This window comes from Bicyclus anynana, chromosome 13 (assembly GCF_947172395.1).
Source record: "Bicyclus anynana chromosome 13, ilBicAnyn1.1, whole genome shotgun sequence".
NCBI classification, from domain to species: domain Eukaryota; kingdom Metazoa; phylum Arthropoda; class Insecta; order Lepidoptera; family Nymphalidae; genus Bicyclus; species Bicyclus anynana.
The window spans coordinates 3,354,151-3,426,239 of record NC_069095.1 but is presented as its reverse complement, the minus strand read 5'-3'; the positions used below and the strand labels follow the sequence as shown (position 1 = coordinate 3,426,239).

The 72,089-nt window shown below is 34.9% G+C and overlaps 1 protein-coding gene across 1 annotated transcript; it reads right to left on the bottom strand.

The window, feature by feature from the left end:
• Positions 1-31,603: 31,603 nt before the first annotated feature.
• LOC112057948 (toll-like receptor 6) lies at positions 31,604-36,407 on the bottom strand. The gene has a single exon (XM_024098566.2). It carries the CDS (start codon positions 35,941-35,943, stop codon positions 32,095-32,097), a length of 3,849 nt encoding a protein of 1,282 aa, XP_023954334.1. The 5' UTR covers positions 35,944-36,407; the 3' UTR covers positions 31,604-32,094.
• Positions 36,408-72,089: the final 35,682 nt, after the last annotated feature.

The window sequence follows — 72,089 nt, the reverse complement described above, 5'->3', positions numbered from 1 at the left end:
CAGACCTTCTCAGAAGCTATCGCAATAGTCTGAGCGAGCGTTTGGCCATCCTTTTTAGGGTTCCGTAGTCAACAAAGAACCCTTATAGTTTCGCCATGTTTTATACTAATAGGTATTATAAATAGTTAAGATTTGAGTTTTTATTTGTTTGATACGATGAGGTAGATAATAGAAAAAATAGAAAATAAGACTAATTTAAAAAAAAAAGTCACAAATGGAAAACAACATTATTAGCGAATGAAAACGGCTTTTATCTCCAATCTAAATCTAAATTATTTTTAGCTAAATTCACTATCATTTATCTTATTATTATCATGAAAATTCTTGTATATATAAAAATTTTAACATATATATTTTTTAAGAATATTATAAGCGTATTTCTTTTTAAACATGCTATATCCTTTCAAAAATTTGCGCTATAATAATCCTAGTAACGGGCAAATCCAAAATTCAAAATTCAAAATCTGTCGGACGTGAGTTTCAAGGACTACCCGTGAATTAAATTACGTCGATTATTTAAAGAAATATTTAATATTTATTAATTGATTAAAAAAATATATACTTAATATCGTGTTTTACTAATATAAAACACTGTATTAAATGGAAAAGCGTTATTCTGTGAACCCACACCCTTTATCAATTTTTTACGTGACATCTTACTAGAAGCTTAATCGCATTGTTAAAAAAAAAATAAGGAGGTTATTAAAGTTAGGAGCGGGAATACTTTCTACCACACGAAAATAATATCAGATTGTAACAAAAAAAATTAGCAAATAATGAAAACTACTCGTTAAATTAAAACAAACACTCGTGCCACTTCCCGTTACAAAAATAAATATTTTCCTTTTGATGCTATCAGAATCAGATAGTTTTAATTCTCAGGTATTTACAAAGTTAGCATCTAAATTAAATAATAAAAGTGGGAACAAAGTTAACAACGCATTGAATACGAGCCACAAAGAATGCCGACATAAAAATGTTGCACTCAAGAAATTGTGGGAACTCTTTCAAATCGCGATTTATAAATAGTTTTACGAACTATTCAAACACATCCATAACGACAATAAACATTAGCTGAGCTTTCTTAGTAATAAAATTACCTATATCCCGCTACAGAGATATGTTTGTGCTACGTTTACATCACGACGTAATTTAGCACTGGCGGTCTGTATGTGATTACCGTATTTTCTTCGTGAATTACCGTACTGTATTAAAATTGAAATTCTAAATTTCATATTTAGACATACATGGTGATATTGAAGTGTTTTTACATTTATTTTTATTATTTAAAATTAATAAGACAGTGTTCAGCAAACTTGAAACAAAAGCTAATAAGTTCGTGCAAGCCAGAAAAAGTGTCACAATCAGTGGAAATTCGAGCAAAACATCTATACTAACATTATAAAGCTGAAGAGTTTGTTTGTTTCATTGAACGCGGTTATCTCAGGAACTACTGGTCCGATTTGAAAAATTCTTTCAGTGTTAGATAGCCCATTAATCGAGGAAGACTATAGCTGTCCGCTAGTTTTGAATATAAATAATTTAAAAACACTAACACGTCTAATTTCCATGAATCGTAATAACAATAAAATTAATATGAGATCAAAATTATAGCTGCAGCGGTGTAACTTAACTACAAATGAATGTAAAGTTTATGTAGATTAATAGCGCTCGAAACGAATAACTTGTTCGGAAACATAATCCAACTTCCCAAGCATTAATGTCCGACATTTGTGTCGCATGTAAACCTAGTGTAAAGAATGTGGCCTACGCATAAACGCCATTAGTACAACTAATGGCTGATCTTCTTAGCAAGATACAATAAAACAAAGTTGATTAGAAGCAGTGTGTTTCTGCCGTTACTAGTCAGTTTGGGTTCATGGTAGAGGAGCCCATGTTCTAAATGGGGAGTTACTTGAGCGGGGGTTAATTAGATGATATGAAGGAATAGGAAGTGTACATTATTATAAATCAATGATATTTTTATATACAAAAAATAATCATTGATTATAGATATATTGCGTTTTATAATGATTTGGTGGGGAAAGCGACTACATGTTTACAAGGCAATTTTATATTACTTCAGCCAAATTACATCAGCAGATGTGTTTTAATTATTATTTTTCTTTTAAAATGGATTAATTTTCCACCTGAGCCCTCTTTCATGAGCCCTCGCGGCTCGTGAATACCAAGACGACAGTATTTTTTGTAACCCTTGGATCACGATCAAATCTTCAGGTTTTTTAAATTTCACATAATTTAGCCATCTTTACTAAATTTGACTCGCTCTTTGTATATTTGTGTCGATTGTTTTTTTTGGTTATCCTAAACTAAACTTACTATATTATAAATATTAGAGTATGGTTCATACTTGGTGGAGGTTTTATCATGTAGGTATACTATGATATTGACTCTTTAATTCATATGCCGCTCTCGAGTAAATCCTAAAATACCCTCTTGGGCTCCTCTACTATCAGTATAGAGATACATCTCGGTATGTGCTCAATAAACGTTTTATGTTCCTGCCTACATTCTACGGAACGCATACTGTGGATTGATCTAATTTTCACCATGATGTCGTAAACTAACGTGTGATTTTTGTAACAGAAATTTTTCCTACAATCGAGTATTTCAAAAAGTTATCAAAAAGTTTCTAAATTTTTAGTAACATTCATTTAATAACTTTTTCTTCATCTTATTTTTTTCATAATTTCTTTTTAAATAAAAGTTATTTTTGCATATTTGAGCGATATGCAATTCTACTTATTTAATCGTAACTAAAAATAAGAAATTGTTTCTTATTTTTTAAGGTATATTTTACCAGATATATAATATAACTTGATGAATCGTTGGTTTTATGTTGTTATCAAAGAGTTTATTAAGATAACACAATTCTTTTTGATATTTCACGAAACAGCTTGAACTACAAATGATATTAAACATGAATTCGCCAAATTAGTTCAGCTTGGTTAGGATACACGGTAGGATGTGAGCTTTGTTTTAATTTAGAGCAAAAATAATATAAGAATCACCGAGGGATACATACAAACGAAATTTCATTAAGAGTTCCGTGTGCCTACATTTCGTTTCATATGAGAGGGCTTTACACAATGTGTGGTAGAGGAAACAATTCCGATTTTCCCCATCTTCCCCTTTAAGCAAATCCGAGCAAATTCCTAATCCTTATACTCTGAAAGTCCCAAAGGATCAAAGTGGCGATATAAAATAAGTAGATGCTGCTATGGCTTACGAAGTTTCTTGTTAGTGAAATATTTGGATGCTCCGTTCCCTCGCTGTATCTACTAGTGGTTTGTTATGGTAGGTGTTATTTACTAAGAATAAATACAACTAAAGAAATATCACTTGCATCATTCATTATCATTAAAAATCCACATTTGGCTCACTGTTGAGCACGGGTATCCTCTGAAAGAATGAGAGGAGTTAGCCTAATAGTCCACCACGCTGGCCCAATGCATATTGGCAGATTTAGAGACTATACATGTAGTATACATGTAGAGAATGGCAGACTATACACAATGTAGAGAATTAAGAAAATTCTCAGGTATGCAGGTTTCCTCACGAAATTTTTCTTTCACTGTTTGAGACACGTGACATTTATATTCTTAAAATTCACATAACTGAAAATTTGAAGGTGCATGCCCCGGACCGTATTCGAACCTACGTCCTCCGAATCGAAGGCAGAAGTCCACTGAGCTATCACGTCACTCATCACTAGCATAAATTCTGTTACATGTAATGTTAAAGTAGCATTTTTATTGATATGAACATTGATGATATAGGTCAACTTATACAATAATGGATATAAAACGACCAATTACAGTACTTAGTTTCGACTCATACAGGATTAACTGCCTCATTGGTTCTATAGTAGTCAAGTAGGTATATACTGATGGGTATTGTGGTGCAGAATTTCAAGTCAGTGAAATAAAGGAAAAGAAATACTGGGTATTTTATTTGATGAAGCATCAAAAGTCAAAGTCAAAATTCATTTATTTCAAATAGGCTTAGTTTACAAGCTCTTTCGAAACGTCAGGTTCAATATTAAACTTAAGATAATGGTGATAATAATCATTCGAATACTTGAAATTAAAGTTACGAGGGTTCCTAATGCGCCTTGGTCCGAGAAGAGCCCACAACAAACTCAGTCAAGGTTTACGTCTCAATAACAACCTGGATTAGAGGATTATGTAACGTTGGTATTACCAAGGGGTAATACGTGCTCTCCAAGGTAAGGACTTGAGAAGAAGGAGCACGTAAGTCACAAATAATGTAGGTTATGCGCTTGATCTCCTTACTATCGTTATGGTGAAACTTCCTTTCGGAGTATGAAAGTGAGAGTGCACTTGTGTTTGCGCTCACACTTGTGCACTATAATATTATTTTCTGCGTCGATGATTAGTTTTGAAGATGAGATTGGTCGCCATATCTGTATATTTGCCTTAGACTATATTATATCACTCGTACCGAAACACTGAATCTCAGTGATAGGTACGTTTCTGATTCCAGTTAAATTGGCTAGGCCAAATCTGGAGCTGAAATCGTGTACCTACTACCCCGAGTTAGTCATCTAACCTAGAAAACTCCAACTAAATAGCAGCGCACATGAAACTTTAAGGTTATAACACCATTGGCATACTTACAATCACTTTAAAATAATTAATTAATACAGTCTGTAACAAAAAATCAGTGCCAAAAGAAATCGATAGCCATTACTTCGCCAAGAGTTCACGCTCTTGACTGTTAAGAGCGAAGTCACTTTCTCAATTACGAGTACGTATCCGTCATAACATTGGATCATTAATTAAAGTTATCACAATGGCCGGCACAAAAACTAAAGCCGTATTAATTTGAAGACGACTGTACAATAAAAGCACGAATGTTAACGAGGCTTGGGCCATCAAGTTTGGACCGACCATTGATATATAACCGTTATCTATATACTTCACACTACACACTACGAGTATACTTACTGGTTCGTAAAACTGGTCGTTGTGGCAATACTGCAACGGTCGGTTTTATCACCTAGTGTGGAAAAAATCCAGTCTTAGAAGTAAATTATTGTACAAAATCACAAAGTCTCATTGGTCTAGAGGTAAGGTTCATGAGATCTTGAGTGCTTAGTTGACATGATTATGAAATGATGTATTTTACTTCCTCCAAAAAATTTCTTTAAGACCCTGGACCAGAGAAATTTGTGCTGTTTTCAAAATGCGGTCACATACATTTGATTGTTAAACAAGTGAAACCAAGTGCACAAAACTCATAATATTATGAGCATAATTATGGAGCCCATTTTTATAAAGAACCGCGTGCTCATCTAGTTTTTAAATATCAATGGCAGCGATCATAATCGTGAGGAATACGCGTCGAGCTTGAAAAATATATAGTTAGGTTATAAATGTCATCGCTGTAGAGTGCATTGACCTTCAAGATTTTGGCAAAAATTCTAGGCATGCTAAGATTCCATTTCGTGGAATTACGAATTAGCCTAGGAATATTAAAGTCGTATAAGGGCAAAAATGAACAAACAATTTTTAGTCCCAATTTAATATTCGGGTTACAACCGGATAGATGTTAATCCTAAGGCACCAAGGGTTGTCTCTTGACCTCTTTTAGTCATATTATAAAAGAGCTCTAACGCCAACAATATCTTCAATATAAGTATATTCAACACCAGGGCATTTATCCCACTGAGATAATTAAGTTGATAACTAAGAAATATTAGACAAATATAAACAGATTGGCCCATTTTTATAGTACTGTGATCACTAGACCAACAAAATATTTAATTTAACCTAATATTTTATTTTTGTTGTTGTTTAAAATCCAACATTTTAGTTTAGCCTAATGTCATTTATTTACTGACGGCAGTAACTAACACCAAGTACAACTTTTTGCTTTATTGAAGAGGACAATTAAATAAACAAATATGGTAAACAAACAAAGAATCAAATCTTACCGCTTTACAATATCAGTTTGGACCTTAGTGATGAAAATAATGTATTATTTCATAACGTAAAATAATTTGTCGGAGCGCGTGCTTAAGCCTTAGGGGTTACGTTGTTGATGGTTCTAATAGCATCTCCTCTTAATTACCATAGCTCGGTCAAATAAAAAAAGCTGAAGTGGAATAGTTTCTTCCTTTTGTGAGCCTTTGAAACAAAGTAACTAAGTCAGATACTTTTTATATTTATTGTTCACTGGAAGCTCGTTGAATTAAATGTGAACTTCGCTCCCCCTTTATAGCTCTTTCATTAAGTTAGCATGTTTACTAAAAATAGCTTCTTTACTGCTGACCTACATACTTACTCTTTACTTGAACTTTCTTATTACTATCCAAGGAAACTAAAATGATAAGGCAGTGCAATATATATTATCTATATTGTTATAGAGACAGTCATAAAGTAAATTTTCTAAAAAGTGATTTAAGGGAGAGACGACTGTTTGTTAGGAGTTAGGACTACAGAAGATAGAAAATGCTTAAGCTAACGCTTTCCGTGGTTAGGATAGGTTGTATTTATGTTAGGAGGGTTACCAATCTTAACAGGAGAGACTTTTTTAACCAGAAAATGTCGCCATTTTAGCGACCCCGTACTAGTAACCGCAGTGTTGGTCGACCCCTCACCAGGTGGACTGACGACATCGAGCGAGTCGCAGGGATTTGCTGGATGAAGGTGGCTCAGTATCGTGTTGTTTGGAAGTCCCTACAAAAGGCCTATGTCCTGCAGTGGACGTCCATCGGCTGATATGATCATAATGATGTGTAAGCTGGACCGGGATTCTTGAACCCTGCTACCTTCGCAAATCATTACCTAACTCCATAGATGGCTACCATTCTTAACTTTCATATATACTAAACTATTATAGTACCCTCTAGATTTACTGAACCGATCTTGAAAATTGTTTTACCACTTAAAAGCCACATTAGTTGTGAATGTCATTGGCTATGTTTTCTCCCTGTATTCTTACGGAAACGGAAATTATACGTGTGAAACCATGGGCGCCAGTTAGTCTTTAATAAGGTAAAGATCTAGCTATCACAAACATCGATCGTAGATCGTTAGATGGGCCTTAAAGCGTCGCGGAATTGTCATTGGCAATTCGCACATTGAGTACGTCATCACTCATAACACCTCAAAACCAGTAAATATTTATATAATGATTTATTTATTTTGCTATCATCCGCGATTGATTGACTTTTCGCGGATGATAGCAAAATAAATAAATCATTATATAATCATGATGAACTTCCGCAAAGTAACGCCTGATTCTATCCAACAGTAAATATTTTTTAAGTCCACGTCTACTCACAGCATGCGCTTGTTACGTACTAAGATAAGATGTGCGCGCACGTCTTTGGGTAATGACATAAAATTTTTACGTTATTTAATATGGAGGGGCCCATATAATGATTTATATCGATGATCGCAGACTATCGTTATACACAGTGAATGTGACAACGTCCGTGTCATTTGTCAAGTCTACACGACATGGTTGACGGTTGTAATGACATTAAATGTATAGATAGATTATGAAGAGAAAGGCTTGAGAAAATATCCTATCTCTTGGGGTAATGTGTTGAACGATCGTGTAAATAATCACACTTCAAGTGAGGCTTTCGTCGCCGGTGGATTAACGCCGGAGAGAAAATAGGACAAAAGCAAAAGTGGCTGTCTTCTAGGCGCGCGTGCTAATCTTAGACGTGATTACTTTCAATTAATGCTATCGAAGCTATGATGGTTAATTCAAATACGTTAGGTTTCATTTAAAATATATTCATTTAATGTAGGATTCTAAAGAGCCTGTGTGTTTTTAACGTCTCGATCAGGATACAATAATATTATATTTATACGACTCACTACAGGATCAAGCTTTCCTTTATTTATTTTTTTATTCTGTACAAGTAAGCCCTTGACTACAATCTCACCTGATGGTAGGTTATGATGCAGTCTAAGATGGAAGCGGGCTTACTTGTTAGGAGGAAGACGTAAATCCACACCCCTTTTCGGTTTTCATTCACACGACATCGTACCGGAACGCTAAATCTTCGCGGTAGGGTGGTAACTAGCCACAGTCGTAGCCTCCCATCAGACCAGACTTGGATCCTGGACCTGGCCCAACCAGAAATCGAATCCAAGACCTCCGTTTTGTAAATCCACCGCGCATACCACTGCGCCACGGAGGTGTCCTTCTTGTAGAAGAGGAGATAAGATGAATCATCAACCCACCACACTGATTTAAATGCGGTCGGCTGGCTAAAGTACCCTACCGATAGCAGCCGGCAAAAAACAGTAGCTTTTTTTTAAAAATCATGTACAAAGATTTTATAATCGAAGCTATGATTAAGGTAGACTAAATATAATAGAAGCATCTGTTATTATTTAAAAAATAATAATTGGAGTAGAAAAATAAAAACCTTTGCAGAATCCTGTCAAAAAATTTAAGTGTGGTCATTTTGTAAATATAGTGTATAAAATCTTAAATTATCTTTTTATTATTTTCTTACATGAAAATATTACATAAGTAGTAGGTTTTAAGTTCGTAATCTATGTGAAAAATAAAATTTTTCAAAATTTAAATATAGTGATGTAACTAAAAATAAAAATTAAAAAGCAACTCTCTACTTTTTATTCACAGAATTCCACTATTATAAAATTCTAATTAATATTTTGATGCGGAAAAGTATTCGTAATTCGCTGCGATGCTTATGATATTTTTTAAACTAGCCCAGTGGGGTAATATCCCGAAACCAAAATATGAAATACATTTAATTAAAACGCATTTCATATTCAAACCCATTTACGATCTTATTTGTCTGTAACAAACGAGCTGTCATCTAAATCACTCGTAATGGTGGAGTCTAATTTTGTGCAATGATTTATATGAAACGATTCCAAATAATTATTTTTGAGCATCGACACTATTATAACTATTGTTTAAGCTGCCTAAAATACGAGCTGACAGAGCCGAATAGATCACTGATTTATATGTAACTGTAGGCGTTTTAGTAGTGATCCCATATTTTTATTCGGATACATTACAACGATGAATATTTACCAAAGTAAAGACTTTGACCTTTTTTAGAGAATTTAACCCTTATTCGAGCAGTAAAAATTATAACTGCAAGATTTTTAGCAATGCAAATATTGTTTGTAAGGATATGGTAAGGATAGCTGTTATTGTTGCATTTACATAGAAAAACTACTCACTAAATTTTGATGGAATGTGTTTATTTACAGGATCGTCGGGATTGAAACAACTAGTCATAGAATGCTTGTTACGAGAGGTATTGGTTGATGCATAAGCCTGCAAAAAATCATACTGTAATGGCTTATTTATGTAGTATAAGACACAATAAGACATGAGATCTTGAGAGAGCTCAATTCGATAAACGAAAGTTAGGTCTAGTTGCAGAATTTCTGATAGTTGTTCATGATAACTTTTACACTAACCTTGAAAAAGATGCGTTCGCAAAAACGTAATATTACTGTACTTCATTTATTTATTTGTAAGGTTTATTTACAATTACTTACACTAACTAAAACAATAATATTTAACTAAATTGTAAACCAATATAAGTCTAGTAATTATTTACAAAAAACATAAAGAACAAAAGTAAATAAAAGATAACTTAAATAACGCAAATAAAAAACATACATATTAACTTAAAAAGAAAAAATGAGAGAAAACAAATACAATGAGATGAGCAAATTAGTAACAAGAGCTCCAAGATGAGATAGATATTTACTCAAAATCAAGCTACATATTGATTTTGAGTAAATATCTACTATAGTACTGAAGTTATTGAAGGTCATATGACAAATTTAGGAATGGAAGAATTGGCACTTATGTGCTTTTAGGAAATAAAAATAATTATATCATCTAATAAATGAAAATGGTATGACATTATTATTGAAATAAGATATAAATATCATCTGTTTCTTTCCCACGGGTATGAGAATTACTACGTAAGCTGCTTATTTAGGTTGCGTAATACGAAAATTGAGAAAAGGGACTGTTATTCTAACTTCAACCCTTTTATATCCTGTACAAAATAAACTATACGAAAGGTTTGGTTTTGGTATTACACAGCATAATAATATATTATTCAAGTTACCATAATATATTATCATTTTACACGTTGCGTGCTATTATAAAGATATATTGTGGTTCAAACACGTTAATTCTATAGAAAAGTAGTTTCTATATATCTTTAAGTTATATAGAAACTACCTTTCTATCATCAGCCTGACATCCATCGTAAAGTACACCGTCACGCAATTTAATGTATGATGGACACTTACAGATTTCACAGGTTCCTTTCCCATTTTTTTAATATGAGTGGGTACCTACCACTAATTTGTGGTAGATCTTCAATTCAATTTCAATTCAAATGTCTTTATTTGCAAATTGTAAATATTTCAAGAACTTGGTACAAATGAAGAATCATACAATGCGCTACAAAATAGCATGCAAATTTCAAAATCTTTAATCAGAACTACATTGTTTATTAAATATACTAATAGTTACTAATATTACAATATAACATGATATTTAATTTCGGCTTCCGTTTTCCGTGCAATTTATAAATTTCAGTTGTTCTCGTAATAAAAAAAATAATTAGTCTCCTGCAATTGTCATTTACTATCGAATTTTATTGAAGATACGAAATTCGATGCAAATGGTAGTTTTTTTTTGTTTAATTTAGTAAGGCTTAACTAGTACCTACTTAAGGCCTAATAATTGATAATAAATTATTCAAAAATAAAAAAATAGTACTATATTTATGTACTAACATTATAAATGGAAAAGTGAGTTTGGTTGTATTTAACATCTTCTCATGATTTAACTATTCAACTACGAGTAATCGCTTGATACCCATATCATGGGGGTGCATTTCAAATATTGGTCCGCCATATTGGATTTAAGTCACGGTGACTTCTTTTTTGTATTCCTGACAGCAAACACTTTTATTTGATATCCATACCATGGGGGTGGATTTCAAACAGCCAGTCCGCCATCTTGGGGAGGCCGCCGTATTGAATTTCTTAGCTAGTCATGTATTGTCATCCGAACATAGAGCGTGTGCAAAATTTCATCCTAATCGAAGATCGGGAAGTGGGTCAAATTAAGATTCCAAGATTTTCTTACATACATAGTTACAAGTGAAGCTAATATAAGCGTGTTAAAAATACTGGATAGTCTTCTAGTAAAACGTGGGTAGCATAGTATTATTATAGCATAAGCTGTCCTGTTTTAGTATATTTTTGTGTGGTTAGCATAACATAGATACAGTATACTCTTCGACTACATGATAATTAAATTTGACCCCAGGCAGAAGGAAACGGTATAGGTATTTATTATCACACCGAAATATACTTGACACATTAAAATACCAGGTGTTCGACATTGATATATAATGCTTAGAAAGCCTAAATCAATGGTAACTTATGATTGCCACTTATATTAAGTACTCATACTAGTATTCCAAATGAAAAGACTCATAGGGTCTTGTTCTCAAACTATGAGCCTCATAAGAAGGCTCAGAGTCACACAGTGGGCAATGGAACGAGCTATGCTCGGAGTATCTCTGCGTGATCGAATCAAAAATGAGGTGATCCGCAGAAAAACCAAAGTCACCGACATAACTCAACGAGTTGCGAAGCTGAAGTGGCAATGGGCGGGGCACATAGTTCGAAGAGCCGATGGACGTAGGGATCCCAAGGTGCTGGAATGGCGACCCGCACTACAAACCGCAGTATTGGTAGACCTCCCCACCAGGTGGATCACCGACGACATCAATCGAGTCGCAGGGATTTGCTGGATGCAGGCGGCTCAATATCGTGACGTTTGGAAGTCCCTTCAAAAGGCAGTTTTCTGCAGTGGACTTCCTTAGGCTGATATGATGATGATGATGATGATGATGATGATGATGATGATGATGAAGTAACTAAAAATCGTGTTTTAACAAAACTACACTTTTAGTACATAATGAGAATTTTTTAAATATTTAACAAGGATATACACAAAAATATACATAAATAACACAAAGTGCATTTTTGATGGCCTGAATATATCTTTGGTTTTTACATCAATGGTGTTTAAGCTCGGATTTAGGTGGTTTTAGCTAAAGCTGTAAATATAGTTAACGCAGCATAAAAGTGGTGGAAGAGGGAGGGATTATTCAATTATTATTACGGTGTTATCTAAATGTTTAAGATTCAGGCTTAGAGTTTGGGGAACAGCACCAGCGTCATCTTGCCAACAACATGTCTTATTTGAATTTGTATCCTATTCTCTTAGTATTAAAGATCAAAATGGTTTGACCCGAACTCCATTATGGCACTCACGTAATATGAAATCCGAGGCATTGATCGTATAAGAGAATGGATGTTAGGGTTTTTCGCATGAAATACGTTCTGTTGTCCCCATAGGCATTACCTTTATGAAGGGGTGACAATTTGATTAGGTAACCATATTATGCTTTTATGTACCTCAAGGGTAGATTTTGTGAATTATTAACAAGTTTCAGTAAATATTTATACAAATTTTGAGTTTATACTGAACTTATAGGGAATCTGTGTAACAAAGTAGGGTTAATTACTCGATTTATATCACAAGGGGTGTACGGGTCTATATCAAATTTAGCACAGAGATCGATTTGATTCTAGAAGTAGCAAAAAGCTGAATCTACTAAAATCTACGCAACTACTACTAGCAAAAGGCTACTTACTTTCCAGTTATTAACACCGAATCTACGCAAGTTAAATCCTGGATCATAGTTAGTGATGATATTGTCTATGCCCTTGGCTTTTTCCGTACGCAACCGCTCATTCAATATTTCAATCATTAATTCAATCATTCATTCAACATTATTTTACTTATTTCAGAATTTAAACTATCGTGAGCATTACTCATATTAATTTATACGGCTTAAACTTACGGGATATAACGTCGCAGTATGCCATTAGTTTCGAACCCATACGAAGTCCTTAGTCATGAGCTCGTTCTTGCAACGCGGCACATTCCAAACTGCAATGCGGCGGCTCGTGCTGCCGCTCTATGCGACATCGTACTGGCACGCTAAATTGCTTAGCTGTACGTCTTTGTCGTTGGGGTGGTAACCCCGGCCGATGCTTATCACCAGACCAGACCTAAACCAATTTAAAAAATAAAAAATCCTAAACTGACTGAGCTGGTTTCGAACCCTGGACCTATCTGTAGAAAAACACAGCACTATCAAATACTCCAGAGAGTAATTAAAGCTCAATATATCTTAGCCCAGAACTCGATCCCAGTATCTCGAAATCCGAAGATTCGTAGGTCACCCACTGGACCATCGAGGCAGTTTAATCCGAAATTATGGTTTTCTCAGTTTTTTCTCATTAAAGGCGTCACTTTCTAATTCTCATGACACTAACACACAAACCGCTGAGCCATGATCATTAACTATGGGAAGATATAAAGGTGTTGATGAGTTATACGCAATCTAAAAGTGGCACATTGTAAATTTGTATGTGAATTGGGTTCAAATAATAATGCATACCCTGCGCCAAAACTCTGTGTTCGCCAATGATTATAATAGAGCAAAATTAGCGCACTTTTCACAATTTAATAAATAATGATATGTCTAATTCGTAGAGTAATATAGGCCACATTTTATCCCCGTATTTTACTAAGTTTATTATAGGACTGATTGCAAATATAAGAAAACTAATGTCGAACAAAGGTTATGATTCACAACACTTGTCAGGACAACTTAATTAACAAATCAAACTGTAACCCAAATAAGATCCTAGAATGGCAGAGAATGACCTTGAGTGAAGTCACGTACTTGCGAACGATGTATGTAGGGTTAAAGGCGCCTTTTACTGATATCAAACACTCCCCTTTTCCACTCAAGTCACTCTCCCCGACTATCCCAAGTAACCCATAAGAATTACACAACAAGAGATGTGGACGTCTCGAACGCCACGAGCACACTGAAGCCAACACGAGATCGAGCGACGTCATATTCGTCACAGACTACTATTTTAAACACTAAACGGCGATAACATTCGGCCATCCTGGTGGCGCATCCGTCCCTGGATCGCGTCCGTCCCTGATGCAGTTGCGTTTACACTGACAACTTGAGCGTGTACAAACCACTATTGAAGGTCGTGTATGACTCATTTTTAATCGAATGAGTGTGTATGGACCTTGTGTATCTAGGGTTATGTATAGTTCAAGTCACCATTGTATGTAAGGTCGTGTATGACTCATTTTTATAGAAAAGTTACAGTAGGGTTACTTAATCCGGTAACCAAAATTCACAAATTTCAAACAGTTATAATTTGCAATTATTAACACAAAATCTATACGGCATAATTTAGCGTCTTGTCATAATATTAAAACGCAAATTTCATCGAGAACACCGTGGAACACAATTTCTAAACAAGTTCTGTCAATACCGTCAATACTAAAGTTATACCGTCAATACTTAAAATTTGGAATCACGATTCACACACTAATTACATCCGAATTTAACAATACCGTAATGTAAAACTCATCGATGTTATACTCAATTAATTTGTTACCCTCTTTTATGAAAAATGTTCTCTCATACAAGATTTAACAAAGAAATGAAAAAAGATTGGCCGGATTTAGGGTAGTTTAAAATTACGTCGTTATCTTCGTTTACTATGCGGGCACAAGTTCTTTATCGCACTTCTGATATTATAGGACTGATTGCAAATATAAGAAAACTAATGTCGAACAAAGGTTATGATTCACAACACTTGTCAGGACAACTTAATTAACAAATCAAACTGTAACCCAAATAAGATCCTAGAATGGCAGAGAATGACCTTGAGTGAAGTCACGTACTTGCGAACGATGTATGTAGGGTTAAAGGCGCCTTTTACTGATATCAAACACTCCCCTTTTCCACTCAAGTCACTCTCCCCGACTATCCCAAGTAACCCATAAGAATTACACAACAAGAGATGTGGACGTCTCGAACGCCACGAGCACACTGAAGCCAACACGAGATCGAGCGACGTCATATTCGTCACAGACTACTATTTTAAACACTAAACGGCGATAACAAGTTGATGAGTTACGCAATCTAAAAGTGGTACGTTATAAATTTGTATGTGAATTGTGTTCAAAGAATAATGTAGGTATGCCCTGCGCCATCATTTTCTGCTCGCCACTGATGGTAATAGGACAAAATTAACGCACTTTGAACAATTTAATAAGTAATAGTAATATTATGTCTCTTCACCGAGTAACATAGGCCATATTTTATCCCTGTATTCCCACGGAAACGAAAACTACGCGGGTAAAACTGTGGAGCGTCTGTTTGTATAATTTAAAACTTTAAAAGTAACTAAAAGTTTTTGTCGGTACATTAGATATTACAATTAAAAAAAAAAACACGTACCAACATCGTAACACCAAATTAACTTGCAACTACTTTAAAAGACGATACTAAACACGCTTAGTTACCAACTTTGTAAACTAAGTATTTTACCTACTTAGTAAACTAAGTAGGTATATACCAAAGTAAGAGGATATTAAAACTTCGCTATTACTTTTAACCGAGATGAGGATCTTTTATAATAGGAAGATAATATTAAACGACTAATATTTTCTGATTGAGTATTTTGCGGTAGACATTTGGTATAGGACAGTATTATTTAAACTAAAACCTAACATAATTTTATTAAACCGGCCGCATGCACTCGTTATCTGCGTTATTTCGATTTGGAATTCCGTGAGACTACCGCAGACTTTACGTTTTACTTCATTCTCATTCTTGTAGGAAATAGTAGTCTGAGATGGATAAGACGTCACTCGATCTCCTGTTGGCTCGTGCCGAAGCAAGGCGACTTGATTCCGTAAAGAGCAGGGAGTTAGAGAGGGGTAACGATCAGTTGGCGGGAACGACTTGAAATATAAGGTGCTCGTCGTACAGTCGGCTTCAGTATGCTCGTGGCATTCGAGCCTTCCACATTTCTTGTCTTGTAATTCTTTATGAGTAACTTGGGACTTGGTATAGGCGGGGAGAGTGACTTGAGTGGAAAAGAGCAGGGCTTGTTAACAGTCAAAGGCGCCTTTAACCCTACACACAACGTTTGCAAGTGCGTGACTCCACTCAAGGTCATTCTCTGCCATTCTAGGGTCTTATTTTGGTTACAGTTCGATTTGTTAATTAGGTTGTCCTGACAAATATTATGATTAATAACCGTTGTTCAACATTGTTTTTTTTTTAATCCACTTTTAAAGCTTTACGCTAAAAGTATTTTATATTGATTTCATGACAATTTTCAAACGAGAGTATGTGGCCGGCCTTAAAATGACGTAGGTACTTATCTTGTTTTTTTACAAATACAGCCAACATCATTTAACAATTATTCTTCTAAATAAATCACCACTAAAATATAATGCGCCTCATTAACTAAATTATAAGTACGTATTTTTAATTAATTACCGCTTAAAAAAATAAAAATCATAAATAAATGGCGACCACACCGATGCATAGTTCTATAAATAAAAACTAAACGATATAACAACGTTTTGATGGGCGCCTCCGACGATTATTGCTTCTAACTGACATAAATACGTTCGCGGGTTCTGTATAAAAAAAAAAACTCAAAAGGGATTTTAATATTCCGGTGATACAGTACCGGAAACCGCGTCATTAGTGAGATGGTGTAAATTTTACAAATTAGTGGTGTATGACAAAGTAAAATTGATGACCTTTTGTCGTTTAGATGCGCTTTTTAGGGTTCGGTACAAACTTAAAAACGGAACCCTTATAAAGAAAGAAAGAAAGTTATTAAATTTGGACACACACACACACACACATAATACAGAGAAGACGAAAAATACTTAAAACAAAAGAAAGAAATTTTAAAAATATAGAAAACTAATAATTTAAAGATAAAATAAATCCAAAAAAATTATGTGTGTGGTACCAAAATGGTCACCACTCAGCATGTGCGCAGCGCTGGGCTTCCATGGAGCCATGTGGTGGTGAATAAGATTACTTTTTGTACGGTTATCTGTCAAGAACATTTATCTCTGGAACGCGGTATCAAGAAAGGTATCGAGCTGAAATTAAAACCATATAGGTACTTACAGAACCTTGAAACGCAGAAAAAGTTTAACTTTTGCCAATGCCACAAAAAAATTGACCTGAATAAAAAAAATAGCAAGATATATCGCCTTATACTCAAACCTACTACAAGTCTACTACTAAAATCTAAAAACTAACGTACTTGTACGGAAACCTCGGTAATTGAGTCCGACACGCACTTGTCCGATTTTTTTACTTTACAACGCTAATAGCAGATGAATGTTAATGCATTTTTACTGTTTTTAAAGGTATACAGCCGCGTTATATTTTCTCGTAGAAAAAAGGTTTTCAAAGAAATTAAGATACGGTCAATCTGTTTTATTATATACTCAGCTGTCAATATTTTTAACTATGTAATTTTATTTAGTAGCTTATGCCCTGTGTTTCGAACCGCGTAGTGTTTTCCTGAGAACACAGGGATAATTTGTAGCGTATGTTACTAGCTGATAGTGTAGATTTCTATTAGTGACCTTGATGAATGAAGTGACGAGTATGAGAGAGAGGAGTGTAGTTTAAAATAGTACCTATGGAGCATGAGAGACTCTAAGGAAAGAAAGACGATAGCTCTTCTAACTGTTTTATTTATACTGTGGTATAACTTAATCATGCTGTTCGTCTTGTGACTTGCCTTCCAAACCAGTGATAAAGTCACTATAAATAGTCAACATTTACTTTTCTAGACTGCTTATAATATAAGCCTACTTGAAATAAACGTGTTCAAACTCGAGCATTTTTAACGTCATGGTATTTTTACCACATTATCTGAACATCGAAAACTACTAGGCCTCTTAATGTTATTATTTCCAAAAAAATACTATTATAAACAATATGTTTCTAACATTATTAACTTTAATTTTAAGTTTTCAACTATAATTATCACCTAACAGTTAAATCATAACATAACTTGACATTTCAAAAGTGTTTGTAAACGAAGCCTAATTCAATAATTAATGAATATAGAATTTTGAATTTTTGAATAAGGAAGTAAAGTGTGTGAAATTATCATACTTAGGTAATTTTTTGCCATCGATTGTAAATATTTATATATGTTTTGAAGTGTTTTGATGAAAACAAAGTGTGATTTATAAAATAATGAAAATTGATTGTAATGTCGCAAAAATTTGTAAATATGAGATTGGATTCAGTTTCTTTTAATACCACCTCAATAACTATATAATTAAGGCCAAAATTAAACTTTGGTAACTTGCTTGAAATAAAAAAATTGCATGTTATGAGGTATGAATTTTAGGTAAGTAGGTACATATATTTGTTTTGCTTTAAAGTTGATTCCCTCACAATTCACAGAGGGGTTGGGATTTTTGATTAAATTTTCATAACCCCACGTTTAAGCGAGGCAAGTCATTGTAAATTATGGCCGTATCCTTAATACTTAATGAGCAAAGCCTTTGTTGGACAAGTGTAAAACGGCTCCTTGCGTTGTTTTTCTTGTTTTATAATGCATTAATAGCAAAAAGTCTAATGCAACTTTATTAACATTTGTTAGGAGGGGTGAAAGTTATTAGGATTTACATATTTCTTAGGCGCATCAAATCCAATATTTTCGTTTAAATGCTTCATCATTATCAACCCATAATCGACTCACTGCTGAGCTCGAGTTTCCTCTCAGAATGAGAGGGGTTAGGCCAATAGTCCACCACGCTGGCCCGATGCTGATTGGCAGACTTCACACACGCAGAGAATTAAGAAAATACTCTTTAGGTTTCTTCACGATGTTTATCCTTCACCGTTTAAGACACCATGATATTTAATTTCTTAAAATGCATACAACTGAAAAGTTTTAGTTGCATGCCCCAGACTGGATACGAACCCACACCCTCCGGAATCGGAGGCAGAGTTCATATCCACTGAGCTATCACGGCACGGCATATATTTAAATGCTTACTATTAGTTAAATATGTACTTACTTTAATGGAGTCTATTCAGCTTATTCCCACGGTATATATTGGGTGAGTCGTCAACTTAACACCACAAAGGCTTTTCGTTTTCTTCTAAGAGATCTTGCCTATAATTTACCCTACTATCGCCACGAAGTCTGCTAAAAAACCATAACTTAGGTTTGATAGTCAATTATTGACATTTGGATCTGGAAACTGCTGTCTTTGGTTTACTTACCTAAGCTATACAACCTTAATATACCGGTATACGGCAGTTCTAATACGCTATTCATAAGACGGGCTTATACAGCCAGACCGATGAAATTTATAGTATGCCTACACCGCATACGTCGGTTTCGTTTTTATTTTTCCTTGCCCAAGTCTCGGGATGGAGACGCTTACGGAGTAATTTCAGTGTCAGTCCATATATCAAGGTGTTTATGGTTTATCAATTCTACTAGTATTCTCTGTAGATTAAATTCTACTAGATTCATTATGTTTTTAAGACTAGGTTAAATATTCGTCGTTAAATAATCTTTATGGTTATTTTTTTTTAGTTATTATTTATTTTATAACAATAAATTTATAATATATGTAAAATACATAGTCCGAAGAGCCTATGAAAGCCCAAATTCGACCTTCCACCATGTGGACTCACGACATCAAGTGAGTCGCAGGGATTTGCTGGATGCAGACGGCTCTGGATCGTGACATTTGGAAGTCCCTACAAAAGGCCTTTGTCCTGCAGTGGACGTCTATCTGCTGATATGTTGATGATGATGAAAACACTTAACTTCTAATTGTGGACGATAAAAATCCTTAACAAAGTTGTTACATACTGTCTGAGTTTTTAATAACCCTTTGATAAAGTAATTACTTTCGTTCCGTTTTACGATACAATTTTATGAACATTTTTTAACTTTATTGGCCGTCGCATACCGTAGAAAAGTTGGGAGATTTATTATACGAAGGATACTAAAACGACACCACAGTAATGTCGGAAACTAAATGTGAACTCGCCATAACTACGACCTCTCAATCCATTTCATGCTTAAATTTCTCATATTCTACATTATTGAATTTTTTATTGTTCCAAATTGAACTGCAAAATGGAACGAAACCATTCAACTAGACTAATAAAGTTGGACATGATCATAATACTGAAATATGATTAAACTGATGAACGAAAGTACCTACTCGTATATTCTATATCTGTTCTGTATTCAGCAGGAATTATTTTTTAGGACTTGCAACATACCTATACAAAGTAAAGTTTTTCTTTATGACCTGCCTCTTTGCAAAAACGCGTAAAGTGTATACCTACCGACCTAATAGTGTATGTAGTAATCTTAAACATCTAAAAATAAAAGATAATAATTAGTTAATGGTCAGTCGTACCGTATTAAGAAAACTTGATGCCCTAAGCAACATTCCCCTATGGGTGAACTATTAAAAAAAACGTACGAATTTTAAAATTGCTTAAACTTTCGTGTGCTCCTTTTTTTACTCGGTTGTCTCTGGTGCCCCCTGAACGGGATGCCCTAAGCAATTTTTTAAATAAGCTTATAGGCTAATCCAGGTCTGTTAATGGTGCATTAATACACTCAGTTAATTTCTCAGGATAAATCCTGTAGTAATTTTAAAAGAAAGTATCAATGTTAACACCTACACTAATCCTGAATTACTACCGAGCACGGTTTGATACATTTTGTTCAAATTTAGATCGCGACATTGGTCGTTTGGTAAGCGTACCGACATTTGTCAGGATAGCCCCGAAAAAGATTCGTCTGTCAAGACCATTTCCATCAAACAGGCGCCTGGTAATGGCCAGAATTTATACCTGCTTATTCGGCCTAAGCGCTCAAAAATATTTGTTTTCTATCCTTGTAGCGTTTCAGTACTAACACATCAACATTTTAAGCTGATTCCACATCAATAAAAGCGTTGTACACACACACATGGGTAATGCCAGGAGATAGAGCACGCAATCAAATAGACTACATCGCTATTGCTAAAAGATGGAGATCATGTGTAAGTAATACAAAAACCTATCCTGGAGCTGATTGTGGGAGTGATCACAAATTGTTGGTGGCAGATGTAGCGTTGAAATTAAAGAAGTGCTCGCGAATAGTCTGGAAACCACGAAAAAGACTTGACCGAAACCAACTAGCAGTATTTAACCATTGCATGGATGAGAAAGTATCGAACCTGAAAATAGACTGCAATATTGATGTGGACCTCAACTGGGACACAATAAAGGAAGCCATAAACACAGCTCGAAAAGATAGCCAAGAGTTAACGGTAGACGCTCCTAAAAAAGAATGGATAACAGAGGAAACTTGGAAGGCCATTAAAGAGCGAAAAGATCTGCTAAAAGGCAAAGTTGACTCTGATTACCAAAGATATCACGACATATCGGCGACTGTTCAACGCTTATGCCGTAGAGACTACGACAACTATCTGAATTCTATCTGTCAGGATATCGAAGACCATGCTCATAATTTTCAGACACGAGACTTATTTCTGAAAATTAAGAAAATAACAAAGGAGCTCAAACCAAGGACCTGGGCTATTGAAAACGATGAAGGCTCACTACTGACCGAAATTGATCAGGTAACAGAGAGGTGGCGTTCATACTGTGAGGATCTATACGCAGGCTCAACATCTCGGCCTCCGGACGCGCAAGGTCAAAGGGAAGACATCTTCAGTAGGGAACCCAAGATTCTTGAGTCCGAAATCAAGATGGCAATAAACAAGCTTAAGACCAATAAAGCAGCAGGTGTAGATGAGATTAGTGCTGAAGAGCTTAAACATCTAGGAGATCGAGGTGTGAAGTTATTTCTAGATCTATGCAACCTTGTATGGGAAACTGGCAATTGGCCTGCCGACTGGAAAAAGTCTTTGGTTCTCCCTCTCCACAAAAAAGGCTCTACGAGGAAATGTGGGAACTATCGTACGGTAGCGCTTATATCTCATGCTAGCAAGATAATGCTCTATGTAGTTAACAGTAGACTCCAGTCCTTTTTACAATGGCAAATACCAAATGAACAAGCCGGATTTGTCAAAGGGCGGGGCACAAGGGAACAGATTGTCAACGTTAGGCAAATAATAGAGAAGAGCTGAGAATTCAATGTTCCCGTTTTCTTGTGCTTTATTGATTACTCCAAGGCATTCGATTGTGTGAGATGGGATTGCCTGTGGAATATACTACAGGAAATGGGCGTTCCTCAACACCTCATTAAGTTGATCGCGAACCTATACAGCGAAGGCGAGTCCATGGTGCGAATCAATGACATAATCTCTGGGCCTTTTAAGCCACGAAAGGGCGTAAGACAAGGATGTATTCTGTCTCCCATTCTATTTAATATCTACGGGGAATACATCATGCGAAAGACCCTGGAAGCGTGGGAGGGAGGTATTTCCATTGGGGGTGTCAAGATTAGCAACCTACGGTACGCCGATGACACCACGCTTTTTGCGGCATCTGAACAGGAACTTGCTCGCCTGTTCCGCAAACTAGAGGCAGAGAGTGAGTTAGTCGGACTTAGCATTAATAAGTCAAAGACAAAAGTCATGCTAATCGACAGAACGGGGAAAGTAGTGAGAACCGGAGAGCTCTCAGACCTGGAGTTTGTTAGTGAGTTTGTGTACCTTGGGTCATTACTGTCAGACAAGGGAGGAAGTCAGCAGGACATTAGAAGACGCATCCAAATCTCCAAAAATGCCATGACCAAACTAGTGAGAATTTGGCAAAGCAGAAGGGTCTCCAATAACACCAAGAAGAGACTCGTTAGGACTTTAGTCTTCTCAATTTTCCTTTATGGCGCCGAAGCATGGACGATAAGGGCCACAGACAGAAAGAAGATAGATGCCTTTGAGATGTGGTGTTGGAGACGGATGCTTCGTATACCGTGGACCGCTAGAAGAACAAACATCTCGATACTGAAACAGCTTCGTATTTCCACTAGACTTTCAACTGTATGTTATCAGAGGATCTTGAGTTACTTTGGCCATATAGCCCGTCGCCTTCCCGATAACCTGGATAAAATAATAGTGGTGGGCAAGGTGCAAGGGAAACGACCACGCGGCCGATCACCTACCCGCTGGTCTGACCAGGTTAAATCACTCACTGGACTCCCTGTAACAACAGCCATTAAAAAAGCTGAAGACCGGACTGTGTGGAGGGGAATAGTTAACAACGCATCGAAGGGACTGCAGTGCGGACACGACCTTCAGCAATGAAGAATGCGACCAAGAAGAGAAGAGAAGAGATTTTAAGCTGATTCCACATCAATAAAAGCGTTGTATTCCAGACCTAGCATTCCATTGTTAACGTCCGTACATTTCTGTGTGGACGTGGTATTCACCTCTGTTTTGAAAATCAGTTCAGGAATTTTTGTGATAGTTTGTACGTCATTTGTTTTTCCAGTTTTACGCATCATTTTAATTATAGCTACTAATTTCTAAGTAACATTTTTCGTTTATATTTCTGTGTTAGTACCGTCTACTTCTCTAGTAATACTACTAAAAGAATGTTTATTTTGGATCAAAGTTGCAGCAAAGGTAGGTTTATGAACATTGAATTTGTAATCTTGTTTAGAATTGTACATGTAAATAAATGTTGTTCTAAATAGATTTGTGTACAAAATAGCCTCGTACCAATGATTCTCTATTACGACTTAATATTTTTCGAGAGCAACGGTGCATGTGATTAAGGGATGGGACATTATCTGCGTCGTTTTTGTCCCCAATTGTCCTTGTTATGCGGTCTGTGGTCGAAATTCCTCCATTAACTTTGAAAAAAAGTTCTTATAAGATCCAACATAGAGTCGCATTTTATTTGCCGATTGATAAAATGTTGTATTGAGTTACGCAAACCGTATACCGTTGCCTAGGCGAAAGCTGATCTCTTTGGTGACATCTACAGGAGTAAAGGAACGTAAAGGATTATCGGATGACAATGTGCATTTTTTCATATCGTGTGTGTATTCATTTTGAGCCGAGGCTTTGAAAATAGGACGCTATTAAATTGCGCATGGCTCTTTTGTCGTGCCATATGGCATTTTCCAGCAGATGGCTCTTTTGTGAGGACACCCGACTTAAGTAAGTAAACTAATAAAGTAGTATTTACTTAAGGAGGTATTAATAGCTCATAGCCACTCTTGCGCATAACAGTCACAATGACATCATGATGATAGTGATATAAATACAATTTGATTTAGAAAATAAACATTTTTACAGACTTTTACATTTTTAGGTAGGTATACTTTTTTTTTCCTATTACAAGGATATATGGGACATAATAGCCCAGTGGATGTGACCTCTGCCTTCGATTCGGAGGGTGTAAGTTCGAATCCGATCCGAGGCATGCAGTTCCAGCTTTTCAGTGACACGAATTTCAAGAAATTAAATATCACGACGTGTCTTAAACGATAAATGAAATCATTGTGAGGAAACCTGCATACCTGATACATTTCTTAATTCACTACGTGTGTGAAGTGCCTTGCCTAGTTAGTAAAAATAATTAAACTATAAATGAACTAAATTAATAAGTTATATTATGAACTCAAAAAATATATATTAATTCTAAATAAAGACTTTATTTGGTGCAATGCTTCAATCTTGGAAAGTAATTATTAGCCATCTAGTTTCCAAGAAAAGCTTTTACTCTGTATTTGATCATTCTAGATTTAATTATTTACTTAGATAAATGTATTGAAAGTATCTATCTTCTTCTCAGAGTCACATACACAGCAGTCGATAGAACGAGTTATGCTAGGACTATCTCTGAGCGATCGAATCAGAAATGAGAAGATCCGCAGAAGAACCAAAGTACATAGCTCATCGTGAACGCGAAGCTGAAGTGGCACATAGTTCGAAAAGCCGATGGACGTTAGATGGCGACCCCGCACTAGAAAGCGCAGTGTTGGTCGGCCCCTCACCAGGTCGGTTGACAACATCAAGCAAGTCACAGGGATTCTCTGGATGCAGGCGGCTCTGGATCGTGATGTTTCGAAGTCTCTACAAAAGGCCTATGCAGCGGACGTCCATCGGCTAATAAGATGATGATGATGTTGGTGATGATGATGATGATAATGATGATGATGATGATGATCTATGATAAAAGACGGAATTTTAGATGCTTATTATGTAACCTTTTACACAGTCTGGACATACCTTTACAACACAACTGTTCATCTGACCTTTTTGGTTACAAATTTCCAAACTTTGGAGTACATTTGCGGTTTAGAAATTTCTACGCAAATGTACGAAAGTTTAAACTAAATTTTATCCCCGATACTATCTGGGTTACATATCCCTTTTAAACAACTAAGTTAAATAATTATAAAATGCTCTTATCCCTTTGCGTGTTATTTTAGGAAATGTTGCGTTTGTTATGAACATTAGTAAAATTATCTCGGTTTGTGATATTATTTGATGTGTTAAATTTAATAGATACATAATATTATTATGTATAAAAAGAAAAAAAAAATTACCTTAGTATTAAAGAAAATTGTACATACTTAACACCTTAAGACTGTTGTACTTAGTGATACCTCGACCAATTAGGCAAGTCAAAAACTAAAAGTAGCGTTTATGAACACCACTCTTGTATGTAAATAATGTATCTACATACATTATTATAACAGATGGATCTCCACCGCTAAACCGTGGTGGACTATGGGCCTAACCCCTCTCATTCTGAGAGGGACTCTACTAAGCTTCTACTAAGAAGAGCCGGAACAAAACTTAGCAGCTTCTCTTTGATGACAATGTTAGCGATGCAGTTTAATACAATCATGTATTACTTTAATTCAATCAATTCAATGGATGGTTGGAAGACAAATCAATGGATTGTCTTCCTTACATACCTACCTCTCCTACCTGTCGTGCAGAAGAATTAATAATATTAACATACATTTTATTAAATAGAACTGATAGGGTTTTAACAATAACAAAGGTTATTTGGTACGTCAAGGTCCATCAAGCGATCTACTTTGGAAACAGCCACGAAATACGTTCCTCGTAAAACTATTACAGCCTGAAATTTAACAATATTTTTTGCAAAAATCTCTGTAAAATACAGCCTTATGTAGGAACATCTGCTGCGTAAATATTTGGAATAAAAATATCCTATGTTAGTTTTGGTATTTTAATATTGAACATGTGAAAAAATTCGAGAGCCATGATAGCTCAGTGTATATGACCTCTGGCTTCGATTCGTAGGGCGTAGGTTTAACTCCAGTCCGGGGCATGGACCTCTAATTAACACGCTCATTATTAGCTTCACTTGCAACTATGTACGTAAGAAAATCTTGAAATCTTAATTTGACCCACTTTCCGGTCTTCGATTAGGATGAAATTTTGCACGCGCTCTGAGTTCTGATGACAATACTTGACTTACTAAGAAACGTCATTACAAATCCAATATGGCGAGTTCCCAAAAATGGCGAACTGGCTATTTGAAATCCACCCCCATGGTATGGATATCAAATGAAAGGGTTTACTGTCAGGAGTATGAAAAATAAAGACTTAAATCAAATATGGAGGACGTCCAAGATGGCGGACAGGCTATTTGAAATGCACCCGCATGATATGGGTATCAAGCGTGTTTTTTAGTTTTGTATACTATTCATGTTATTTTTTTCAGTAAATACGAGTATATTTAAAAAAAATAAAAATCAGATGTCGCAATCGGTGAAAGAAAAACATCGTGAGGAAACCTGCAAACCTGAGAGTTTTCTTAATTCTTTATGTGTGTGAAGTCTGCCAATTCACATTAGACCAGTGTGGTGGACTATGGGCCTAACCACTCTCACTCTGAGAGGAATATCGTGCTCAACAGTGAGCCGAATATGGATTGATAATAATGATGATAATGATGATGCTGGTGATTATGATAGTTTTGTCATTTTAACACTATCAGATCAAAATAATTAAATCAAATAAACCTTGTCATTAAAACAAAAAACAACCTAATTTTCGTATTATATACCAAGGTATGCGTATGATTTCAAATGTTCAAATGTTCAAATGACACGCAAGAGGAACATAATTCGGTGGTGGTGTACCGATGACCGCACGCGTTTATGTAATCACCACGGGCAAAAACTAACTGAAATTAATAAATGTAGGTCAATGAAAATTATTGTAAAATATGATGAATTTTAATAAGAACGTCTGCAGCTCTTCTAAGTTGATTCATCATCATAATCAGCCGATGGACGTCCACTGCTGGACTTAGGCCTCTTGCATGGTCTTCCAAGCACAACAGTCTCGAGCCGCCAGAGTCCAGCGGCGCACTGCAAGCCGCTTGATGTCCTCGGTCCAACTAGCGGATGATCGACCAACACTGCGCTTTCTGGAGCGGGGTCACCATTCCCCACCTTGAGACCCCGACGTCCATCGGCTCTTCGAACTAAGACTTTTTGAATTAAATTTGCAATCTTTATTATAAACTCCTATATTACCTACTTGCGAAACCCGATAACGATCGACACTTGCGTGACAACAACCTCATAGTAGGGGTAACAGTAACGACATCTCTAAACAATTTTAATCGACCGCGAGCTGTGTCTAATCTCCGCCGTATATCTAGCTTTATTCATGCGAGAGGCATAAATACATAGCTATCAGATAAAATCACGTGACACATCGTCCCTTACTCGCGTTGGGCTCGTAAAAACAAGTTTTCCCATTATTTCTATGCTGACCCGTTGGCTGTCGTTTTGATAAGGGTGACGTCAGGAATAACCGATGTTGATTTCGTTTTGATTTGTTCACACTGAGATAATAGCGGATTCATTGCCTAAAAAGCAGGTTTGATACCGACCAACTTACTTTGTTGTTCAGTCCAGTTGTTTCAAATTGCCTATCCTTAGCAAGCTCGCCCACGCGATAATATTGTCAAATTTATTGACAATGTGTAGGATTCCCATAGGAAATCAGCCAAATTTAACGGCACACTACAAGACCAGGTCTCCCGCCTTATAGAAGATGGGATATGTAGCTTGAACTCACAACGCTATCCAAAGCTGGACGGCGGGCATAAGGTGATAATATTAAATTTATTGATGACCATTATCAAATGTTACTTATGATACCGGGACTGATGGCTCCCGTGTACATACTTACCGAGGTAGGGGAGTCTAACACCACCCTTAGAAGGTATTACACCTCCTTGCACGATAAGCTACACTTCTAACAAGAAGAAGGCTTGATAATTTAAACAGAAAATTTCTTAGAAGATAGAGAAGCTTATGGAGGTGAACTTTACCACTTTTATATTAGCGAGCTGCCATCTTTGAATGCATGGTCACTTAGTTTATTTTTTATAATTTACAAGTTAGCCCTTGATCACAATTTCACCTGATGTGTGAGTGATGATACCTAACCAACCAACCTAAGATAGAATCGGGCTAACTTGTTAGAAGTAGGATGAAAATCGACACCCCTTCCGGTTTCTAAGGGACATCGTACCGGAACGCAGGGTGGTAACAAGCCACGACCGAAGTCTCTCACCAGCCCGACCTGGACCGATTAAGAAAACCTCTATAAGCAATGCCGGGGATCGAATCCAGGGCCTCCGTCATGTAAATCCACTACGCCTTCCTACGGAGGCCGGCGAAATAAATATAAAATACAATAAACATAGCCTAGGCACTAAAGGATAAGTCTGAATTGTAACAAAGTGATTTTATCAGCTAAGAAGTATCCCGTAATTTATTTCATTAAGCCAAAATTAGTATCTCGAGACCTATTCCAAGAGTCTGACTTACGTATATCTCTAAAAAGATCGTACGTACGTAAGTCCTTCTAAAGTAACTACATTTGTCACCGTAATTGCCACTTTGCTATATCGGGTAAAGTTTCTTTACGCAGTCTTTAGTTTGTACAAAGTCGCAAAGTCCTAAACAGAACATTATAACACACAATAGAAACTTTTGGATGTGAAAATGTCTCTTTATCTTAAAGTCTTATAACAAAATAACGAACCCTACATTATACGTTTGCTATGTCTTCTATCTATATTCATCTATACTTGTATAGATCTCTATATATATACATATTTAATATAGGTAATATATTAATTATACCTGGGTTTAGAGTGGTTTAGATGTTCTATTTTATGCTGCTGGGCCGGTTAAGGTTTTCTTAATTGGTCCAGGTCTAGCTGGTGGGAGGCTTTGGCCGTGGCTAGTTACTACCCTACCGACAAAGATGTACCGCCACGCGATTTAGCATTCCGGTACGATGTCGTGTAGAAACCGAAAGGGGTGTGGATTTCGTCCTCCTAACAAGTTAGCCCGCTTCCATCTTAGATTGTGTCATCACTTACCATCAGGTGAGATTGTAATCAAGGGCTAATTTGTAAAGAATGAAAAAAAAAACCTTTGCCTCCGTTCCGTTTCGTTGGTTCAAATGACTTATCAATTTTTGCCACGGGGTTCTAGTCTATATGCGTTCCTGTACTATACTATAGTATTCTTTCTCTATACAAAACATAGGCGTCGATCGTATGCAACGTCCGAGCAACAAACTAATTGTATATCCATTGAGCCTTTGAGGATTTATCGAATGTACACCGTCCTAATCGATTTTTAATCGAGTTGTATCCTAACTTCTTTGATATTTTACCAGTGTCGAAATTCTGGGATAGAGTTCGCTTTGGACACTGGAGAGGACAATTTTGAGCAATCCCATTTTCCAGGCGATCTAAATTGTTTGATAAAGTCCTTTGAGACTCAAACTGTTTCAATTTCAAGACAATCGAAATCGAATTTTGAATTACCTCTAATATACTAACGTACAAAAAAAGTGGGATATGTTAATACGGATCGTTATTTTATTTTTTTTAATCTATAGTTAAGTGACGATGTAGCTATGGAAGCGCGCTTACTTGTACAAGTTATATTCTACCCATATAGGTACTCATACTAGCTGACGCTGCGCAGTTTCACCCGCGTGGTTCCTGTTCCCGTAGCAGTAGGGGGATAATATATAGCCTAAAGCCTTTCTCGATAAATGGGTTATCTAACACTGAAAGAATTTTTCAAATCGGACCAGTAGTTCCTGAGATTAGCGCGTTCAATCAAACAAACAAACTTTTCAGCTTTATATTTTTCAGCTTTATATATTTTCAGTATAAATTTGACGGCTTCTACGCTTTATCATACCTACCGCTAAAACCCTTGACAGTACGACTTTGCTGGTACGGTGGTAGCCACGACCGATGCCTACCACTAAACAACTTAAAAGAAAGGTATAAAATGCACCTTACAATTAAAAAGATAACCTTAAACAATTAAAGATATAAAATCCTAAACTATCAAGAGCTAGGAATCGAACTCAAATACATCGGTGAATGATAAATAAATACTTAACTGTGATAGAATATTTCTTTAAGTTTTTTTTGGCGTCGTATTGACGAGTATCAGCGCTGTTTCGGTCTAAACAGTTTCCCGTAAACAGGAACAGGTTTAGCACTTTATACCTCGGCATAACGGCTAAAGCTGAACATGTATCTAGCGTGCTTGGTGTATCCTTGCACTACGACTTACGTTGTTGATTCTAGTGATTGTTGTGAGCTTTTGTACAATAAGGCACAGATAAAGCCTTTGAAATTTCAGTACCTATATGATTTTACTAACGTTATTAGGTACTTACATTGTTAAAATTTATTAATAAACTTGCTGACGCCGCGCGGTTTCACCCGTGTGGTTCTCGTTCCCGTAGAAATGCGGGGATAATATATAGCCTATAGCCTCCCTTGATAAATGGGCTATCTAACCTTGAAATAATTTTTCAAATCGGACCAGTAGTTCCTGAGATTAGCGCGTTCAAACAAACTCTTCAGCTTTATATATTAGTACAGAGTATAGATTGAATTTATGTGAAAATTGCATTATGTTATCAAGAGAATAAACAATTATTTAAAGAAAAAAAATTGACGATTCAAAATTAACATTACATTGTTCTTACTGAATAAACGTAGATAATTTGAACAGGTTTATCATCCATTAAGAATTGCTTTGCCATCTGCTTACTTCGTCAACTATTACCTAATACCTAATAGGTACAATTAGATAAATAAGTATTCTAATAAAGAATGGTGTCCAAGTTAGATGTCTCCACGAAGCTTAAATCGTAGTATAATAATATTATTGTCTTGGTGCAGATAGCTCGTTCATTTCTCCAATGGTTTCCTTGTTCCGTCACAAGTCTAGTGTTTCTATTAGATATACTGTTTGGTATTATTATTTCACTCCTATGTAAGTAATATATTTTTTTTTTGAGCATTTTAATATAACAAATATTATATTCGTCAAATTAAGTAATTGTAATTCGTTGCTTTAATTCGCCTTTAGTTACAGCCTCCTTTAAAAAGGTAAACTCGGTTATGCCACAACTATCCACGATTTCGCAAAGATAAAGTTAATCGTGCTAGTCTCAGTACTACTAATAACAAAATTAAAAATAACATTGAAATAAATACCTACCTACTTAAAGATTTTTTGTCTTGAAAAACTAAAACTAATAAAGAAAGAAATAAAACAAAAACAAATAAGAATTCGAAAGATTTATATTTCAGTTTTTGATAGAATTTTCTTTTTTTCGTATTTACAAATATATACAAAAATCAAATTAAATTATATACAGTCTCTTAATCATATATTTAACAGATTAATTATTATTAAATGCAATAAAATTTGTACATGTTTATAAGTTCATAACTTTGGCATTATTATAATTTATGATCAAAGATCAGAATAATTAATTAAAATGTCATGTCGTTAATATCTGTATAGTTTACAACAACCTATTAAGATCCTATCTATTTATAAATTACTATCGCAGAAATTAGGAATTGCATCCATAAATTAAATATAACTAACGTCCTAATATACATATAAATGCAAGTTTATGGCGTTCTATATTACAAAATAAATATAATTATTATGGAACTTAACATAATTATCACTGTAATGGACTAATACGCTTAAGCGTTGCATAGACTGAGCTACTCGACTACTCGTACCTGCGTTGAAGTATACGCTACGCCCACAGCTGCGCGTGCGGCGGCAAGCGGTGCGGGTGCTGCTCGCGCGCATGCACGCCGCTCGGCAGCCGGTCAGCGAGCCCCTCGGCCAGCAAGGGCGGCAGCTTGCCGGGTGGCGGCGGAGGGGGCGGCGCCGGCGCCCGCCCGGCCCCCACCGGAGACACTGACGCGTAAATATTCACTGTCGAACGGTGATACTGACACTTCCGCAAGTCCGGCATCGCGAACCTCAGTTTCTGCCAAAACTGCCTATCACCCCACTCGATACACGTATTAGCTTTCAAACACAACCTTAACTCCGGATCGATGTCTCTATTCGGCAGGTCGCCTAACAATATTATTATCAGTCTTCTTCGTCTCTCTTTCAATACCTCGTGAAGTGCCGTCTTAAATTCGAATCGGCACCATTCGTTGTTGATAAAGTTTTTAGATAGGACTATTATGGTCCTCTTGGAAGATTCAACGGCCTCTATAATCGTATCCGCGACGTAGGCAGAGGCGTTAAAATCTCGGTAATGTAGGCAGAGCCGGAAACTCGGGTCCGTTGATTCTAGGCCGGGCGCTAACATCTGAGCGACGAATGCCTCGTCTTTGACGCTATAACTGATGTAGGCGTCGAATAGCCTATCTTTGTCGGCTTCGTCGTCAAACGCGGTACTTTTATAGCACATTCTGAATCCGCAATGATAGTAAACCCAAACTCGTAGTTCTCGTCTCCAGTAAAATATACCACAAATAAGTACTGAGCTTACGACAAATATAAAAAGTGATATTAGAAGTAATGGAAGATAGTCGTTTATTACTTGATTTTCTATGATCGAGGAGCTTCCACCGACGTGACTTGTACAAATGGTTGAATTAAAATCGGCCATCAAGGGTCCAACAGCATTGGTTACATTATCAAAAATACAAGTGATTTTATCGGAGTCCTCCACCTTGCCGAGATTATTTCTAAACCAATTTCGGAATTTGTGCATGTATCGACAGTCGCAAGACCACGGGTTGCGAGAGAGGCTTATCTCTACCAAATATGGATTCATCGTGAATTGCCACACAGCAAAACTGTAAATGTTATTTCCTTCCAAGCGTAGTACTTCTAAATGCCTCAACTCCATGAACGTTCGATTGTCGATATAATGTATTTTATTGTCTTGCAGATGTAATTCACGTAAATTTTCTAAAGGAGATAATTCGAAACCTAACAACTCTTTGATATTGTTCTTTTCTAAATGCAACACAGTTAAGCGTTTTAGTCCACTAAAAGTATTATTATACAATGCATCGATATTTGAATTATTAGCATACAATATTTTTAAATTTTTACGTCCAATAAAAGCATGACTCGTTAAGCCACCAAAATTGTTACCGTCTAAATATAGTTCAGTAGCGTCCATTGGGATAGTATTCGGTATTTCGGAATAACCAGCAGCGGAACAGTCCACAATATTCGCCGACCACGGTTGGTCGTGATAACACGTACAGTTCGATGGGCACGTCATTTCACAATCACAAGCGTCAAAATCACAACAATGGCATAACGTAAAACAGTGAGTTTTATATGTACACAAAAACTGCGATGATTCCGCCTCAATAAGCGGAATATAAGTCCTTTCACGATTGTACAGTAACTTGCAATATATGCTTTCCAAGTCCATAACTCTAGGGTGTTGTCTTAGATGATCAAGTTTATTTATGCGTTGTAACCACTCCATTGTACAGTCGCACTGAAATGGATTTCCACCAATATAAAATTCGGGTAACGGCCGGCCCGGATCAACGGGAGTCAGCCGTAGCGCATTGAGATCCATGCTAGTTATCTGATTTGCATACAAATCGACTCTCGTTAAATTGGTTTTTCCAACAAAAGTTTGAGCTTCAACTTGTGTAATTTGATTATCATTCAGGAACAGAAGCTCGATACTGCTGGGGATAGAGAAAGTGCTTATTTTTGTCATTTTGTTGAAACTTGCATCTAATGTTTGTAGGCGAAGTTCTTTATCCAGACGATAGTTGTTGCTCAATTCTTTGATGTTGTTGCCGTGAACATCCAGCCATTGAAGTCCCGCGGGGATTACGGCGTAATCAAACCACGCTATTTGGTTATCTGATACGTTTAACCACAACAGAGAGGGTATATTTACAAAGAGTCCCTGAATGTCCGTGAGCTGGTTAGCATCCAATCTAACGGCTTGCAAATTTGACAATGTTTCAAATGCATTCATGTCTATATGTCTTAATTTATTTCGAGCCAAATTCAATATTTGTAGCGATGGTAAGTCGTTAAATACATCTTTGCTTATATTTTCAATTTTATTGCCGATAAGCCGCAAGCCATAAACATTATGTAAGCCAACAAAGCCTGGTTCTTCCAAAGAAGTAATCTGGTTTTCGCCGAGATCAAGTGTTCTTAGTAGACGCATATTCCGTAGCGCAATAGGCACTTTCTTTAAACGATTTCCATTCAAATTCAAATCTTGCAAAGAGGAAGTATTTCGAAATGCTTCAGAATGTAGTTCTTCGAGATGGTTATTATCTACAGATAATAGAGATAGTACGTATAAACCATTTAAAGCGTAGGCGTCAATGTGTGATATTTTATTATACGACAAAATTAGCGTATGCAAATTGTTCATCGGTGCAAATGTATCGGCTGCAATGGATTCCAACTGATTATGTTGTACATTTAATATTTGAAGTGTATAGAGGTCTTTAAATATTCTTGGTTCCAGTTTCGTCAATCTGTTATTGGATAAATTTAGAAGCACCATTCTTATAAGACCAGTGAATGTATTCTCATTAATCCATGTACTAGTTAGATGGTTGTTAGATAAATCCAAGGCTAACAGTTGGTCCAAATTCGCAAAAAGACTTGGTGAAAGCACACTAATAGAATTATTTTGTAAGTATATTTCCTTAATAACTGGCCGGCTATCTCTGAATAGATCTTGCGGAAGTGCCACAATTTTATTATTGGAGAGATCGATAATTTGTAATTGTTTCAATCCTGATAGGGCTTTGTCTGCAACCATAGATATTTCATTATCGTGGATATGAAGCTCCTTGAGACGTCGAAGAGCCATAAAACCATTTTCTGGCATAAGTACAAAATGGTTGCTTGAGGCGTCTAAAACTTCTATATCCAGGGAACAAGACGAGTGCGGTAAAGATGGAACAGATGGTGAGGGGCCCTCGTGCTCACTAATGAGAGCTTGATGCATAGCTCTTTCTCTGAAGCCAAGGTCACTTACATCTTGAAGTCTATTCGAAGAAACATTTAAATACACTAAATTAGTTAGTGCGCAAAATAGGTTTTCAGGGAATGACCAAATGTTGTTAAAACTCAAGTCTAACTTTTCTAACTGTCGAACAGCCGTAAAGCTTTCCGATGCAATCTCTAAACTCATAGCGGCCCACTCCGTATTTTTCGTTCTGATCGTTAAATTTCGGAGGTCTCTCAATCCGGACAAAACCCCAGGCGGCCATCTTCCAATTTTACAGTTATCCAAAACAAGTTCACGTAGTTTGACCAAATGTGCGAAGCTGCGGTCATCTAATGAACTTTTGTACATCATTTCTTCATTGCACTCTATTCGCAACGAAGTTGTGTGCTCTGATGGAATAACACTAAAATTTGTTGTATCAAATTCACTATTTATGGTGCGAAGTTTACAAGTCAGTGAAACTTCGTGAGCATCGTTTGGTCCTCGTAGCCACCACTGGCAGTCATCAGGAGCTTCGTACTTCAGTGGTAACGAGCTCTGATCGGCGACATTAAGTCCGATGACAAACCAAAACAGAATCTGGTTGAAGATCGTGTTTCTTGAAAAGTTATATTGGAGAGCCATTTTTAACAAAATTATACATCAAGGAAGAAGGAAAACAAGGCACGGGAGGCTCAGTGTCATGTTTTTTCCGTCGGCATTCGTGTGTTGCGGCCCCTTGCCGGATGTAAAGAATCCATCAATTTATAAACCAATTTCAGTATTAACTCAGCACATAGTCCTTTTTATTACGACACACATGATGATAGGATATTGTTCATTCACAATTTGGATGTTCTTATATAATTATGTAAACAAAAATTTGTTACAACTGTCCACACTTTCTTAATTGTCCACAGAAACTTAAACCCATGTTATTTTGATTAAAACTTAACGTTTGAATTATATTCAGTCTTGTTTGAGAATGTTAGTTTGAATTTCGAATCGCGTATTCGTAATCGTATTTTACTGTAACGTTTGTCCGAGCAAAGCGTCGAGTGCCGCGACCGTGCCTCGACGCTGCGTAGAGTCAACTAAATGTGAGTAGAGGCATTGCAGTCGCGTAGCCGTAGAATATACGCTCAACGGGAGGGGGCGGGGTGCGGGCAGGCTCAGATGAGACGAGCGGTGGCGAATGTACACGACGACTTATTACAATAAATTATTTTTTACGGAGCTTTAAGAGATCGGTTGCGCGTATCTCGACCACGGACTTTGAATGAGCGTAGACGTACAGCTGCTTTGGAAACTTTGCAGAAATTTCTTTATTATTTTAGGTTCATTTAACTATGACGAACTTATTGCATTTATTTTATTTGCATATTATTATGCGTGAGCTTATCGTTTATGTTAATTTGACGATAATGTGACATGACATCTAAAATAACTGTAATAAAATATAAAATTACTTTTAATAATTATTGAGTATTTATATTTCATAGAAAGTATTGTAATGAATGAAACAGTGAAAAATATGTACAATTTATATTATTTTTATAAGTAAATTAAACAACGCCGATAATAGAAAACCATTGCACTTTGCAAAATATGCAAGGCAAGGTAAAATATCCTACAAAGTCTCTCGACCTGAGGTTTAGGTACTAAGCCTCATGTGCCTGCAACTGCAAAATCACAGCAATGCTGGCAGAGCACTGTTACAAAAAGCTCTTATAATATTAATACCATTTGCATAACCAATACCTTTGCTCTTACAAAATAATTATATAAGTAAAACCATATAGGAATTAAATCAAAAAGAATTGATTATAGTGTAATTATCTCCCTACTATTTATCTCTAACTTTCTTTCAATTTTCAAAGAAATTCTCGATTGGTACTCTCTTAATTTTTTTGGATATACTTTTTGGATAAACTTCGAACGCTAGTAGCGTTGGATGTTTATCTATTTTAGTTTTCCCATCAACAATTTCTCATTTATTTTATTTTTTTAAATTTTAACAATGTTAATTTAAAAATATAATACAAAACACTATTAAAAATTTATGACCAAATAAACCCTCCCGGTGCGGGACATTTGAGTGCCCAAGCAGCCGGTCAAGGCTCTAGAGTGAGGAACCTAATCACAATACGCGCCGTCTCAAGAATCACTGCCTTCTTCTGTATCCGACTCTTTTGTCAAAAGTTATCAATATTGTCATCTGTCATATTTAACACCTTTTTAGAGTTAATTAGGTAAATTAAAACTTAAATATATCCGAAGCAGTTCCGGTGGTCTTGTAAAAGGAAGCGAACCTTTTACATGTGAATAGTCCTAATCTTAGAAAAATATGAACGCTTATGAACTAAGGACAAAATTTTGACAAGTCAAAAAAATTAAGCTTACAAATCCTTTCACTTTATTAGAAGAAGAAATAGAAATTCGCCAGGTGACTAAATCTGGGGTGGCAACAAAGGGAATCTTTTGACGAGGAGCGAGATTAAAAATCAACCCTTTTATAATTCGAATGGCGAAATTAAAAAGCAACTACAGTATAAAAGTATTAAGAGCTTAAGGTAACAAAAGAGTTCTGTTCACGCTCCGCGGACCGCACTGCTTGTTATACGACGGAAGATATCATTTTAATCCTTTTAGTTAAGTTGACTATGAAAAGATAGACGTCTTTGCGGCATCGGTGTTTTTCTTTTACCCCCCGGTTGTTCTTGATGGAAAAGAATTAATTTTAAAGTTAAATAGGATGATTAATGAGATACTTTGTTGCTGCTCTTAGTTTTTTTGTGGTGACTGGTACAGTGTCATGACGGGTAAGCTTTGAAAATAAAGCTTGAAATTCATACTTTTAATTTTTATGCACATAAAAGTATTTTTATGGATTCCTATGGATACGCCACAGCTGAGTATGATGATTTATTAATTACTATTATTTACAAGTGATATTCAGTTTTTCACAAATCCCGCGAAACCCATGGATGTTTCGGGGATTAAAAGTAGGCAATGGTTATTAAAAAAATTGTAATGGACATACAATATACCTTGTATTAATATCCAGGGTGTAATCTGTGTCCATTACAATTTTCAGGCAGGCTGTTTAGTATTTTTAGCGTGAGAGAGAGAGAGTAACCACACATCTAATGATCCACCCTTATTAGAATTACCGTCATGGTTATAATATGCTTAAACTAGCTGATGCCGCACGGTTTCACCCGCGTGGTTACCGTTCCTATGGGATACTGGAATAATATATAGCCTATAGCCTTCCTTGTTAAATGGGCTATCTAACACTGAAAGAACTTTTCAAATAGGACTAGTTATATATAGTTCCTGATATTAACACGTTCAAACAAACAAAAAAACTTTTCAGCTTTATAATGTTTAACGTGCAAAATAGTAAGTTGAATAGGGCTGGTGAGAGACTTCAGCCGTGGCTAGTTACCCTACCGGCAAAAATGTGCTGACAATGTTTCGGTACGATGTCGTGCAGAAAATGAAAGGGGTGTGGATTTTCATCTTACTCTTAATACGTAAGATTCGCTTCTATCTTAGATTGCATCATCATTTACCATCAGGTGAGATTATAGTCAAGGGCTAACTAATAATTATGATTATTATAGCAACGCATACGCAATATTTCATCATTAACAACATTCGGCTCACTGTTGATCACGAGTCTCCTCACAGAATAAGAGGGTTTAGGTTAGGTTAGGCACGCCACGCCACCACGCTGGCCTAATGCGGATTGGCAGACTTCACACAATGCAGGTTTCTCACGATGTTTTTCTTTCACCGTTTGAGACGAGTGATGTTTAATTTCTTGAAATGCACATAAATGAAAAGTGCATGCGGCATACCCCGGACCGGATCCGAACCCACGCCCTCCGGAATCGAAGGCAGGCAGGAGATCATATCCACTGGGCTATCAATGATCTATGCAATCCAGAATGTTACGCTATATTTACCGGTAATAAATCAAAACTACCTACCTACTTAAAATTTCCACGCCAAAAAAAGTTGTTAAATTATAAAGAACATCTCAACATACCTATGTGATACAAGTTCATTTCACTAAGAAGATTTATCTGTAACAAACCATATTATAAGTCAAATACGTAAAAACAATAATTTATTTTCTATCCAATACCATATTGGAAAAATAGCTTTGGAAAACGCCAAGTGTATAAAAATCATATAAATTACTGCCCAATCGCTATTATTCCCATTATGCGATGTAATTTATTATACATACGTTAAATTTAGTTACATATTATTTATATATTAAAATTAGATAGCACATAATCACATAGGTATAATATAGTATGGTGCGTGATTACCATAACACATGTTTATGAGTTAGAAAAGACATTATTCATTCTAATGAAACACAAAAACTGCGATGACGTCACAACAGCTCCAATTTATGTGTTCCGAACACGTGTCTCGATTTGTTGTTTCACACCCATAGTAGGTACCTATTAGATTACCCGCTGTTGAAATTTTAACAAAACATTTCGTATAATAAAGCAAAGATCAATCATTTACTAATGAGTCAACGGCTGTATCCAATAACGTGTATATTAAAGCTAGCCATTGAAGATCAAGTATGCCCACGTTTCTGCAGCGCTGTCCGCAGCGAAGACGTTTCATTTATGCATCAAGTCGAGCCATCATACACGCAGCGACCAACACACGATCAGTTTTAGCCGTGGGTATACTTGATCGTCAATGGCTAGCTCTACAATCTGTCGTTATGTTAGCTAGCCTGCACTATTGTTATTTTTAACTGAATCATCATCATCATCATCATAATTATTAACCCATATTCGGTTCACTGCTGAGCTCGAGTCTACTCTCAGAATCCAGGATAATGCCTAACTCCTCTTATTCTAAGAGGAGACTCGTGTTCAACAGTAAGCTGAATATTGGTTGTTAATGATATATTGAAATATAAGATAAGGGTTTTCGTTTCATGTGTCTACCAAAAAATTCAATGTATAAATTACTCGTAGGTAACAATATTACTTGCACAAAAAGTCCTGCTTTTGAAAATAAGCTTAAGTATTTTTACTTATTATATGAAATTGACAATTATAATTTAATCGAGCAACGTTTATCTCCATAGGTCTTTAGCTTGGGAATTATTGTGTTTGACAAAGATATTTCTTTCTTCAAAGCTTTTAGAAGAAATAACAAATAGGATGTATTTATGCTTAAGGTCTCTTTGAATCGTACTTACAACATTCATAAAATAATATTGAATTTTTTTGTTTAATCTATATAAAGTCGTAATCAACCCCGAATGGCCCGCGGCCACAGAAAAGATATGAATTCGCGGAGCATAAATTCGTTAAGGTGATGAACGAGGCAGATGATTTGTATGAGATTATCTCAACGTTTTATCTACAACTGTCAAAAGTTTGTAACTGTGAGGTTAGTTTTGTTTAAACACGATTATTAGTTTATTCTAACTAAAGTAAATTATTTTAGCACATCTATACTAATATTATAAAGCTGAAGAGTTTGTTTGTTTGATTAAACGCGCTAATCTCAGGAACTACTGATCCGGTTTGAAAAATTCTTTCAGTGTTAGATAACCAATTTATCATGGAATGCTATATATGGGCTATATATTATCCCCGTATTCCTACAGGAACGGTAAACAGGCGGGTGAAACCACGCGGCGTCAGCTAGTTTATTAATAAAAATAAACTAGTATTAATGGAACTTACCAGTAGTAGAATGAATTAGTGATTTGTACATCCATGAGGCGTCAATACTGCCTATTTCCGAAAAGAGCCTGCAAAAAAGCTAATCTAAGATTAATTAGTTTCAAATTCTTAACAAAAATTTAAAAAAATAAACAACAACATAAAGTCGTCTTGACTTTTTAAACTTTAAACAACGCATAAGCAGATTTTGGCGCGGTTTTCATCAATAGAGTTATTCAAAAAGAAAGGTTTATACGTACATGTACATTGTACATAGTTTAACGCATATAGGAACATAGTTAAATTATTCTGTATATTCGTTTAGATCATTTTTATATACCATAAATGAAGTTAGTAGGGTTCTCTAAAACTTTTACCATGCTTACTGAAAACGTACTTTAAATAAACCGACACAGTAGATATAAAGAAAAAAATGTTTTCATTATTCTGACGGACTCCACATAAATGCGTATAAATAGTTTTAGGTAGGTAGTCATAAAACATAACGTATAAAATATTCACCCCTAGCTTCTCTGTCCCCTATATTTTTAGAGGAAATATAATAAAATTTAAATCACATTGCCGCGCGAACCGCATAAGGTCAAATGTAACATGTTTGTTCGTAAATTCTGAAAATCGAAAAAAAAACTTTACAGAACATCGTGCCGGAACGCTAAATCGCTTGGCCTTTGCCCATAGGCAATTAAGAAAACCTTAATCGGCCCAGAGCCGTGATAGCCCAGTGAATATGACCTCTGCCTCTGTATCCGGAAGATGCGGGTTCGAACCCGGTCCTGTGCATGCACCTCCAACTTTTCAGTTGTGTGCATTTTAAGAAATCAAATATCACGTGTCTCAAACGGTGAAGGAAAACATCGTGAGGAAACCTGCATACCAGAGAATTTTCTTAATTCTCTGAGTGTGTGAAGTCTGCTAATCCGCATTGGGCCAGCGTGGTGGACTATTGGCCTAGCCCCTCTCATTCTGAGAGAAGACGCGAGCTCAGCAGTGAGCCGAATATGGGTTGATGATGATGATACCTACTCGTACTACCAGCCACCAATATTTGAAAGAAAGAAAATGCGTTTATTTCGAAGTTTCGAAGGATACTGACCTGGATGACATGGTGTACTGGAGATATTGTGATGTGTGGCATAATTTCGGAATAAACAAATTTTTCTTTTTTTCTTTCTTTCAAATATCAGTGCGGCATTTGCAGTAATGTGCGATAAATTTTGCAATACCTTCGTGAATTTTTATCAAAGTAATTGGTTACTGTATTGTATAAACATAGGTACTTATGAATATAAAGATGCTTTTTCCTATGTACCTACCACTACAAATAAAATTGTGTTTATACATACTTATAATTATGGATATATATATATATATATATATATATATATAACGATAATTCAAATATTGTCGTAAATAAAGGGCATATTAGACATAAACATCGTGGTAGGTCTCTGATCTGAGTGTAAGGATCTAGTTTGACGCATTAATATCACAAAGATGTAATATTTCATCGACTTAAATCAAACAAGGAAATGTAAAGAACACATAAATCTACCGTAAAAAATCAAAACTTCCTACAGATTAAGGAAACGCGTATGGGAAATGATAAAACTTCCTTCTTACCTTTTTTACGTATCTAATGTGTTGACAGTCACGGCCACCAATATTCTCGCCATAACAATAACTATAACCCCGGGACGGTAAACAAGGCATCCAATACAAAATTCCATATATCTTATACGACAGCGTACAAAATCAAAAAATATGAACCTTGACAGATCGCGCGAACCAAATTAATATCCTTGAAATGCAATCAAAGCAATTAATGTTTCTTTCGTAGCCTGCAGACATTTTGCATCTTATTTACTCAACACTGTTAGTTATATATCCATCTCACTCATGAAATGGCCATGTGACAAGGGTTGGCTCGCAATATTTCACTGGCTGTGTTTGGAGGCACCCACGCTCAGGTAGCTAGGCATTATCGCTATTGGCGTTGTTCATAATTTTAAAAAAGTCTACTAAAAATGTTCAGAACAAAATCTATGGAGTTGCTGTAGCAGTATAAAAAAAAATAAAAATTCAAATCAACTAAAAATTCCTTAATATTTGTATTCATACCAGTCGTTATCAATCCATCCTCCTCTCAGAATGAGAGAAGTTACGCCAATAGTCCATCACGCTGGCCCAATGCGGATTGGCAGACTACACACACGAAGATAATTAAGAAAATTCTCTGGTATGCGGGCTTCCTCACGATGTTTTCCTTCACCGTTAGAGACACGTGATATTTAATTTCTTAAAATGCACACAACTGAAAAGTTGGAGGTGCATGCCCCGGATCGTATTCAAACCCACACCCTCCCGAATCGAAGGCAGAGCTCATATCCACTGGGCTATCACGGATACATGTGACATACCAGTATAATTGTTATAAGCGACAGGCATCACGACACAAATTGTGACATTTTTTAAGATTGACCAATCTACTACCAATGGTGTGTACAGTATGTTTAACTAGGGTTGGCACTATACATGAGTATTTCACAAAATGGAAAATTCCTTCTTCAATACAGGTTTTTTTCTAAATTTTCAGAGTATTTTTGCATCTATGAGGTGCACGCTACTGTTTACAACTGGTACACGTTAAACTAAAAAAAATATTTTATACAAGTTACTATTACAAAATTAATTTTCTTTTTAATTAGGTTGCTTTTTATAAATACTCTCACCTAGCATAATTGTTATAAAATTTTGTGTAATTTAAAATAATAATTATAAAGATCAATAATAATTATATTTTGTAAGTATATAATAATCAATGTATGACACATTTAAAATTTTTAAAAGTTCATCTGATTAGTTTCTTGCTAGCTCAGTAGAATCTACTTTGCACTGTCTGCTGCTTTGTGTCATTGGTAAATTTGACTTCATGCTAACATTCCACCAATTTATTAATTATTTTATCAATTTATTACTTTAATTAATTATGTATTCTGCGGTATTACTATAAAAATGTAGAGGTAAATTCAAACTTTACAACATAAGGTATCTCTATGGTTCTTTGTTAAGTTTTTCAAACGAAACTATGAAACAGATAAAAAATAAGCCGCTCACTGCGAAGCTGCGAGACAAAATAAAAGAGTAACAATCTCGAAAAAGATAAAGCGCTTCGATTTTAGTCCTTTTTGCGATATGCCATCTTTTGTGCCAATTATGAGGCTGTTTTTTAATTTTTTAAATCGCTTTGTGCTAAAAATATCGAAGATAGGTGGGAATTCACTATAGAGCAAATAGAAAACTTTCTTTGTCTCTTTTTTAGTCGATGGCAAGTCTCACTTGTGTTACACTTAAGACTCATATCAAAGCTGAGTTAGCAATGACAGTATATTTATTGTACCTACGATACGTTTACGTAGTTGTGAGTAAGATATTGGAAGGAATACGATTTTCTAAAATTGTAACTCTGATTGGATAATTACTATGAAGCTGGTACTGAGTAGTGCGTCGTCTCCATCAATATATATCAACATTTTTAACGGCGGGAATTCTAATGGAAGGTGTCCACGGGCGAAAGGCTTGACCTATAGATTAAAACCCCAAAATGCTTCTTCTGGTAGTATAGTGACTGGGCCACAAATATGCAAGAACAGCTCGGTGCCATGCCCAATGCCTATTGTCCATTATTATTATCAGATTATTAATCCACCGTGGCATTCTATAATACATTAAAATTATTTATATACAACTGCTCATAAGTCTTTATTTTTATTTTTATATCTTAGGGATAGTTAACATTTACATATTATCTCTTACATCTAAAATAAACGTGAAAATAGTTTAAACATGTAATCAAAGATACTATCCACGAATACACATACGAAAATAATGGCGTCACAAAGTACACAAACATAAATCAATTTAAAAAAAACAAACAAAAGTGGAATATGGGTTATTTTGTAGACTTTTGGGTTAAACTGTGTTCGGTGTCCACAATGTACAATTTTATATCACAGCGATATCGGTTAAGGGGTTAAGCTAAAAATAGTATAAGTACTAACCTATTTAATGAAAAAAACTTGTCGCACGTATGATATTAGTACCTATTAAATTTTACACTTATAATATCAAAGATGGTATATTGCGCTAGAAGACTTTAGAAGATAAATTAAATGACGAGATTTAAATTTTATAAAAAAGAAATATTTAAAATTTCGATCCTGCATTTTAATTTATTATTTTGGCATTATATATTTTTAGATAATATGAAACCCCTATCTTTATACAGATACTATAATTCGCGTATTGATTCTATAAAAAAGTACTACTCAAACGGTTAATAGTTAGTACTAAACGGTTCGTGCAAAGTAAAACAAAATAAGCATTCTCTTCTTGTCCTTAATTGCGACCGCTTTGGTCACGTAAATAGAAGGAAGAGTTCGAAAGCCGACAAAGAATAAATTAGCATTATAAGACTTTACAATAAGTTAAACAAAATGTGACGATGTTCACCTTCTTTATTAAAACTCTAATTAGCATTATGATACTTGTTGTAAATTTAAGCACCACCTTGTAACTACCTAATATTTTAAAGTTTAAAGATAAGTTATTAAACATTGATAATTAATAATTATGTTGTTTATCATGAAAAGTTTGTAAACTTCATTAAAGTTCGTAGTTATTAATTTATTAATTGTCTATTAGAAATTCGTCTTAAATGTGTTTTACTTTAATGAAATGTTCTGTGTTCACTCTTTATTATTAAAACTATCAGACGCCCGCAACTTTATCTGTGTAAAAATCTTACCCTTCGAATTTTAAAGGACAGATAATACAAAGTTTAGTTAATTTAGTTACCCAGTTTTAACAGTCACCCAACTGGGTGACTGTTAAAACTGTAAAATGACACACTAACTAACTAGTTAGTGTGTCATTTTACAGTCTGACTGTTTCAGAGATTAGCGCATTTAAACAAACATGCAAACAAACTGGTATTATAAAGTGCCTAAATTTTAATGTTAATACTATTACGCGTACAACAACTCTAATATTATACATTTTAACAGCATTAAGACGCCTAACAATAAAATCATTATCACATAAGACAATCAATCAATCAATGAAATTAAAAAAAAAAACATTTATTATCTTTTTGTTAATTTGATTGACGTAGTAAACATTGTAATTCCCGTTTAGAATGTTTCTCCAGCGTAGGCGAAGAGATTGACGATAATCGCTGTGAGTCAACGCCAGCCAGCTCAATGCTGCACTAGGTCGAAAGCTTCAGACAAATCGAGAATCTTTTACACCTGTGTATGGTAACGTTTGACGTAAACACGACTGTCACTGCTGTGCTAAGTGCCTGTGCCTTGAAGCATCGCAGCACGTTACGAAGGACATCATAATATGTAGATTAAAGCCTCAATAGCTCAGTGGTAAAGGAGCCGAGCTCACCGCCAATGTCGTGGTTCAATCATCGCCCGATGGACTGTCGTAAGTATTATCCGACTAATTAGAGGGAAACGGAAATATTGGTCATATTTAAGTGATATGGCAAAAATTCTTTAAAAAATAAGTGGGTAAGTAAGGTGTAGGGGACACCATTATGTCTACTGTGGAGGAAACTAACCAACTACAATAGTCCAGCGATCGGGGATCAAACTCCTGAACTCTCTCTGATAAGTATTGAGTCTGTTTACAAAGGCTTGGCTTGAAGCGCTCACAAGTCTGAGCCTTGTAAGGGTATGGAGCAATCTTCTTCCCCTTACAGGCTGAAATCCCAGCTGCTCTTGCATTGAGCAGATGTATGAATCAGCGTTCATAAGCTGCAACGAATACTATTTCTAAACTGCAAAATTAAAATAAGTTAAGCGAATACGCGTATAGATTACAATCGAGTAATTTACACTCTAACTTCGCCAATTATTCGCATAGAGAGATAACATCAATTACCTTTGTTATTGTCAAACAAAATTAACGGGTCTGAGCCTATTTTACAAGATATTAAACTTCGCTTCGCAGATAAAGACGATAAAATGTGTAGTACATTTCTTGCTGTCGTCGATGTGCGAATATTTCGCACTTGTAGACAAAAAGAAACTAAAACAGAACTTTTTATACTATTATTCGCTTTAGTTTAATAGTAATTTATTACGGCATAAAGTGCTACTAAGTTATTAATAAGCTAGCGACTTCATTCTGATATATATAGCCCATGGCGATCCGGAAAATCGTTCAACATTAATAATCAAAAGGATTCTTTATTCTCGATTTTTAGTATTGAATGAAGCAAGAAGTTCGTTTACAATTATATCTTTGCCAAATGCAACAAACTAGTGGGATATTTCTAAAAATTAATTGCATGTTATATTAACTATCTTGAACTATTTTCTGAACTATGAGATTTCGGCATAAATTAAAGGTTTTTTCGATACAAATAGACATACAAAACAAATGATAAATATTGCAGGGTGTATATGGTGGTGTGTGTGTTGGTGTGTGTGTGTGTGTGTGTGTGTATCTAAGTTGAAGTAGTTGCTGAAATAGTTGAAGAAACCAAAATTGTAGGCTTAGTTTCTTCAACTTATAATATTGAATAGTTAACAACTCAATCGGTGGTTGTAAGCACCGCCTTTAATTTTGTACAAACGGTCTAACTACCAGGCTATCATGATCACAAAGGTGTTCACAAAAATGATCACAAAAAGCACTGTGTACATTGTACACCTAGGAAAGGACGTACGTCTTAATTAACTCGGGGCGGACAAGCCATCTCGCTACCGAGTGGGAAAACATTTCATCAATCATAGTTCGTTTGATTGATAACGTAACGTGAATTACTGATAGATACCGCGGGAACTCATCTCAATTTATTTACATGTGTTTGTGCTACTTGTTTGATGTTGCCAACGGTACACGGTGACCGTTTTTGTGTGCCCTTATAATCGCATAGAAGAGACACGAGAATAGTTTTATTCTGACTGTTTTAGTATGAACTGCAATTTTAAAATGTTATGCTGTTCTTACGTTTTATTGATACTAGTAGTACTGCCATTAATTTATTAGGTTAAAACTTTCATTAATTGTTATCGTAATCGTACATTACTTAGGAATAGTTAAAGATAGACTTACTTACATTCACCTGTTGTATTTATAGACGCTAGTAATACTTAAAAGTTAGAAACTAAATCTTACCTTAAGGTCAACATTTCATCAAAGTTTCACCCTGATATAATCAACGGTTTGAAACATACCTACAAATAATCATACAAACATTAACGCTTAAAGCTTTTGACTTTAATAGTTATCACCAATGTCTCATACCTGACGTTTCAAATTGCTTGTAAACTACACCTAATTAAAATAAATGAAAATTGTCTTTATTTATAATGTTAAAGTTATTTATATTACATATTATTTACATTTTGGCTCATTGAATACCATGCTCTATAAAAATTGCATCAAGAACTATGAAAATTTGACTGATGAACAACAACAAATCGGCAAAACAACAAAAAATATACGTTATAGTATACAAATCGTCATTTCAACCGCCTTGTTTTGGAAGTCGTTTGACTGAAGCCTATTCTAGAACATTGTAGGTTTACAACGCCGATCTCAGATATGCGCGCTAACGAACCGTCGGATGTGATTGAAAATCATCGCAGAGAAATGATGTCCTAGACGGAAGCCATTATAAATCATGGCCAGACGGCAGATCATCAATAAGGGCGATTATATGATAACTCCACGCAACGCCAACGGGCCTCCCAAAATGGATACCACTAGTGATGTACATATTATATTCAAATGAACTGATACCGATAAGTTACCATAACGTTTTGAAATGAACTGTAAGACATTAAGGGCCGATTTCACCACATTCTGATAAGTATTGAAAAGTCTAAGCCAGTGGCGTACATAAGGCTCATAACTAGGCAGTATAAGTGCGACATATACTAAATCGAAAATTCCTTCTGTAACATAGGTTACAATGAAATGAAATGAAATGAAATGAAATTAAAAACGCAATGAATTCTGAGGGTAGGTATCATTTTTACATCCATGTAGAGCAAAGTTGTCTAAACGTAAATTTTGTCACTTTCTTACTTTAAGTCAAAGACAAAACTTGTGACTAATCTATCCGACACTAGCGTACTTACGCTTAGCCTAGTTTGGATTTAAGCATTTTAGTCGAGTAAGAACGATTTTCGAGCGGTAAATCCAAAAATTGTTTGTTTATATACTACAGTAGTCTTTACGGCCTAATAGTAAGGTCGCGAAATCTATTCTATGTATGTTAAGCTTCATGATTAAATTGATTCTTTCATGTATAATTCAGGCATCACAAAAAATGTCTTGGTTTTGGTAAATCGATTATTATTATAGAGCCTATATTATCACGTACACAGTAAAGCTAATTTATATCACCTAGATATAAAAAAACAAGAAAAAAACATAATCTCTTTAATATTACATATTATATTATCTCTTTATAATACATAACACATATTATAATATACGGAAGCATATCCCTATTCAGTTCAAACAATACGTAATATGATTTGTTACATTATTATATTTATTTTTTAAATTATTAAATGGAACTAGTTAAGCAAAACGGTGTTTTAAATAGTAGATAAGTAAGTAATCAGTTTTATCTTTACGACAGCGTTTCGAATTTTGAAAATCTAATTTCCTGTAAAGCAAACACAGCTTGAGTGTGTCGTTGATAAATCAAATTAGTTGCGGCCATCAGTCACATCCCTATTCAGGTACGTAGAACACGTGAGCGGTAATTAAAATAAAATTTCTATTAAACGTATCTATTAGTCGGACGTATCGTGCAGTGAGAAATGAAAGTTGAAATATTTTGATCGGAGCTATGACCTTAGATCTCGATGTCAGTGGAACTACGCCGAGTTCCGACAACCGCTAACAATGCTATTTACAACAGCGAAGCACCTTTTGTTCTCAAATATATACACACTAAAGAGCGCAGTAAAAAGCAACAATTACTTAATTAAAGATTCGGTTGATAAGGCAGGTGTAGCCACTGCGGGTAGCTTTAGAACGGACATCGATTCCATACCAATTTGACCATTTAGTTACACCTCGTTGAGTCAAGGACTCTCGGATTCATTCCGAACCACAATGAAAGAAAAAAAAATTTAACAAATTAACCGATTCAGCCTGTTTGGATGAGTTGTGTGTAATAGGGTTCCCAGTTATCATTATTATACTGAGATATCATAAATCCAAATTAGGTATATTCTAAATTAAGATTTAATTTACCTAAGATAAGTATATATGATGTATAAGAATGTACGATGATAATAATATATTTACATTGCATAATAAATGCTAGGTATTAAAATAAAATAAAATAAAAGGTCGTGTCAAAAATTTCATGTGTGTATATCCAATTACCAGCCGTATATTTAAATCTGGAATATTATTTAGAGCATGTTTCATTTTGTCTCAGCTAGCGACAACCCTATACCTTGAAGACCCCTAAAGAGCGAGGTTCTGTTAACTGAACTAATTTATGCCCACCTGTACCATAAACAATATAATGGTGCCGATACGAGATGTTTTAGATGCCATTAAATATTTTTATTTGATAAGATACGGCAGAGGACTCTCTTTAAAGGTAAGTTAACCGCAAGACCTTATCATCGACATGTAGCGCGACAAAAAGTTTCATTTCCCTGGTTTTAAAAAGAGTATTGTGAACATTGATACTAAACCTAACAATCCCAAATATACCAAGTTTTATTTGATTACAATTTGCTATTTTTATGAAAATATAACAACTCTATATGTTGATAAAAATGTCATTATTAATAATCCACGTCTGCTTGTTGTAACAAACTTTCTCATACACACTCGTTCCTACAATCTGAAATATTTATTTTAATTTAGTCAAGGACTTGTATACCTGTCCTATAACCTAAAATTATTGAGACAATGTAATCTAAGATACGCTAATTTTCTTGAAACGGTTTTACAATATATCCAGAATCTCCTAGTTGTACTAAAGTAAGAAAAGGTTCTTGCCTTGTTATAGGGCCACGTATAACGACAATACGACTTGAATATTGAAAGGCGATAGTACAAAAATTTGTAAAACAAAAAGTCGTCAGTGTGTATTTGGAAAGTCGTAAAACTTCCTCCGCAGAGTGCGGAATCTTTAGTATCTTTATACCAGCTGTAAGATTGTGATTACAAAAGAAGTACATTCATTTTACATTGGAGATAATTTTATACTGTTAATTGTGACCGTAAAATTCACATTATATACCGCTTTCTTTGTATTAAAAACCGCCTTTTCTTGCTTTATTGTTCCTTAACAATGAAATTGTCATCGACTATCTTATTTTGTAATAGTGAGAATATAAACTCCTAATTTGTAGATAAAGTTTATTTGGTTGAGTTATCTAACTTCTATTAACTTACAAAATGATTTTCTGAGGGAAAAATTATTAAAATGGCTATCAAATACAGATTTACTTATAAAATTAATCTTATTTTTTTATACTAGGTATTTTGTCTTAAAGTTGCATGTCAAAACAAAAGACAAAATTAGTTGGGATTTTTTGACAGAATTTTTTATGAATTCCCTCGAGATTTTTAAGTCGTGGTGATGTTCTAATCGTATTAATAACATGAATTAAATTACGCACTTTAAAAAAAGTTTATAATTGCCCTCATTTAAAAGCAGCACAGTGAAAATGTTTCAAATCGAACTAACTGTTACCACATAAATTAGTAGCAATCGGCGCTCGACATTAAAAGGTCCTATTTGGTACGGTGGCTCACAATATCCCATTTCGTGTGCCAGTGGGGGTTCTGCCGCTTCAATCGCGGCAACTATTAATCAAAGTACAGCAGTGTCATCCAGCAATGTCCGACAACCGACGAATTGTATCGACGTTTTTATATACGAATGTACTTTTAACTTTGTATTGGGATAGTTTTTTGCATTCCACTCCATTAGCTCGAGGAGTTCAGATAGATTGGGCTCTACTACGCACATAATTATATTCTGGAGATAATAAAAAACGAATTCCCGTACAGTGACCTAAAAATTAATATTGCAATCTGACGAGTAAATTGGACAGTGTAGTTTTATTAAGATTGAACTTCTGAATGTGGAGCGTATTAACAACCATACCCACAATCATTACCATGAAGTCTAAGGGCATGTGTGAGTGTATGTTTCTTTGTTATTCTCAAAGATGACGTAATTGTATAATACTTGTAGGTAATTTTTTATCTACTTAATTTCTGTCAAAGTTTATGTCTACTTTTCAGGGCGTGGTAAACACACGAAAAAAGTGGTGGAAATTTCAATATTGGATATTATGGGAATTCCCAGTTATTTTGAATCTAATCTGTTTTAAGTTGATTTTGGCTGCAGGCAAATTATTTTCAAAAATAAATAATAATATATCCATCATTTGAATGCAAGTAATTTTTTTAACGATCAGCTCTTGTCGAGCTGATTATTAAAAATTATACTTAGTATCAAGATAAGTTTTATTTCGTCTTATTAACATAATTTTAGAATATATCAGATTCCAAAATCGCATCTTGTATTTATTTAAATAAAACTGAATAATTTGTTAATCTGAACCGTCGTTGTAAGATCATAGAGTGCTGTAATTTTCTAACTCGTCACTCAATAAAGAGGTCTTGATATCAAAGTTGTATTTCAATGTCACGTAGACTTACGGCCCTGTTATATAATAAAACTATATCTCAGAAATATTTTTGCTATGCTAAGCACAAATCTAGTTAGGGGAGTAAGACTTTTTTACATAACTTATTCATCAAATCACAACCCTTGAGACAAGCAATGTGAATTTTTGATGTGACCTCGACAAGTCCTTTGACGGTTGTTTTTATGTAAATGTTCAAGATTATGTCACGAATTCCTTTATCCAATCACTTAGGAAAATGAAATAAGGTATCAAATGCTTGATATTATGTTAGATAACATTAATTAAATAAAAAAAAAACTAAAAATTTTATGGTATTCCTAATAGAGTATAAAATTTTCTAGGGATCCCTGACTATAATACTCCAAATCCGAAAAAAAATATATTTTATACTAACTTTGTACTATTAGAGCACGTCCAAGCATAGACTAATGAATAAACTAGTTGATTAAAGCTAATGATTATAATACCTTTTGTTAACCTCAATAATCATCAACAATTATTTCTACATCTTATAATAATACCCAAACCAAATTCAAGTTATTTTAATACAATGCTTAGTATAAGGTGGGAAAGATAGAAATGGTTATTTGTATAATAACCGTACCGAAGCTTGCCAAATTGATAATAGTCTTATAATAAGAAATGTCAAAATTATCTTGGCATATTTTTGATCATTTATTATACCTGGACGTCTTGTAGTGAGACGAATGTGCCGTCATTATTAAACTTTTTCATCAATCTATACCGAGAAAATAATTCAAAAGCCGAATTCAATTTTGACCATAATAAAGATAAAACACAAAACCGACTTCCAAGGTAACTTAAAATTGAACGAGCACAAAATAGCTATTATTTCAAATTCAACAAATTATTTATTAAGTAAGTATTGAAATGTTTACCCATTTCCTAACTCATTATTCGGGTATCTTTGTTGAAGTCTACTTACAATTTACAAGTTTAAATCTAATTCAGCAAAGCTAAACGCAACCGTTGCTTACACATGATCATCATCATCATTATCAGCCGATGGACGTCCACTGCTGGTGCCTCTTGCATGGACTTCCAAACAATGCGGTCTCGAGCCGTCATCATTCGGGATTGCTGGCGGCGAGACCGTTTTTTTCTTAGTTCACGTAGTTTTAACTTAGTACAATTTCTCCGTTATATATTTAAATATTTGTATTTCAGTATTTTTCATCATAAACAAGTAAAATAACAACAAAATGTAAAATGTTTTTGACTTCATTATATTTAAAAGTTGTTTCACTTTTGTAAAAAAAATGTCAAACATTCAAATAAAATATATTATTTTATACATTAATGAGATTTTCAACATCATTAGTATATATTGGAGATGGGGGTGGCAAACAAGACTATTAATAATCTTGAAACTATTGATTTTCAACAATAAAAGTTATAAATCTCTACAATCTTTTGCTTAAAAAAATATTAGCCTGGCTGTTATTAGTTATATAATTAGGTAGAACCAAATGATAACTAGCATCAGTACTCTAAACTAGATCATTGCATATTTTGTTGTATTTACTAACATAAAACGATTATTAAAATCTACAATGTACAATTTGAAATCCAACCAATTTATTGCAACTACAAAAGGAGTAAAGGGTAAGAGAGTTTATATGGGGTCTGAGTAATTGCTACCGTCATATGAGTGTACAATAAACTTGCAAGGAACAGTGCACACAATAAATTCCGCTTTACGTCTTTGATTAGCTCCAGCTCGGGTTACATTACGAGTGTTCATACGCGGTTTATGTTGGAGCTCAGGCGTTTTATGAAATGTTTGGACCACCCTTTTGCGATTTCTGTAAATCAACAGTACCATTTGGTTTCGGAATATTTGGTACTGTTTTATGATTACACATGATGCGGTGACTTAATTTAAATATACAAAAGGAACAGCTTGATGTACAATGATGAAAATTTTGGCAGGGAGAGGATTTTGCAAGAAGGCTGGTTAAGGAGGTATTATGGCTTCGTTATGTTATATTTGCGTTTTGAAAAACGGTTGTTTTTACTGTTTCGCATAAACTAAAAATGTTAAACTTACCTTGTCTTAACAAAAATATAAAAAAAAATATTCCTAAAATCATCAAGCCGTTCTCGAGTTTTGCGCTTAGAAACTTATTTTTATTTATATAGATAATACTATATCTTTGATTGCTAAGGGTGACGAAGCCTAATTTCTACGACGCAAAATAATCGCTCTGAAAAACCAAAAACATGATCTATGTGTTAGAAACATGAATAAAAACGACGTTTTGATAAACGTAGAATAACCTCAAATATAAATTTATCAGTAACTAAATCATTAAAAAATTTTTTTTGGCTGGTGGGAGGCTTCGGCCGTCGTAGTTACCACACTACCGACAAAAACGTACCGCCAAGCGATTTAGCGTTCCAGTACGATGTCGTGTAGAAACCGATAGGGGTGTGGATTTTCATCCTACTTCTAACAAGTTAGCCCGCTTCCATTTTAAGTTGTACATCACTTGTAAAGGGGCTAACTTGTAAAGAATAAAAAAAAAAACTTACCTACTGTCTTAAAAATAGCTCAAAACAATTAAATCTACGCTTTCCGATATCAATAAATTTAAAAGTATATCTAAAATTTAAATTACGAGTAACGAGAGTTAAGAGAGTAAGTAAAGATTCTTCATTTCAAATAAATAATTAATTAAATATCATCATCTTAACGGCGAATTATATAATTACAGGTAACTAAAGAAATTATGTTTAGAATAATATCAAGTTATACACAAATGAAATTAACTTTTAGTAACATCAGTTCTTTGTCGATATAATTAAAGAAACCTTTTACAGGTCTTCCGGCCAGTAATTACTTTATAACAACCATGTTACAAAATCAGAATCGTCTAGTGATCAGTACCTCAGTCATACGTTCCTATAATTCTTTTGGTGTAATTACGCTGGTCCAGATTTGATAGCAGCCATTATTTCAAGTAGCCGCGAGCAACATCAGATCTGTCGAGTCCCTGTCATTCTTTGCCTACTACATGTTTGCTTTTAGCTGTAATTAATGTGAACAATGACCATTCTTACTTTTTACAGGTAAAACGCCTAAGGATATCAATTTGTTTTAAGATTGTATTTAGCTGCTCTGTTGTAATTATTATTGTAGCTAATTATGTATCTTCGAACAAAACAAATAAATGTAACAAGTATAGAGGTCAACAATCGTGTATAAGTGTATAACCTTTATAGTGTATTCTAATCTAACCTATGTCTCTTGCCTTATCAGCCAATAGACGTTCACTGCTGGACATAGGCCTCTTGCATGGACCTCCAAGCACAACGGTTTCGAGCCGCCAGCATCCAACGGCTCCCTGCAACCCACTTGATATCCTCGGTCACTTGGTGGACTACGTCTCCTAATACTACCTTATACGATAAATGGATTTTCTTAATGTTAATGAAACTCAGCTTGGAGTTATCATTCAGCGTCAGTTGAGTTGGTTAAGGTCAGATGTGATGACTTTTCCCACATCTGATGTCTAAAAAAAGTAGCTTTTTACTTTAAGCTTTTAACTAAGTTTTACAAAATTAAAATAATTTTTATTCAAAGTTTTTCGGAAAGTACCTGAAAACATAGAATTCTCGAATTTTTCCTTTATTTCTATTACAATGCATAGCAAGTTTTTATTTTATTTACTCAATGTGTATCAAACAGCTTTATCTTTTGTATGCATTGACTTAGCTAGTCAATTTGGCTAATCGGTAATAATTTGGTTTCAAGTTGACTAATAATATTTACGAACGAAGTCACTAGCGTCTGCTAGTTGTCTGGTAAAAATGTTGATTGTCACTATAATATTTATTTTCCTTGCGTTATTTTGTCATGTTGTGTTAATAAATAAATAACAGTTTTTATTGCACGCATATTTATCCAATTTATCTAGTGTAAACAAGGAATATTGCGAGCACACACAATTGTGGCGTTAAAAAAAGATTCCGTTCAGACAATTCATTTATCAGCGACGTCCATTTTGGGCAGTCTTGTTTGCAGATTGATTCATGCATAAAACATTCTTCATTACTTCGTTCCCGAAAACTGGATAGGTATCTACTTTCATAAAATTATGGCCTTCATTATTATAACATTATAATAGAACAAACAAAGTATAGTTGAGTTTACCATCCTTGTGGTACCTTATTTACATCTTTCTAGAAAATCTTTTTATGAAATTCATATTCTTTGTCTTAAAATCGATATAATTTAGGTTTGATTCCTATATTAAACCACTTTTTTTATCAAATCTAATTATTTATTGCAAAGGTAGGTTTAAAGGTAGGATTTATTTATTGCAAAGGTAGGTTTTACTAATCGCTAAGTTTTACATTCAAGCGACAAATTTTAGTAAACATGCATTACAAGTTCTTTGAAGACAATTAATTATATTTCTCTTTATAAAGACAGTTTTAAATTATCACGAGTGTGCCTAAAGTGTATTTTCAACAACCTTTTCTTTTATGTACTTACACTTGACCGCAATCAAGCCTGATGGAAAGCAATGATGAGGTCTAAGATGAAGCGCGCTTGCCTACAATATGCCTATTCACTCTTGCCTTGAAGGTGCACAAATTATACACAGACGCCGGAAGGACATTCTATATTTTAGCAGTTCTCTACAGAACAAAAATACGTCGCTAAGCGACCAGGCTGTCTAACATAATCTAGATCTTGTTATTGTTACCTGAGAAATAGAAAACAATAAATTTATTTCAAACTAAATCAGTCTCACTTCGGTGATATAAAATCCATCCGTTATATAAATAAATATAATACTTTGCATATTATAAGATTCCTATGATCATATGGGAGAGTAATTTCGCTATTACTACGGCGTGAAATCGTAAAGGTCCCATATCGGATAGCTAAGCGTGAACGATGGTACCTATCTACGTATAGCGCAGTGGATTCAAATAACCAATTTTCTCCCACTCGTGAACGCTAACCGCGAGTGAATCCTAAAGTTAGCATGAGATCTATTCAGATTTGTGCTCGTGAGAAGAAAAAAGAAACACAATTATCATTGATATACAAAATCTAAGAAATGCTAAAATAGTATTGCAATCGATTACATACGAGTAATTAGATTAACAGAGTCAATACATATTTATGACTATCCTATTATACGGTGATGCTAATCGGAGGGCGTAAGTTCGAATCCGGCCTGAGGCATGCACTAACTCTAACTTTTCAGTTATGTTCAATTAAAAAAAATTAAATATCAATATCACGTGTCTCAAACGTTGAAGGTAAAACGTCGTGAGGAAATCTGCATGCCTAAAAATTTTCTTAATTCTCTATGTGTCTGCCAATCCTCATATGGCCAGCGTGATGGTCTTACCCCCTTTTATTTATTTATTTATTTATTCTGACAGGAGTCAAATATGGTTAATGATGATGACATTATAGTTTTATGCGTACATTAATTTACAAAGTAACTTTAGACTATGTTTAAATCATCTTAAACTACGTACTTACTATTATTTGTTTACTAATTTTAACATTCCAAGTTATTTTAACATATTGTTCAGAATACGTTGTAGTCAACAAAAAATTTACTTTGCTCTTTAAACTCCAATAAAATTGTCTGTATTTCTAAGGGACTGTGTATCTTTGGTTTTTGTAGCAATGAAAATTACAGTCAATTTGTTGCGATATCCTTATGGAGAGGCAATCCTCTTACGTGTAGAGTTATGGCGAGATTGAAGGGCGGTACGAACCAACGATCGCGTATTACGAGGGCATCTAATGACTATCCCGAAGAGAGAAGTTTTTCGCTTTACCCCGAACCAGAACGGGTTTTATCTAAATAAGGTGGTTATTACGGATCTCGCTCAATGGCTGTTTATTTTGACGCACATTGATTTTTCTATCGAGATGTATTGCTTTTATAAGCTCTTTGTTGAGCGTTGGTTACGGTATTTATTATCATCATTATCAACCCATATTCGGCTCACTGCTGAGCTCGAGTCTCCTCTCAGAATGAGAGGGGTTAGGCCAATAGTCCACCACGCTGGCCCAATGCGGATAGGCAGACTTCACACACGCAAAGAATCATGAAAATTCTATGGTGTGCAGGTTTCCTCACAATGTTTTCCTTCACCGTTTGAGACACGTGAAATTTTATTTCCTAAAATGCACACAACTGAAAAGTTGGAGGTGCATACCTCGGACCGGATTCGAACCTACGCCCTCCAGAATCGGAGGCAAAGGTCATATCCACTGGGCTATCACGGCACTCAATAATAATAATTATTATAAGTAGTACATAATTATAATATATTATATATATGTATACATAATTATATATATTTATATATATAAACCAATTTGACGTTAAACAAAAAACTTAAACTTCTACTCTTTTCTTCTGTATATTCATACTAGCGGGCGCCCGCAACTTCGTCCGCGTGCAATTCAGTTTTTCGCAAATCTTGCAAAAACCATAATTTTTTTCTGGTTAAAAGATAGCGTAGGTATTAATCCGGGATATTATTTATCTTCGTTTTAAATTTTAGCCAAATCAGTTCAGTAGCTACGGCGTTAAAGAGTAACAAACAACCAAACATAACTAAAGTAGACCTAATTTGATTACCAATTCCAAGCAGACATTCGAAGTTTAAAATTAATCTGCACATACCAGTATTAAAGCGAGACATGACGTCACTTATTTCACATGCCATGCTAACAATGCAGGGGCTGACATGGTTAATTGGAAGAACCGTAGGTATCCTTTATTGAATTAATTAATTAATCGTTTAGCTCGATTGCCTGTAATTGATCCGATTTCTTGTAAAGAAATAAAAATATATAAAAGTGAATAAAGACACAAAAAAGGATACTTACTCGGCGTACCTACATAATACATGTTTTATTACGTACCTACATAACGCTGATCAATATAAATAATAATAATAATTATACATAATATAATTAAAAAATAAGATTAATTAAATGAGGCACTTTTTTTCAAAGAGACATTATAAATTAGTAATATTCTGAAAGAGATCACTCCACCTAAATCAAATCACTTTCTTACTCTCATTAATTCGTTCTCAGTTTCTTTCTTCTTTAAAAAAATAGCAACAAGCAGATTGTTCACCTGATGGTAGGTACCTAATCGAAAGTGATTCACAGAGCATGAAAGAAGCACGTCCTATAAAGTGCCACTATGTGTATCGAAGACCTGTAGGATATTCAGTGATGATAAGATGCGACCGAAGACATATCTCGCGAAGAGAAATAGACATAATTTCGACGAATGGCAGCGCAGTAGTACCAGTCCCATCTCTTTCTTGAGTCTTAATGAAAGACATTGCGATATTTCCGGTGGCGCCATAATTGATTGACTTTTGTCTATTTGTATTCACGAGATATTCGTTTGGTCGCATGTTAGCACCGCAGACCGAAACACAGCAATGCTACTTGACGGCAGAAATAAGCATAATGGTAGGACTTCCCCAGACCAGCTCTACCTTAATAAGCTCTACTGCAACCTTTTTAAGGGAATTTCTTTGTTATTTGTACTCGTATATAGAAGAAGACATTTATTTAAAAATAAAATATTAACAATTACAACCACATAGTTCGAAGAGCCGATGGACGTTGGGGTCCCAAGGTGCTGGAATGGCGACCCCGCACCGGAAAGCGCAGTGTTGGTCGACCCCTCACTAGGTGGACTGAGGATATCAAGCGGGTTGCAGAGAGCCGCTGGATGCTGGCGGCTCGAGATCGTTGTGCTTGGAGTTCCATGCAAGAGGCCTATACCCAGCAGAGCAGTGGACGTCAATCGGCTGATAAAGTAAGGTAAGGTAACAATTACAAAATAATCAATTTATTTTGCGAATTATCTGACAAAGTGGGTTGTAATATTGATGGCGTCGCTAGACGTATTTGTCGCTTTTTTGCACAGAACAGCAAAATAATTTTCTTGTTAATTTTATTTATGACTGAGCTTGAAATCTTCAAATTGATTCGGTTATTAAATCCATATCATTTGACAAGAATGGAACCATAAACTCCAAAAATTACGTAATGAAATCCAAACTCCAGCTACTAGATAAGGCTCGTATAAAACGTATCAAATATACGATCATATGTTGCAAGACAAAATTCAGGATATGTATTTTAAATAAGGAAACTTTTTACTCGTTGAATTCTCCAACCCCTTGATTTCCTTGAAGTTTTATGCGTTTTTTATGGAGCACCTCTGCACGGTTCGCTTGGCTGTGTGATTTCATCAAACTCAGTGGTTCTTCAATAAGGAATGAATGATCTAAGGCCGGTGCATACTCGTGAATATTCTAGACTGAGTTCTGAAACATAAGAACATTATGTATTAAGTTAATGCTAGATTTTACTTACAATAATTGGAAAATTTGGATATTTTTTGTACCTCGAATATCATCTTACATTAAATTAGTTAACATACTATTAAAATTGCAGTTTAGCAAAAAAAACAGTGTAAGATCCGATTCGCATCTCCAAATTCGATGATTCATCTAGTTAAACTACTCTGACCACAATAGTGTCAAAATAGTGTATTAATATTAGTAAAAATGTAATCTAAACTAAAGATAAACTAAGATAATTAACGAGGAACATATATTATGTTACAAATTGCAAAACATCCACATGGCGAAATTCGTGTGGCTCTAACGACGCGTTGTGACAATCACAGAAAGACCAAATAGCGAAATTCGTGTCGTGGCTGACATGCCATTTCATCTCAACGTGGCAATGAAGAAAAGCCATATACGGATAAGCCACCACACAGTAGCGAATAAAATATGTTTTCAAGTTAGCCCAGTATTAAACATCATGCGAAGTCAATCCTAAATTTGTCATTAAACAAAAAAATATACAAAGGCGCCATTTTTATTCGCGTGATTCAATCATATATCCCGGAGCCGTAGAAAAATGACGTGCCCGACACTAAACTGGCAGTAGTTCCGTGTCATGTATAAATGAGTCTGTGTTTTGAACAATAAAGCGCTCGTAAATAACGCGAACAAACAATAGTGTCGGCAACTTTTGTCTCTATACGTCGACGAATAGTTTTTTATTATTGCTTCGAAAAATGACTTATCGCTTTTGTACAGGAAAATCTTCAGCTAAGTTTTTTTACACTATCCGATCCGATATGTCGATGTGATCGCCGTCTAAAGAAAAACGCTATTAGTTGTATCTTTTTGTATTAAAGAAACTTTAAGAGTTTAGTTACACCCTATTCCAAACTACAACTAGGTGACTAGCGGTATAGATTATTGTTGTTTATATATAAATTCCTAATATATTACAAGTTTCAACAACAAATGCGAATCATTAGCTAAACTAAGCTTGCTCCACGTTTAGCTTGTTCTAATCGTAAAAACAGCATAAAAATCTTTGTAAAACCTTGTTAGTGATGCTTGAATTAACAAACACAAACATATAGATAAACAGAAAAAATGAGATCTGTGTTTATATTGTGTTATAATATTTTTAAAAAGTATACAATATACATCATATATTTTTTTGTCTCAATGTATATAAATTTTCATTAATTACAACTTTTATACCTAGATTAAATTACAATATACTTAGTGACAAAAACAGATTTATCAAGAATTCAAAAGAGATAAAACCAGCCATTTCGAGATCGTGAATTTCTAACACAATTCCATCTCAATTTCAAAGATAAATTTTGAATGAAGAGATTATGGAAATATCTAAATTTTATAATTCTGGCTAGCACCGTAATAAGAAGTCTTAATATTTTTTTAGGTTTGCCTTGCTGATGCTAACTTATTAATGAAGTTTATCGTTTCTTTGTAGCTTTATTTGAATTATTTCAGTCTCTTTATCTCATTTATTCAGTGGATTTAAATTCAAAAAGATCTATAGAACAACTTTAGTTTTATTACATACAGGTTGTTCCGTAATTAATGAATAAAATGCATTTTTTAATAGTTTCTAAAAATCCCTAAGGTGACTAAGTTATAATTATTTATTGGGATTTTTCAAATTTTTCTATCTTGGACCAGTTTTTTTTTTAATGCTGTAACTGCTATCATTATGGGACACCCTGTGTAAATAGATGGTACCTAGTATAAGTTTTATTTTAATTTCGCTCTACGTTTCCAGTCTAAATCTGAAAAAAAAACTAATAAGGCTTGATCGATACTAATATTATAAACAGGTAAAATTTGTGATATTGTAGAAGTAATCTCTGGATCTACTAAACCGATTTTAAAAATTCTTCTATCACTAGGTCAGCCACGTTAATTGTGAGTCATCAGAAGCTATATATTTTTCTCACAAGAACGAGGACTACGCAGATGAAACCGTGGGGCGTCAGCTAGTGTATATAATATAAAGTTTGTAGTTATATTTTACAGTTGAGAGTCTAGACTCTTTAAACCCACTACCTTCTAAAGACTCCACTCTACCATACTTATCTATGACTAGCTGACGCAGCGTGGTTTTACCCGCGTGGTTCCCATTCCCGTAGGAATACGGAGATAATATATAGCCTTTCTCGATAAATAGGTTATCTAATACTGAAAACATTTTTCAAATCGGACCAGTAGTTTCTGAGATTAGGGCGTTCAAGCAAACAAACAAACTCTTCAGCTTTATAATATTAGGAGGTATAGATAGGAGCAATGGGTTGATAAACTATCATCCTTGCTAAAATAAGGTATGTCTGGCTAATACAGGCTCTAGGCGTTACTTGATGATAAACGCGTTACACTAAACGCCATATCTTTTCATAGCGGCAGCGAACAAGAGAAATATTTCCAAGGCTTAGAACTAGATTAAGGCTTACATAAACCGCGGTTGTAACACGAGACGTTGGCAGACAATGCCGGCTCCCTTATTGCATAGGTCTTAAATTGTAGCGCGGTTTCAATGCAAGTGCAGGTGACGTTAAATTATAGCCGCTATGGATACGCCTATGGCGTGTACACGTGTGTACTGGGCTTTAGGGCTGTTATCTAACATACGCCTATTAGTGTTGTTTATTATAGAGCTGCTCAGCGCTAAGCATGCTTTCACACTGTTGAATACACATAAATACTTCTTGCGTTTGCGTGAAGTATTTTATACTTTCAAAATATACTTAAACTGCTTGCTACTCTTTGGTGACTTCCTCCTTGGTTCAGTGGTTAGCGTATGTGCTATTTTGATAGTAATTGTAGGACTGTATCATTATCATTCTAAGCCTATCATTAAGCCTTGATGCCTTCTCCTGCCTATAAGGCAAGTGCTGAAGGTTGACTTTGGCTGGTGGGAGGCATCGGCCGTGGCTAGTTACCACCCTACCGACAAAGACGTACCGCCAAGCGATTTAGCATTCCGGTACAATGTCGTGTAGAAACCGAAAGGGGTGTTGATTCATCCTCCTCCTAACAAGTTAGCCCGCTTCCATCTTGGATTGCATCATCACTTACCATCGGGTGAGATTGTAGTCAAGAGCTAACTTGTAAAGAAAAAAAAAACATTTAACATTGAGTGGTCCATCTGCCTGTTTTTATTACTATAAAAACTATAGTTACTATAAAAACAACATACGTATTGTACTGTCTTTAATAATACTTATAATACTAAGAATAGTTATAAGATAATACTAAGAATTTAAATCGTTTGATCACAAATCAGCACCTAATTCCCATGGCTACAGTCATCCGTATTGTTTGATACACGACTGAGATGATATTAAACACTTAGACGTGAAATTTCTACAATACAAAAGAGCAAAGGCCATCACTATTATCGACAGGTTTGTACCAAATTCTTAATGTAGTCCAAAATAGTTTATAACAACCAATTTTAAACTTTAATCTTAATGAGATTAGGGTTAAATTGGTTTGTATTTTTCTATAACCTAAAGAACCACATCGTTGAACATTCGGCATATTATGATTTGTGTTTATTATGGCAATCATTTCGACGCGAGAGCAAGCACCAACAGTTATTATTTTCTAACGACTTTAATCTCATTTTGAAACCGCCATTAAAGAAAACTTTATTAGTCATTAAGGTTTTCATTGTCAATAAGGTTTAATTTGCTGTAACAGCTTACGTGTAGTTAGGGTTGCCAAGGTAAGGATAAAAAAATATATCGAATATACACGAATGTTGTCATCTAAGAAACTAGAACTATCTCTTCATTCTTTTTAACCGACTTCCAAAAAGGAGGAGGTTCTACGTTCGACTGTATGTATGTTTTTTTTTTTTTTTTTTTATGTATGTCCAGCGATAATTCCGTCATTTGTGGACCGATTTTGAAAATTCTTTTTTTATTTTGAAGGGTTTGATTCCAGGGTGGTCCCATTTTTTTCATGTCCGGATCTGGTGATGGCATCCTGGAGAAATCGAGGGGAACTTTCGAAAATTGTAGGTACGGCTAGTGCGTTTGTTAGTGTTTCCATAAGGTATTTTAAACCACTACAATTTTATGAAGGTCTGGAGTTGATCTGATGATGGAGCCAAAACACAGACGATGGAACTCGTCAACGATTTACAGCAGGTACCTTTTGTTTGGGCTTGATTTATTAGTATTGATGAGAACTTTCCACCTAGATGGGTTGTGACTGTATTAAGGGTCTGATGATGAAGACGAAGGACAGTTAAGAGAACTCCTCAACGGTTCACAGTAGCTACCTTGTGTTTTGACTTGATAATTTTGTATTGATGAGAACTATCCACCTAGATGGGTTGTGACTGTATTAGGGGTCTGGTAATGAAGACGAAGGATAGTTAAGGGAACTCCTCGATGGTTCACAGTAGCTACCTTGTGTTTTGACTTGATAATTTTGTATTGATGAGAACTTTCCACCTGGATAGGTTGTGACTGTATTAGGGGTCTGGTGACGAAGATGAAGGAGAGTTAAGGGAACTTCTCGACGGTTCACAGTAGCTACCTTGTGTTTGGACTTGATAAATTTTATATTGATGAGAACTTTCCAACCATATGGATTGTGACTGCATAGGGGGTCTGGATATGAAGACGGAGGACTGTCACCTTTCACGTTTTTCTGAATATTCATATTACGTGTAGATAAAGGGGGAGTAAAATTTTATATATGAGTTAAGGTAGTATTTTTAAAATTGGGATTGTAGGACTTAGATACTTATTATAAAAAAATAACGTTTCAACTAATTGCTTATTAATTTTTGTTCACACTCAGTAGGTGTGCTAACACTAAAAAATAAAAAATAAAAATTTTAATAAAAAAAATTCAACCGACTTCCAACTCAAAAATTAACCTAAACTAAAAAGCAAAAAATAACATCTTACTTATGTGCTACCTTCTGATCAGTTTGAAGGCGGTGCCAATCTAGTGTCATGTTTTAATTAAAGCCGTTTCTGAAAGAACCACATAAATTTTGTCATTTAAACGGCTTAAATTAAAACATCACTGGCTTGGCACCGCCTTCAAACTGATCAGAAGGTAGCACATAAGTAAGATGTTATTTTTTGCTTTTTAGTTTAGGTTAATTTTTGAGTTGGAAGTCGGTTGAATTTTTTTTATTAAAATTTTTATCTAGTTTGTCTTTTCTTGCTCTGTCTCTGTCTGCTTATAAAAATACGATTTTAGTCATTGAAATAAATTTCACTTATATTTTTTATTCAGAATAAATTGTAATTAAATCGGTTTATAAAACAAAGTCTATTTTTAATTTTGTCTTTTTTTAAAAAAAAAATTTTGTGTGCTGAAACACAATAGAAGATTTAATATATGGTTAGTTAAAAATTTTAGTAATAGATATTATATAACATCATATACCGACATTACTAACTATTTCATTATTATTATCAAAGTACTATTTTTCCCTTCCAATAATATCTTTTCTATGCTTGCCTTTACCTTTAATTGCACCGTTAACATCGTGTACGAAATTTTACAATCATTGTGACGTGAAGTAACGGCAAACAAACATACAAACACTGGCTTAAAATAATAGTCAGGATATTAAGAGCACCAACCCTAGCAATAGTTACAGTAGGTAAAATAAGGAAACTGATAGGTGTGGGGAAACGTAACATTTGCATGTTATTTTGAACTGTTATTATGGGAGCTATTATGTGTCCGCTAATGGAGACTTTCTAAATTGATATCACACAGAAAGTAAGTTAATACTAGGGTGAAAGATGTGCGTGAACCTTTTAATGGCAGCAGCAAAATATTCTTCGCAAGCTTTTTTATTTCGATTATATTTTACAACTCCCTTGAAGAATTATTGTTGAGTTGCAGATGGTCAACATCTGCAACTCAACAATAATTCTTTGAGTTTCGGGAAATACCTGGCGAAGTCATCATCATCATCATCATATCGGCCGATGGATGTCCACTACGCGATATAGGCCTTTTAAACATCACGATCCTGAGCCGCCTGCATTCAGCGAATCCCTGCGACTAGCTTGATGTCGTAAGTCCACCTGGTGGGGTTTCAAAAGTCTTATTATTATGAAAAAAGAGTTTTTTGAGTACGATCAAGGCAATATTTTCGCAAACTGGGGAACTTAACCCTTAGGTAAGCAGTAATTATTATTTCACGATTCAATTAATTTTTTTTTTCCAACAAATTCAATAATTGCAATGTACACCAATAGTAATAATTATATTATAATTCATGCACGAAATAAATTTAAATACAGAACGGATAATTGTTCAGAAATGCATCACAATACCGCAAACGAATTAAACAATCGATTAAATCGCTCACTTAATTACCAAATTAATGTCAGACATACACTGCACTGCAGTCCAATGAGTCTACAGACATAAACTTAATAAAATTGCAATTTCCTAATATGGAAAATTTAAATTTTAAACAGGGAATTATAATATTTTCAATTGGAATTCAGTTTGTAAATAAACTATTTTGGCTAGTAAAATGAAAAGTTTTAAATTTAAATTGCAATTAGTGTCCCAAAATAAATCTTCCAAAACAAAACCAACATTTTCAAATTCTAAATCCCCCTACATTCGAAAAAAGCTGAATTAAACAGAATATATTATTCGCTTGTCGCTACCAATTTGTTTTAGTAAGCTTTAAATGTCGGACATCGACATTTTTTTACTATTTTCATAGTGTTAGGACAAATTGTAAATCACGCTTAATAAATGTGCCATTTTTTAACGAGTAGGTGTACAATATTGTTTACATAAACAATGCCGATTTATTGGTCCATATAATTGACTTACTGTACTTACTGTAAAGGGTTCCGTGTTTATAACAAATAATTACATATTGATGGTTGGATTGGATGGCTCACAGTTGAGCATGAGTTTCCTCTCAGATCAAGAGAGATGAGATCAATCCACCAACCCTGTCTGCCGACCCGCAATGGACGCTGGTCCATTGCGGGTTGGCAGACTTCACACACAAAAAGAATTATGAAAGGTTTCCTTACGATGTTTTCCCTCACCGTTTGAGACACGTGCCACACCAATATTTATTTTTTTAAAATGCACATACCTGGAGACACCAATGTTTATTTCTTTAATATGCACATACCTAACTGAAAAGCTCGAGGTGTATGCTCCGGACCCTCAGACCAATTACAAAAGAACCTGACTCGCTAGACGTTACCCCTCTATCAAAGATCAAGAATCAACGATTTAACGCGTTTAAAAAATAATCTTTGCTATAGAATCGATGTTTCATTGTTGTATTGTAATGCCTTTTTGTGTACTTGAATGGTGTAAAAAACGTTCAAAAATTCTAGTTTCATTTATACAAGTTAATTATATTAAATTAGTAAAAAAAAAAAATACTAATGAGTCAATTCTTCAGCCGGAACAGCAAAACATCGATTAAGTAATCGAATATTCTGTGATAGTCTAAGCGATGTATTTCTGTTAGACTGTGTAAAAATAAATATGGGTGTATTGCTAATAAAAATAGTCGTGTGTATTTTCGATGTGTGAGTTTACCTCGGTGAAGGAAAACATCGTGAGGAAACCTGCATACCAGAGAATTACCTTAATTCTCTGCGTGTGTGAAGTCTGCCAATCCGCATTGGGCCAGCGTGGTGGACTATTGGCCTAAGGAGGAGGAGACTCGAGCTCAGCAGTGAGCCGAATATGGGTTGATGCCGAGTTTACCTCGTCTCCCTCAAAAAATGACAGACAATTTTGTTGATGAATTTGGATGCGATACTGGTCGATTTGTAATTGGTCTGAGCCTCTGCGATTCGAACCTACGCCTCCCGAATCGAAGGCAGAGGTCATAGAGGTAGTTTTAAATACTCAATTTAAATGCACAGTGCATAATTTGTACAGAACTTTCCTACTGGTATTTCATTTATTTCCGTTTCAAATAAATTGAATCCATTTGTAAGATAGCATGTGTGTGCGTCCATTTTAATACCAGGCTAGTATATCCTCACACTGACGCAAAAAATTTAATAAATGAATTTTATGTTCTGGATTTCGATATGAAATTTATACTCTTGTATAGGTACCTAAAGGTTTTAATGAATTTTCGCTGCATCGTAACAAAAGCTAAAACTATAAAACTGTTAAGCCGAAAAATAATTTAATCTCAAATCAAAAATTCTAAATTAAAAAAAAACACCAAAAACTAGGTAATAATATTATTATTTTGGATGTTTACTAATTGATTTGTTTTTATTTTTAGTCGCTGTCTATAGCCGTAGGCTCTGACAGAAAGCTAAAACTTTGTGTTCTATCAATATTTTACATAATTTCTCTTAAATCATAAATATTTCGATGTTTTTCGTAAAGATAACTTTGGTTTTATTTTTAGTATGGATAAGCCTTCAAGCTTTATTACGTCTAAGAAAAGTAAGGGTTTCTCGTTTCCAAGAGAGGAAATTTTAAATACTTGTAAATTAAATTTTTTACAATAGGTGCTAGTAGGTATTATTAAAGAAACATCTAAAAATAATAAATAGAGAAAAATCTATACAGCCGATATACATTTTTATGTACTTATACTAAAAAGTTTGTGCTTGGTTAAAATTATATGCCTCATGGTAAATATTGATTAGTGACAAGTTAACTGCCTCGTCGGTCCAGTGGTTAGTCTATGTAGTTATTACGAGGTCCTGGGTTGGAATCCGGGCTTTATAAGATACTGAGTTTTTCTTTCTTCTAAGAAATTTTCAGTTAAATTTTTAAACTGGATTTGGGATGTTGTTGGTGTTATATCCCTGTATCTTTAAGAGTATGATAAGCCATATTCGGCCATCGGGGATCCTAAACATCAGATAGGAGTCAGAAATGAATTTTAAATTATCACCCTAAGCCCGCCAATCTACATTGGAACAGCGTGCTGGTTCTAAGCTCCATATCTACTCCCTTATAAGGAGAGCGGTCCGGCCCTGTATTGGACCATCAAAGTAGGATTTTAATGAAGGTACAGGTTACAGCGCGCTGTCCTATGAATTGCCTATACCCTCTTGGGTTGAAGTTACAGTCACGCTGAAGGATTCTTAGTGTTTCTTAAAAGAAAGAAAGATAAAGATTAGAGATATTTAACAAAAATTATTCCTAGGCTATAACTTAAGAAGGTAGGCACGTGATGTTAATTTATTACTTAACGTCCGTGAGGTGTAAATAGAATCTGCAACAAATTACAGCCCGCGAAATAATTTAAATTAATGAAAGCGCATTCTTACTAACGCTCGGCTTAAGGCGCTGTCTTAAGCAAAGTTACAAATTAATGCTGACATTTCAATTACATTCTTGTGCAACTACAGTTTGCGGAACGGTGCCTTGGCTCTCGTAAACGCTGCCTTTTCGGCAAATCGCCGACATCTACTGTCTCCTTTGCTAACATTATGGAATTCACAATGAGAGTCCGTCTTTTTCAGTTTGTTTGCTACAAATTGTATCACACAACATTACACATTATTACAACTAGTAATAATCCGGTCCGGGGCATGCACCTCCAACTTTTCAGTTGTGTGCATTTTAAGAAATTAAATATCACGTGTCTCAATCGGTGAAGGAAACATCGTGAGGAAACCTGCATACCAGAGAATTATTTTCATTATCTGCGTGTGTGAAGTGTGCCAGTCCGCATTGGGCCAGCGTGGTGGACTATTGGCCTAACCCCTCTCGTTCTGAGAGACTCGAACTCAGCAGTGAGCCGAATATGGGTTGATGACGACGAACTCACAGCCTCTTTATCATTAGTTGATTAAAGTCCAATACTGGACTTAGGCTTCCTGTGATACCACGGTATAGCCTGCTTTTATCGGTGGTTTTGGAGTATCTAATCCTAAATGTTTTGGTAATTTATACCTAATGATATTTTACATTTGACTGAACAATAATTGAGGTAACAGGCCATTAGGGGATTTGTAGAAAACTGTAAGTTTTTAAGTTATCTAGTTATATATAAACCTGAAACAATCATTAAGGTAACAGGCTATCAAGGGATTTGTACAAAATTCCCTAAGTTTTTAAGTTATCTAGTTATATATAAATCAGAAAACTGAAACTGTAGATTAAATAAAGTCAAACTTTTAAGCATTTTGTACCTACAAATAATGTTCTCTTCTGCGCAAGTTTTTTATTTGTAAAAAAAATATTGTAATAAAAATATATACTTACACATTAAACACAAATATTGCAAAGAGACATCCTGTGACATAATCAGCTACCAGCTTTGATATTTATTATTACGAATCAACTTAGAAACAAATCAATTGACAAAATGTCATCTACATGATAGGTACAAATTACAAATGCAGTATCCGTTATCTGGTGCTTATGGTAAATATCATATACTCATAGTATATTTTACACATATACTATGAGTATATGTGTATACAAAGTGTATACATATATACACTTTGTTATATATATATGTATACACTTTGTTGTCCACTTCCATAGGTTGATAATAAAGACCAAAATAGTAAATATATAAGTACTGTAAGTAAGGTTGTCAGATTATTTATATGCACGTGAAATCACAGATCATACCAAATAATTTTAGTGTAGTTATAGTCTGTTCAACAAAGTAAAAATTATTCAGTTCATTGGATTTTAACTTTCGCAGTGCTTTAAAGTATTCTCAGGCGGTAATTATTAAGTTGAATAAAAAACCCGAAAGGAGCGAGCTGTTGATTAAACGCCATCTAGTGGCAACCCCATCAATAACAACAGTTTAATTAAACACTTTTATACCCGCTTGAATGGCCGGGACGCCAGCCTCGGCTTTAATTTGCTTTTTTATTCCCGTTTTATATTCTTTAATTTTTTTGCTTACTGAAGTAGATGCTGCGTTAGGGTTAAAACAAAGAAG

Bases quoted from the DNA above. Each gene is read 5' to 3' on its own strand.
- LOC112057948 (XM_024098566.2), bottom strand. From the start codon at position 35,943: ATGGCTCTCCAATATAACTTTTCAAGAAACACGATCTTCAACCAGATT.